The 71,845-nt window shown below is 44.4% G+C and overlaps 2 protein-coding genes, 2 long non-coding RNA genes and 1 pseudogene across 10 annotated transcripts; 1 reads left to right on the forward strand and 4 right to left on the reverse strand.

Annotated features, from left to right (window-relative positions):
- The first annotated feature begins 3,166 nt into the window (after positions 1-3,166).
- LOC121563107 (vasoactive intestinal polypeptide receptor-like) lies at positions 3,167-13,641 on the forward strand. Of its 5 annotated transcripts, none has more exons than XM_045219631.1 (13): positions 3,167-3,227; positions 5,363-5,462; positions 6,143-6,238; positions 7,109-7,206; positions 7,377-7,486; positions 7,695-7,827; positions 9,769-9,923; positions 10,068-10,127; positions 10,231-10,300; positions 12,636-12,727; positions 12,975-13,015; positions 13,188-13,229; positions 13,380-13,641. In XM_045219631.1, exons 1-13 carry the CDS (start codon positions 3,183-3,185, stop codon positions 13,628-13,630), a joined length of 1,293 nt encoding a protein of 430 aa, XP_045075566.1. In that variant the 5' UTR covers positions 3,167-3,182; the 3' UTR covers positions 13,631-13,641. The 5 variants fall into 5 exon arrangements, with proteins under 5 accessions (XP_045075566.1, XP_045075565.1, XP_045075567.1 ...); XM_045219630.1 differs by having other exon boundaries at positions 12,975-13,113; positions 13,380-13,569; XM_045219633.1 differs by lacking the exon at positions 3,167-3,227 and adding an exon at positions 5,676-5,773 and having other exon boundaries at positions 5,255-5,462; positions 12,975-13,113; positions 13,380-13,569.
- On the reverse strand, positions 13,617-28,822 carry LOC121566053 (acyl-CoA-binding protein-like). 2 transcript variants are annotated; one of them, XM_045219636.1, is made up of 5 exons: positions 28,742-28,822; positions 28,095-28,154; positions 21,267-21,324; positions 14,696-14,758; positions 13,617-13,805 (listed from the first exon to the last, which is right to left on the reverse strand). In XM_045219636.1, exons 1-5 carry the CDS (start codon positions 28,748-28,750, stop codon positions 13,738-13,740), a joined length of 258 nt encoding a protein of 85 aa, XP_045075571.1. In that variant the 5' UTR covers positions 28,751-28,822; the 3' UTR covers positions 13,617-13,737. The 2 variants fall into 2 exon arrangements, with proteins under 2 accessions (XP_045075571.1, XP_045075570.1); XM_045219635.1 differs by lacking the exon at positions 13,617-13,805 and adding an exon at positions 13,935-14,594.
- Positions 28,823-29,018: 196 nt separating this feature from the next.
- On the reverse strand, positions 29,019-34,334 carry LOC121564853 (annotated as a pseudogene).
- A 6,636-nt stretch (positions 34,335-40,970) lies between these two features.
- Positions 40,971-41,976, reverse strand: LOC123488891. The gene is made up of 3 exons (XR_006660326.1): positions 41,933-41,976; positions 41,294-41,705; positions 40,971-41,137 (listed from the first exon to the last, which is right to left on the reverse strand). It is a non-coding gene; the product is annotated as an uncharacterized LOC123488891 (long non-coding RNA).
- A 6,310-nt stretch (positions 41,977-48,286) lies between these two features.
- LOC123488890 lies at positions 48,287-49,036 on the reverse strand. 2 transcript variants are annotated; one of them, XR_006660325.1, is made up of 3 exons: positions 48,828-49,036; positions 48,557-48,676; positions 48,287-48,361 (listed from the first exon to the last, which is right to left on the reverse strand). It is a non-coding gene; the product is annotated as an uncharacterized LOC123488890 (long non-coding RNA). The 2 variants fall into 2 exon arrangements; XR_006660324.1 differs by having other exon boundaries at positions 48,832-48,862.
- Positions 49,037-71,845: the final 22,809 nt, after the last annotated feature.

Below are 71,845 nucleotides of genomic sequence, written 5' to 3' on the forward strand. Positions count from 1 at the left end.
TTAGCAAAGAGTTTCTAAACCCAGAGGCGCAACATCTGGGAACGCTTGCGAAACAGGCCAAGCAGACAAGACCGGGGTTTGGGGTTTATGAAGTCAATGAGAGAAGTAAAAATATATTCATTTGTTGTACATTTTCTCGAAATCTAAAGGCACAACTTGGAGTTGAGACATCGTCTTAAGTAGTTGAACATGGTATTACTACAACCTCGTGAAAGTGACACACTGACACGTTTTCATTTTTGTCAAAAACAACTTTATATCAAAAGAGTGCCTTTGACATGACGGTCTGCACATGTGCAGTACAGCGTGAGAAGACCATTAGACCCAATGACGTAATTCTGCGCATGAGTTAAGCGAGCCAACGTTGCCATGACTTCGCCTACATGCGTTATCGGGGATTTATATTGGAGAAGCAGTTTCTGCCTATCTTCATACTGTACTGTCTTTGGTACTAGTCTATTATAAAATTGGTCAGGTGTAATAACTGCTCAAACAAAACACATGCAGTTGGTTTGGACCAGGGGTGTCAAACGTACGGCCCACGGGCCGGATCAGGCCCGCAAACGGGTTTAATCCGGCCCGCGAGATGATTTAGAAAAAAAAAAAAGATTTTTTTTTTGGAAAGTATAAAAATGCGCTGCAATTTTTCTATAAAATAAACTGCTGTTCCAATTGCGTCCACTGGATGGCGCAATAGCAATTGTGTTAAGCAAGCAAACTGTTTCTACCGGGGCAGAGCAAGTAGGTCAAGCACGTGCAGCCAATGAGCTACTTTGTTTTGCCCGCGATATTTATTACGGCTTCTACTTTTAACATTATGTGCTTTGGCACCCTCATTGCCCCAATATGTCTCTGTCAAAAAAGAGAAAAGTGGACGCAGAGTGCAGAGTGTTCCAAGAAAAATGGTCATCCTATTTAATCACGGAATTGAATGGGAAAGCTGTATGTTTGGTGTGTTCAGAGCATGTTGCAGTGCTGAAAGAATATAACCTTCGTCGCCACTATGTGAGTCTTCATGCCAACAAATATGACAACTTTCAAGGACAGCGGAGATGAGAGAAGGTGAATGAACTGTTGGCGGGTCTGAAGAAACAGCAGTCTGTGTTTACTCACAGCCGAGACATCAGTGACGCTGCAGTGAAAGCTAGCTACCTCATTGCTAATGAAATTGCAGTGGCTTCAAAACCATTTAGTGAGGGTGAATTTGTAAAAACATGCATGATGAAGGCAGCGGAGATTGTGTGCCCTGAAAAGCGGCAGGCTTTTGCAAATATCAGCCTGACAAGAAACACAGTTGCAGACAGGATTTCCGATCTTTCAGTGGATTTGGACAGCCAGTTGAAGCAAAAAGTAAAGTCATTTATTGCGTTTTCGGTTGCAATTGATGAAAGCACGGACATTACAGATGTTGCACAACTGGCCATTTTTTCATCCGCGGAGTTGATGACACATTGACCGTCACCGAGGAGTTTGTGGAGTTGGTGCCGATGACAGATACAACGACAGCAGCTGATATTTTTACCGCACTCGTCGGGCGCGCTGGACAGGGTCGGAGTGGACTGGTCCCGCGCTGTCAGCCTGGCTACAGATGGTGCGCCCTCAATGATCGGGAAAAAAGCAGGCGTTGTGACAAAGTTCAGAGAGAAAGTGCAATCTGCAAATGGAGGACGTGATTTTTTGACTTTTCACTGTATTTTGCACCAGGAGGCTTTGTGTTGCAAGTCATTAAAGATGGATAACGTCATGAAGGTGGTCATCCAAACTGTTAATTTCATCCGATCCAGAAGCCTGAATCACCGTCAGTTTGACAGCCTTCTCAGAGAGAAAGACCACATCTATGGCCTGCCATACCACACTGAGGTAAGATGGTTAAGCCGAGGTGCTGTGCTGAGGCGTTTCTTTGATTTACGAGAAGAAATTGAACAGTTCATGGAAGAAAAGGGCAAACCAGTGTTAGAATTTCATTCCGCAGAATGGATGCCGGACCTTGCATTTATGGTGGATGTTACAGAGCACCTGAATAACTTGAACAAACAGCTGCAAGGGCGCAACAAAGTTGTCACGCAGTATTATGACAGCATACGTTCTTTCAAGTTGAAGCTGTCATTGTGGGAGACGCAACTTGCCGGTGGTGATGCAGCTCACTTCCCCTGTCTGAAAAATGTGTGCGCGACCCAACATGTGGCAGACATGAAGCGGTTCAAAGATAAAATAACGGGACTGTTACGGGAGTTTGAGCAACGCTTTCAGATTTATGTTTATATGTTTTTATGTTGATGTGCTATTGTTTTTAATTGATTTTATTTTATTTGTATATTTAACCTATTCTTGACTCTGTGGTTCTTGCACTTGTTTGGGGAACAGGATTTCATTATTTTTATCTACATTTCTGCCTGAGAAATGACACCCTGATATAGTTCTGTGATCTGTGATATACTTCTGTGAATCACTGAGGCATTGTGTGTTTGTGTGTTCTTTGTCCTCAGAACTTTCAAATAACTTGAGGTGTTTTATGATTAATAGTGATGTTGTGCTTTTGGACACTGTCCTCAGGCTCCAGCTTTATGTTTATATGTTTTTATGTTGATGTGCTATTGTTTTTAATTGATTTTATTTTATTTGTATATTTAACCTATTCTTGACTCTGTGGTTCTTGCACTTGTTTGGGGAACAGGATTTCATTATTTTTATCTACATTTCTGCCTGAGAAATGACACCCTGATATAGTTCTGTGATCTGTGAAACAGTTCTGTTAATCACTGAGGCATTGTGTGTTTGGGTGTTCTTTTTCTTTAGAATTTTCAAATAAACTTGACGTGTTTTATGATTAATAGTGATGTTGTGCTTGTACTATTTTGGACACACTGTCCTCAGGCTCCAGCTTTATGTTGTATGTTGATCGTATTAAAACAAAGAAAACAATCTGAAGTTGTTGTTTTTAAGTTATACCATGATTTTTCCGGTCCGGCCCACTTGGGAATAGATTTTCCTCCATGTGGCCCCTGAGCTAAAATGAGTTTGACACCCCTGGTTTGGACAAAGCCAGTGGATGCTGTTTGATGACTTGCTGGTTTGAATTGGACGATTATTTCAGACTTTTAGTACCGAAAGTCCGTTTGCAGTTTATTCAAGTCTATAATTAGGTTACAGTTTTCTGCTATATGATGCTTGTGACTGACAAAATGCACATTGGAATTATTGGAATCCTACTGGGCATGTACTTGAAGGTAAGAATGAACGCGCGTGTTTGAAACAGCTGGGCATGTTTGGCAAAGGTACATACATATACACTGAGTGTACGAAACATTAGGAACACCTTCATAATACTGAGTTTGTACCCCCTTTTGCCCTTAGAACAGCCTCAATTCGTCGGGGCATGGACTACAAGGTGTCGAAAGCGTTCCACAGGGATGCTGGCCCATGTTGACTCCAATGCTTCCCACAGTTGTGTCAAGTTAGCAGGATGTTTGGTGGACCATTCTTGATACACACTGGAAACTGTTGAGCGTGGAAAAACCCAGCAGTGTTGCAGTTCTTGACACACTCAAACTTGTGCACCTGGCACCTACTACTACCATACCCCGTTCAAAGGCACTTACATTTTTTGTCTTGCCCATTCACATTTAAATTGACGCATACACAATCCATGTCTCAAGGCTTCAAAATCCATATTTAACCTGTCTCCTCCTCTTCATCTATACTGATTTTAAGTGGATTAAACAGGTGACATCAATAACGGATCATAGCTTTCACCTGGATTCACCTGGTCAGTCTACTATGTCATGGAAAAATAATCTAGGTTGAAGGTTATGCCTTTAGATTTTGAGAAACTTTGCAACTAAGGAATACTTTTTTAATGTTTTGTACACTCAGTGCCTTCAGAAATTATTCACACCCCTTGACCTTTTCCAAATGTTGTTGTTACAAAGAGGGTTAAAAATTGGTCAACGATCTACACAAAATACTTTCATGTCAAAGTGGGGGGGAAATGCTAACACATATTAGGAAGGTGTTCCTAATGTTTGGTATACTCAGTGTATATTAGAATCACCTTTGGCAGAGACTTTTCTACAGAGACTACAGCTGTGAGTCTTTTCTGGGTAAGTCTCTCTAAGAGCTTTCCACAGCAGGATTGTGCAACATTTGCCCATTATTCATTTCAAAATTCTTCAAGCTCTGTCAAATTGGTTGTTGATCATTGCAAGACAACCATTTTCAGATCTTGCCATAGATTTTAAAGCAGATTTAAATCAAAACTGTAACTCGGCAACTCAGGAACACTCCAGTGTAGATGTGGTCTTATGTTTTGTCCTGCTGAAAGGTGAATTAATCTCCCAGTGTCTGGTGGAAAGCAGACTGAAGCAGGTTTTTTTCTAGGATTTTGCCTCTGCCCATTCCAATGATTACAAGCATACCCATAACATGATGCAGCCACCACTATGCTTGAAAATATGGAGAGTGCTACTCAGTAATGTGTTGTATTGAATTTCCCCCAAACATAACACTGTGTATTCAGGACAAAAAGTACATTGTTTTGTGAATGTTTTTGCAGTATTACTTTAGTGCCTTGTTGCAAACAGGATGCATGTTTTGGAATATTTTTGTTCTGTACAGGCTTCCTTATTTTCCCTGTCAATTAAGTTAGTATTGTGGAGTAACTACAATGTTGATCCATCCTTAGTTTTCTCTTATCACAGCCATTAAACTCTTAACTGTTTTAAAGTCATCGTTGGCCTCATGGCGAAATCCCTGAGTGGTTTCCTTCCTCTCCAGCAACTGAGTTAGGAAGGACACCGCTATCTTTTTAGTCACTAGGTGTATTGATACACCATCCAAAGTGTAGTTAATAACTTCACCATGCTCAAAGGGATATTCAATGTCTGCTTTAATTTTTTTTTACCCATCTACCAATAGGTGCCCTTCTTTGTGAGGCATTGGAAAACCTCTGTGGTCTTTGTGGTTGAATATGTGTGTAAAGTTGACTGCTCGACTGAGGGACCTTACAGATAATTGTATGTGTGGGGTACAGAGATGAGGTAGTCATAAAAAAAAAAAAAAACTATTATGTGACTTGTTAACATATGTTTACTCCTGAACTTATTTAGGCTTGCAATAACAAAGGGGTTGAATACTTATTGACTAAAGACATTTAAGCTTTTCATTTTTTATTTATTTGTAAACATTTCAAAAAACATAATTCCACTTAATTCCAGTGACAAAAAACTCAATTGAATCCATTTTAAATTCAGTCTGTTACAACAAAATGTGGAAAAAGTCAAGGGGTGTGAATACCTTCTGAAGGCACTGTAGGCTATGGGGAGATGACACATGCACACATTATTTTTCTTTTTAACTATGAAAGGTTCAAGCAGACTGTGAGCCGTACATCATTCTTATTCGAGAGGAGGAGAGGTGCCTTCATGAGTTGCGGCTGCATAATGTGTCCAAAACTCCCCAACCAGGTGAGATGAGACTGTTTCTATATTTTCACCTTAGAAATTCATACCCAGCATGGTTTGTCATGTATTCCTAAGCTAAACAAATATAGGTTAACATGTTCCTTCTCTATTCCATAATAGTCAATGTTCTTAGACATTTTCTGTTCGTTTTTTTAAAGTTTTCTCTGAATGGCATTATATGATATACATACAACATAAGAGGAAAATCATTTCCAGTCCCACAGGTATCAAAATCTGAAACTGCACATCAGCACATCACTGGGAACCAGGCCAGTTTGACAGTGGACTAGGTTTCCCTCTAGTGGCAGTATAGAGTAGGTTACAGCTCAACATACTGTATTATTGTTGTAGTTAGTTACCCCTTTTGAGTTCAACATTACTGTCATGTTGGTGAGAGCAGTTCATCAGGTTATCAGAGCTGTTTGTCTTGCTCCTCTTGTTATTACTGTACTTGTTATTACTGTACTATGGGCGGCAGGTAGCCGAAGAGCATTTGGCCAGTAACCGAAAGGTCGCTGGTTCGAATCCCCGAGCCGACTAGGTGAAAAATCTGTCAATGTGCCCTTGAGCAAGGCATTTAACCTCAATTGCTCCTGTAAGTCACTCTGGATAAGAGCATCTGCTAAATGATTAGAATTTGAGAGAAAAAAGATAATGGTAACTGATTTTTTTTTCTTATACAGACTGCAAGGGTATGTGGGACCACTTGAATTGCTGGTCTCCTGCTTTTGTAGGGGAAACTGCATCACATAACTGTCCCAATTTCTTCAAATCAGAAGGTGAGAGACCCCCACCCCACCCCTGGCTGTTATGTGTTAGACCCCCACCCCACCCCTGGCTGTTACAATGCGTTAGACCCCCACCCCAGCCCCTGGCTGTTATGTGTTAGACCCCCCACCCCACCCCTGGCTGTTATGTGTTAGACCCCCCACCCCACCCCTGGCTGTTATGATGTGTTAGACCCCCCACCCCACCTACACCCCCACCCCCTGGCTGTTATGATGTGTGTTAGACCCCCACCCCACCCCTGGCTGTTATGATGTGTGTTAGACCCCCACCCCACCCCTGGCTGTTATGATGTGTGTTAGACCCCCCCACCCCACCCCCTGGCTGTTATGATGTGTGTTAGACCCCCCACCCCACCCCTGGCTGTTATGATGTGTGTTAGACCCCCACCCCACCCCTGGCTGTTATGATGTCTTAGACCCCCACCCACCTCTGGCTGTTATGATGTGTTAGTTAATGATCCACCACTAAGATAATTTGTTTCCATTCAATACAAAAATGTTTGTTTTTCTACCATAAACTGTTGATTGATGCTCATATATGCGATAGACTAAAAGGACAGAGGAGTGGTAAAGAGTTCATAAAAGGTCTGCTTGTGGAAACAGCGGCATCATTAAGTGATTTATGACAACCTTACATAACACAAATGAAGCCTGCAAAAACTACTGCCTGCACTAAAATACCAGAGAGATTGAACCTGCGTACTATGTAGGTCTGTGTGTCTTAGAAAATATTTGGTCTGTTCCACCGTTGCTCTGCATGGTCAAGTTTTTTTACTCTGATGCCGACTATTTTGATGGCCATAATTCATTTATTTGAACAGAACAGTAAGTAAGTATTGATGAGACTGTATGATTTTCCAGGTAAAGTGTACCGGAACTGCACAGACACGGGCTGGACGGACCCATTCCCTCCTTACGAGCATGCATGTTTCAACGAAACCTTACACTTACTTGGAGAGGTGGGTACATGTGTAATCTTAGTATATGCTACATCAATGGTTTTGTCTTTGATTCAGGACAAATACATAAAAATAAGGGAAAGCCATAGAAGTGTTGAGCAGTGATTTAAAAATACATGGACAATTTTCATAAAAATATATTCTTACACCAGGCCACTTTTTCCTCCCAGTCACATGACTCCCACATGTACTTCCCCTACGTGAAGACCATGTACACTGCAGGCTACGCTCTCTCTCTAATCTCTCTCACCATCGCCATCACCATCCTCTGTCTCTTTAGGTGAGAAACAGAGAATCAAGTCTAAGAATTATTATGATAAAAATATATGATAATCCATTTGGATACCCAATAAACCAGACTGTAACCAACATGCTTATCTTAATATTGTGTCTCAGTGGGGGATTAAACATATTACAACATGGGTGTCAAAAGCATGTTGGTCAAGGAGGACATTTACAGCTGCTTTTACACTTTTCCTGTTGTCTAGGAAACTGCACTGCACCAGAAACTACATCCACATCCAACTCTTTGTCTCCTTCATCCTGCGTGCTTCCTTCATCTTCATCAAAGACTCTGTGCTCTTCACCGATGAAGACTTCTACCATTGTGACGACTACCCAGTACGTATCTACTGTACTTTGTAGTGACTGTCAATGCATGTGTAAATGGATGAACAGATTGATAGAGAGACATTTGTAATTTAGTGTGTGAAAGCAGAATAACTCACTTTTCTAACTCTTGAAAAAATTCCTGGTTTTGATAGTTATTAATCTTTCAACATGATATGAACATACTAAAATACCCCTCCTACACTATACAGTGCATTCGGAAAGTATTCGGACCCCTTGACTTTTCCACATTTTGTTACGTTACAGCCTTATTCTAAAATGGATTACATTGTTTTTTTCCCTCATCAATCTACACACAATACCCCATAATGACAAAGCAAAAACAGGTTTTTAGAAATGTTTGCAAATGTATGAAACATAAAAAACTGAAATATCACATTTACATAAGTATTCAGACCCTTTACTCAATAGTTTGTTGAAGCACCTTTGGCAGCGATTACAGCCTCAAGTCTTCTTGGGTATGACGCTAGAAGCGTGGCACACCTGTATTTGGGAATTTCTCCCATTCTTCTCTGCAGATCCTCTCAAGCTCTGTCAGGTTGGATGGGGAGCATTGCTGCACACCTATTTTCAAGTCTCTCCAGAGATGTTCGATCGGGTTCAAGTCCAGGCTCTGGCTGGGCCACTCAAGGACATTCAGAGACTTGTCCCGAAGCCACTCCTGCGTTGTCTTGGCTGTGTGCTTAGGGTCGTTGTCCTGTTGGAAGGTGAACCTTCGCCTAAGTCTAAGGTCCTGAGCGCACTGGAGCAGGTTTTCATCAAGGATCTCTCTGTACTTTGCTCTGTTCATATTTCCCTAAATCCTGACTAGTCTCCCAGTCCCTGCCGTTGAAAAACATCCCCACAGCATGATGCTGCCACCACCATGCTTCACCGTAGGGATGGTGCCAGGTTTCATCAGACCAGAGAATCTTGTTTCTCATGGTCTGAGAGTCCTTTAGCCAAACTCCAAGCGGGCTGTCACGTGCCTTTTACTGAGGAGTGGCTTCCGTCTGGCCACTTTACTATAAAGGCCTGATTGGTGGAGTGCTGCAGAGATGGTTGTCCTTCTGGAAGGTTCTCCCATCTCCACAGAGGAACTCTGAAGCTCTGTCAGAGTGACCATCGGGTTCTTGGTCAACTCCCTGACCAAGGCCCTTCTCCCCGATTGCTAAGTTTGGCCGGGCAGCCAGCTCTAGGAAGAGTCTTGGTGGTTCCAAACTTCTTCCGTTTAAGAATGATGGAGCCCACTGTGTTCTTGGGGACCTTCAATGCTGCAGACATTGCTGTACCCTTCCCCAGATCTGTGCCTCAACACAATCCTGTCTCGGAGCTCTACGGACAATTCCTTCGACCTCATGGCTTGGTTTTTCCTCTGACATGCACTGTCAACTGTGGTACCTTATATAGACAGGTGTGTGCCTTTCCAAATCATGTCCAATCAATTGAATTTACCACTGGTGGACTCCAATCAAGTTGTAGAAACATCTCAAGGATGAACAATGGAAACAGGATGCACCTGAGCTCAATTTCGAGTCTCATAGCAAAGGGTCTGAATACTTATGTAAATAAGGTGTTTTTAGTTTTCGCTTTGTCATTATGGGGTATTGTGTGTAGATTGATGAGTAAATATAACTTGACTGGCCTGCACAGATCCCTGACCTCAACCCCATCGAACACCTTTGGGATAAATTGGACCGCCGACTGCGAGCCAGGCCTAATCGCCCAACATCAGTGCCCGACCTCACTTATACTCGTGGCTGAATGGAAGCAAGTCCCCGCGGCAATGTTCCAACATCTAGTGGAAAGACTTCCCAGAAGTGGAGGCTGTTATAGCAGCAAAGGGGGACAAACTCCATATGAATGCCCATGATTTTGGAATGAGACGTTTGACAAGCAGGTGTCCACATACTTTTGGTCATGTAGTGTATCTTTTCTCATCATATCCTGTAGGTGGTGTGTAAGTTAGTGGTGATGTTCTCCAACTACTGCATCATGGCTAACTACAGCTGGCTGCTGGTGGAGGGACACTACCTCCACACCCTGGTCAGCGTCTCCTTCTTCTCCAAGAAGAAACCCCTGTGGTGGTACATCATCCAGGGCTGGGGGTACGGACACCTGTCCCCTCTACATTACAACAACACTACACATGCCATGTCATTGATGTCATCTAGCAATGTCATGTCATAGTGAACTGTTCACTGAAAAGAGGGATTGAATTTAACTAAACAGTTTTTGTTTTTCTACATAGGTTTGCCAATGATTGTCATTGTATCCTGGGGCTTGGCAAAATACTTCTATGAGGATGAAGGGTAAGATACAGATGAATGGGATGTCATAGACCATTTTAAACAGATGACAATTGCATCATCATCATAGTTCACATACATTAATAGGTTTCTCTTTCTCCTCAAGCTGCTGGGAGACAAGGGTACATGACTGGGTTTGGTGGATTCTCAGAGTACCAGTCCTACTCTTCATAGTTGTAAGTGCATCAATCTCTGTTGATAACTAATGATTAGGCCTATGCATTGTTCAAGATTCTTCAAGACAGAATACCAGGGCACATTCTCAGAGCATGCGCAGACCAGCTGGCAAGTGTCTTCACGGACATGTTCAATCTCTCCTTGTACCAGATTGTAATCCTAACATGTTTCAAGCTGACCACCATTGTACCTGTTCCCAAGAACTCCAAGGTAAACTGCCTAAATGACTATCGCCCTGTAGCACTCGCATCTTTAATTATTAAGTGCTTTGGAAGGCTGGTCAAGTCACACATCAACACCATTATCCCAGACACCCTGGAACCACTCCCAATTCACATACTGCCCCAACAGATCCACAGATGATGCTATCTCAATTGCATTTCACACCGCCCTCTCCCACCTGGACAAGAGGGGAAATCACTATGTGAGATTGCTGTTCATAGACTACAGCGCAGCATTCAACACCATATTCCCCTCCAAGCTCCTCACCAAGCTCGGGACCCTGGGACTGAACCTCTGTAACTGGATCCTGGACTTCCTGACGGGCCGGCCCCAGATGGTGAGGGTAGGCAACAACACCTCCGCCACGCTGACCATCAACACGGGGGCCCCTCAGGGGTGTGTGCCTAGTCCCCTCCTGTACTCCCTGTTCACCCACGACTCCAGCACCATCAAGTTTGCTGACGACAACGGTGGTAGGCCTGATCACTGATGGTGATGAGACAGCCTACAGGGAGGAGGTCAGAGACTTGGCAGTGTGGTGGCAGGACATCAGCCTCTCCTCAACATCAGTAAGACCAAGGAGCTGAGTGTGGACTACAGGAGAAAGAGGGGAGAGCATGTCCCGATCCACATCGATGGGGCTGTAGTGGAGCAGGTCGAAAGCTTCAAGTTCCTTGGCGTCCACATCACTAAGGACTTAACATGGTGTACACACACCCGCACAGTCGTGAAGAGGGCACGAAAGTGTCTCTTCCCCTCAGGGCCGAAAATATTTGGCATGGGCCCTTGGATCATCAAAAAGTTACACAGCTGCATCGAGAGCATTTTGATTGGGTGCATCACCGCTTGGTATGGAAAATGCACCGCCCTCGACCGCAAAGCGCTACAGAGGGTGGTGCGGACGGCTCAGTACATCACTGGGACCGAGCTCCCTGCCATCCAGGACCTCTATATCAGGCAATGTCAGAGGAAGGCCTGAAAATGTGTCAAAGACACCCACCCAAGTTCACTGTTCACTCTGCTACCGTCCGGCAAATGGTACCGGAGTATCAGCTCTCGGCCCAACAGGTTCCGAGACAGCTTCTACCCCCAAGCCGTAAGACTGCTAATAGCCATAAATAGTTAATTAAATGGTTACCCGGACTATCTGCATTGACCCTATCTTGCACTGACTAGCTCTCTCTATACATTTTATATATATATATATATATATATATACACATACACACACACACACACACTGAGTGTACAAAACATTACGAACACCTTCCTAATATTGAGTTGCACCCCCTTTTGCCCTCAGAATAGCCTCAATTCATCAGGGCATGGACTACAAGGTGTCGAAAGCGTTCCACAGGGATGCTGGCCCACGTTGACTTCAATGCTTCCCACAGTTGTGTCAAGTTGGCTGGATGTCCTTTGGGTGGTGGAGCATTCTTGATACACACAGGAAACTGTTGAGCGTGAAAAACCCAGCAGCGTTGCATTTCTTGAAACATTCAAACCGGTGTACCTGGCACCTACTACCATTCCCTATTCAAAAGCACTTAAATCTTTTGTCTTTCCCATTCACCCTCTGAATGGCACACACACACAATCCATGTCTCAAGGATTAAACATCCTTCTTTAACCTGTCTCCTCCCCTTCATCTACACTGATTGGAGTAGATTTAACAGGTGACATCAATAAGGGACCATAGCTTTCACCTGGTCAGTCTGTCATGGAAAGAGCAGGTGTTCTTAATGTTTTGTATACAAAAAAAGAAACACACACATGCTGCTGCTGCTACTCTGTGCTTTATTTTACTTATATTTTTATCTATCCTGATGCCTAGTCCCTTTACCCTGACTTCATGTCCTTATCTACCTCAAATAGTGTACCCCATACCCATGCACATTGATCTGGTACTCCCTGTATACAGCTTCATTCTTGTATATATGTTTTTACTGCATTGTTGTAAAGGGCTCGTAAGCAAGCGTTTCACTGTCAGTTAACACCCTTTGTATTCGGTGTATGTGACAAATACAATTTGATGTTTGTTTTTTATATAACTGAGAATGTAAATATTTGTTTTACTCCCTACGGTAATCATTTGTTGCCATTTCATTGCAGATTAATTTTATATTTTTTCTGAGTATCATACGAATTCTGGTGGGGAAACTGCGGATGCCAGACATGCATGGAACTGAATTCAGCCAATACAAGTGAGTTGTCAAAATCACCAGAATGTACTATTACCAAAGCATTTCAAGGATGTGTATTCTGTAGGGTAAAATAAATCACTTAAAACAGTGTTACAGTACCTGTGCTAACTTTCTGTAAGCGTTGCCCAGTCAAACCTGAAAGACCAGCACAACGGCAAACTAATGGAATCTCTCCAAACATGTGTACAGTATTGATTTATGTATTTTGTGTATTGTAAAATTGCATATTTTCCTTGTATCTTTTCAGGAGACTTACCAAATCTACTTTTCTTTTGGTGACCCTCTTTGGTTTGTACTACATCCTCTTTGCCTTCTTACCCATCAAAGTCAGTGGTTTAACTTACAAAATATGGACCTTTGTTGAGCTGGCTCTTGCATCAACACAGGTAATTTTGATTTTTACTTTTTTACTTTGCAGGAATACTATTTGATGTCTAAATTCCCCTTTCTTCCTTTCCAGGGCTTTGGAGTTGCTGTTCTTTACTGTTTTCTAAATGGGGAGGTAGGTTTTTTGTCCATTTCTCAAAACTATGATGTTAAATGAAGTTGAAATAAGTGGTATAAATGTGCTATTGCTAATATTAGGCAGCTAGCCCTGATTAACTAGTGCTCGATGATACACTTTCTCCATCCCCTCCCCCCACACACACAGGTACAGTACGAGGTACAGAGGAGATGGCGAAGGTGGAGGCTGAAGCAGCATCTACACGGGGCGCCAAGACACCATGGCTCCATGAGCCAAAGCGGCTCTCCCCTTACCCAGGTCTCCTTGCTTCCCTGTTCCGGACCGGCCAGCCTGGCATGACCTTTGACGACCCCCCCCCAATCACTGGAGATCTCTTAGACATGCCAGATAAAAACACTCATACAGAGGGACTCTGTCAAGACATCAAGGGTACTTAAGTTACATAACTTTATTTAACTTGAGGAATGGTCCACAGAATCACTTGGCCACTCTTGAAGACTTGGACATTGCATGGGAAACAGCACTGTTATTTTGTGTCATTCCCTCAAGCAACATTTCTACGACTATGGACCAGGCCTGAAGATCTAGGACATTTTAGGTTCAGTGGAAATCCTAAGAAACAGGAAGATATTCAAAAACAGGAAGTAGGCCTCAGCTCTTCATCATCAACATGTGAAAGAGAAATCCTGGAAAGGGGTCTGGTTATGGCCAGCCTCTTGTCCAGAAAATGTATCGACATGATTGAAAATTCTCACTTTTTATTATACTTCAAAGACAGATCTTTTAAGAAACATAATTTACTGTTCTTTTGCGTCAATGTACTGTATTTTCTCACAATTTGACATTTTCTGAAATAAATACCCAGATCAAAAGGCTGCACTTTTTCAAGAGGATAACAAATTGCTGGTGAGTTGTCTAACAAACTGTCATCTTGGTTGTCTCAACACTTCACCCATGTAAAATGTCAGATTTGGTCCCTTTTCTTCTTGCTTTATTATAAACTGGATGGTTCAAGCCCTGAATGCGGATTTGGCTGACAGCCATGGTATATCAGACCTTATACCACGGGTATGACAAAACATTTATTTTTACTGTTCTAATGACGTTGGTAACCAGTTTATAATAGCAATAAGGCACCTCTGGGATTTGTGGTAGATGGCCAATATACTAAGGGCTGTTCTTAGGCACGCACGATGCAGAGCAGAGTGCCTTGATACAGCCCTTAACCGTGGTATATTGGCCATATACCACACCCCCTCGTGCCTTATTGCTTTATTATAAAATGGTTCTTAGAAAAATATGTGCACTAATGTCCTAAAGATAACCTCTACATTGGATACTTTGCTTTCATTTCTTCCACAAAGGCAATATATTCTTTTATGGCATCTTCTTTGGACTTTCCTATTGGATTGAAAATAGAAACAGGACACATTGAAGATTTGTGTTACATTCAAAACAGAGAGAGTGGAAAGGCAGAATAATACATTGTCCAAAATACTTACCTTCCTGTGCTTTCCAAACATCCCATTTAGATTTTCCTTGGAAGTCAAATATTCCCGGACGCTCTGTGGACACAACATATACATTTTCAAAGTTACTCTTACATCAACAAAAATATTACTTTAACTGGCAGGTATTGACAAAGTCTGAAAGACACTTGCCCATCGGGTAAGTCAGGATTATTTTTTGGTTACCCGAAGATTATGATCGCTTTCCCGATAATGTAAAAATAAACTACACTGAACCAAAATATAAAACGCAACATGCAACAATTTTACAGTTCATATAAATAAATACATTAGGCCCTAATCTATGGATCTCACATGACTGGGAATACAGATTTGCCTCATGCAGCCCGACATCTTCGCATTGAGTTGATCAGGCTGTTGATTGTGGCCTGTGGAATGTTGTCTCACTCCTCTTCAATGGCTGTGCAAAGTTGCTGGATATTGGCGGGAACTGGAACACGCTGTCGGAAACATCAATCCAGAGCATCCAAAACATGCTCAATGGTTGACATGTCTAGGTATGCAGGCCATCGAAGAACTGGGACATTTTCAGCTTCCAGGAATGGTGTACAGATCCTTGCGACATCGGGCCGTGCATTATCATACTGAAACATGAGGTGATGGTGGCGGATGAATGGCACAACAATGGGCCTCAGGGTATCGTCACTGTATCTCTGTGCATTCAAATTGACATCAATAAAATGCAACTGTGTTCATTGTCCATAACTTCTGCCTGCACTACCATAACCCCACAGCCACCATGGGGCACTCTATTCACAACGTTAAGATCAGCAAATCGCTCACCCACATGACATCATACATGCTGTCTGCCATCTGCCCAGTACAGTTGAAACCAGAACTCATCCATGAAGAGCATACTTCTCCAGTGTGCCAGTGGCCATCGAAGATGAGCATTTGCCCACTGAAGTCCGTTATAACGTCGAACTGCAGTCAGGTCAAGATCCTGTTGAGGACAATGAGCACACAGATGACATTCCCTGAGATGGTTTCTGACAGTTTGTGCAGAAATTCTTCAGTTGTGCATACCCACAGTTTCATCAGCTGTCCGGGTGGCTTGTCTCAGACCATCCTGCAGGTGAAGATGCCAGATGTGGAGGTCCTGGGCTGGCATGGTTACACGTGGTCTGCGGTTGTGAGGCCAGTTGGACGTACTGCCAAATTCTCTAAAACGTTCAGTTCTGGCAACAGCTCTGGTGGACATTCCTGCAGTCAGCATGCAAATTGCACACTCCCTCAACTTGAGGGACATTTTAGAGTGGCCTTTTATTGTCCCCAGCACAAGGTGAACCTAGGTAATGATCATGCTGTTTATTCAGCTTATTGATATGCCACACCTGTCAGGTGGATATATTATCTTGGCAAAGGAGAAATGCTCACCAACAGGGATGTAAACAAATGTGTACACACAATGAGAGAAATAAGCTTTTTGTGCATATGGAACATTTCTGGGATATTTTTCAGCTTTTGAAACATGGGACCAACACTTTACATGTTGCATTTATATTTTTTTGTTCAGTATATTTTACACGCAATAGTGCCATATATTGCCTGCCTTTCACATACACAGGGGAGGAATCTGAAAAAGAAGAACTGGAATTCTTTGTATTTTGGTTGTTCTCAGAGCAGGCTCAACTTGCCCGACTGCCAAACATAGTCTGTCTTTCACAAAGATCAGTTTTAGGCTAGGCCTACTGGAAGGATTCACTTTTTAAATCACCTGCCCAACGGGGCAACATCAGAGCATGTTCAGGTCACCGGCCTTAATGTCCGTCCCTGAATGGTTTACTTACAGACAAAAAGGCAGCTAAACAATTGATAAGTCAAGACATTTAACTCTTGAGAAATGCATATAGAGACAAAATTATAAGCCTTGGTCTCACGAGTGGCGCATTGGTCTAAGGTGCATTGCCTTTAAAATTGTAACTACAGACCCGGGTTCGATCCCAGGCTGTGTCACAACCGGCCGTGATCGGGAGTCCCATTTGGCGGCGCACTATTGGCTCAACGTCGTCCGGGTTAGGTGAGGGTTTGGCCGGTGAGGCTTTACTTGGCTCATCGCGCTCTAGCGACTCCTTGTGGCACGCCGGACGCCTGCAGGCTGACCTCGGTAGTCAGTTGAACAGTGTTTCCTACGACACATTGGTGCGGCTGGCTTCCGGGTTAAGCAGGTGGGTGTAAGAAGCGCGGTTTGGCGAGTCATGCTTCGAAGGACGCATGACTGGACCTTCGCCTCCCGAGCCCGTTGGGGAGTTGCAGTGATGAGAAGATCGAAAAAGGGGGTAAAAAATAACAAATAATTATATATACAGTTGAAGTCGGAAGTTTACATACATCTTAGCCAAATACATTTAAACTCAGTTTTTCACAATTCCTGACATTTAATCCTAGTAAAAATTCCCCGTCTTATTTTAAGAATGTGAAATGTCAAAATAATAGTAGAGAGAATGATTTATTTCAGCTTTTATTTCTTTCATCACATTCCTAGTGGGTCAGAAGTTTTACATACTAATTGAGTGTATTTGGTAGCATTGCCTTTAAATTGTTTAACTTGGGTCAAACATTTCGGGTAGCCTTCCACAAGCTTCCCACAATAAGTTGGGTGAATTTTGGCCCATTCCTCCTGACAGAGCTGGTGTAACTGAGTCAGGTTTGTAGGCCTCCTTACTCGCACACGCTTTTTCAGTTCTGTCCACAAATGTTCTATAGGATTGAGGTCAGGGCTTTGTGATGGCCACTCCAATACCTTGACTTTGTTGTCCTTAAGCCATTTTGCCACAACTTTGGAAGTATGCTTGGGGTCATTGTCCATTTGGAAGACCCATTTGCGACCAAGCTTTAACTTCCTGACTGATGTCTTGAGATGTTGCTTCAATATATCCACATAATGTTCCTTCCTCATGATGCCATCTATTTTGTGAAGTGCACCAGTCCTTCCTGCAGCAAAGCACCTCCACAGCATGATGCTGCCACCCCCGTGCTTCACGGTTGGGATGGTGTTCTTCGGCTTGCAAGCGTTCCCCTTTTTCCTCAAAACATAACGATGGTCATTATGGCCAAACAGTTCTATTTTTGTTTCATCAGACCAGAGGACATTTCTACAAAAAGTACGATCTTTATCCCCATGTGCAGTTGCAAACCGTAGTCTGGCTTTTTTATGGCGGTTTTGGAGCAGTGGCTTCTTCCTTGCTGAGCAGCCTTTCAGGTTATGTCGATATAGGACTAGTTTCACTGTGGATATAGATACTTTTGTACCCGTTTCCTCCAGCATCTTCACAAGGTCTGTTGCTGTTGTTCTGGGATTGATTTGCACTTTTCGCACCAAAGTACCTTAATCTCTTGGAGACAGAACGCGTCTCCTTCCTGAGCGGTATGACGGCTGCGTGGTCCCATGGTGTTTATACTGCGTACTATTGTTTGTACAGATGAACGTGGTACCTTCAGGCATTTGGAAATTGCTCCCAAGGATGAACCAGACTTGTGGAGGTCTACTATTTTTTTTCCTGAGGTCTTGGCTGATTTCTTTTGATTTTCCCATGATGTCAAGCAAAGAGGCACTGAGTTTGAAGGTAGGCCTTGAAATACATCCACAGGTACACCTCCAATTGACTCAAATGATGTAAATTATCCTATCAGAAGCTTCTAAAGCCAAGACATCATTTTCTGGAATTTTCCAAGCTGTTTAAAAGGCACAGTGAACTTAGTGTATGTAAACTTCTGACCCACTGGAATTGTGATACAGTGAATTATAAGTGAAATAATCTGTCTGTAAACTATTGTTGGAAAAATGACTTGTGTCATGCACAAAGTAGATGTCCTAACCGACTTGCCAAAACTATATTCTGTTAACAAGAAATGTGTGGAGTGGTGGAAAAACAGGTTAACGACTCCAACCTAAGTGTATGTAAACTTCCGACTTCAACTGTTATATATATATATATATATATATATGCCTTGTAATAAGACACTATAGGCTGATACCTGTTTATAAGTAGGACCAGGGGTTTTGGGGCACTGAGACACTACTTTTATTGGTATTACCTGCATCATCCACTAGCGCTGCAGCAGGTAGGAAATGTTCTGGAATTGACACAAGCTGTCTCCAATCAATCCATATCCAGTTGTGCGTGTGTGTTTGGCAGGGGGATTGCCTAAGCCAGGGGATGAGTAGCTCTGCTAATCTTAAATCGTACAAAATCTATTATTTGGCAAGGAATACCATTTGTAGATCAGTGATTCTAAACATCACTTTACTCAAACTGATCCTCCCCAACAGAGTCCAAAGTTGTAGCTAAAAAAGGGTAAATTAGGGGCAGTTTAAGGGGAGAGTCAATGAAACCAACCATGGATGTACTGTATGTTGTAGAAAACTTGGGGGGTAGCCCCAACCGGGACTTGAACCTGTGTCCAGTGACTGTCAAGCCAACACATGAACCGTTACGCCAAGAGGTCCGAACCTCTTGGTGTACAGTCGTGGTCAAAAGTTTAGAATGACACAAATATTAATTTTCACAAAGTCTGCTGCCTCAGTTTTTATAATGGCAATTTGCATATACTCCAGAATGTTATGAAGAGTGATCAGATGAATTGCAATTAATTGCAAAGAATTAATTAATTGCCATGAAAATGAACTTAATCCCCCCAAAAAAACATTTCCACTGCATTTCATCCCTGCCACAAGAGGACCAGCTGACATCATGTCAGTTATTCTCTTGTTAACACAGGTGAGAGTGTTGACGAGGACAAGGCTGGAGATCACTCTGTCATGCTGATTGAGTTAGAATAACAGACTGGAAGCTTTAAAAGGAGGTTGGTGCTTGAAATCATTGTTCTTCCTCTGTTAACCATGGTTACCTGCAAGGAAACACGTGCCATCATCATTGCTTTGCACAAAAAGGGCTTCACAGGCAAGGACATTGCTGCTAGTAAGATTGCACCTAAATCAACCATTTATCAGATCATCAATGAAGGCTTCAGGGCACCCAAGAAAGTCCAGCAAGCGCCAGGACCGTCTCCTAAAGTTGATTTAGCTGCGGGATCGGGGCACCACCAGTGCAGAACTTGCTCAGGAATGGCAGCAGGCAGGTGTGAGTGCATCTGCACGCACAGTGAGGCGAAGACTTTTGGAGGATGGCCTGGTGTCAAGAAGGGCAGAGAGGAGGCCACTTCTCTCCAGGAAAAACATCAGGGACAGACTGATATTCTGCAAAAGGTACAGGGATTGGACTGCTGAGGACTGGGGTAAAGTCATTTTCTCTGATGAATCCCCTTTCCGATTGTTTGGGGCATCCGGAAAAAAGCTTGTCCGGAGAAGACAAGGTGAGCGCTACCATCAGTCCTGTGTCATGCCAACAGTAAAGCATCCTGAGACCATTCATGTGTGGGGTTGCTTCTCAGCCAAGGGAGTGGGTTCACTCACAATTTTGCCTAAAAACACAGCCATGAATAAAGAATGGTACCAACACATCCTCCGAGAGCAACTTCTCCCAACCATCCAAGAACAGTTTGGTGACGACCAATGCCTTTTCAAGCATGATGGAGCACCTTGCCATAAGGCAAAAGTGATAACTAAGTGGCTCGGGGAACAAAACATCAACATTTTGGGTCCATGGCCAGGAAACTCCCCAGACCTTAATCCCGTTGAGAACTTGTGGTCGATCCTCAAGAGGCGGGTGGACAAACAATAACCCACAAATTCTGACAAACTCCAAGCATTGATTATGCAAGAATGGGCTGCCATCAGTCAGGATGTGGCCCATAAGTTAATTGACAGCATGCCAGGGCGGATTGCAGAGGTCTTGAAAAAGAAGGGTCAACACTGCAAATATTGACTCTCTGCATAAACGTAATGTAATTGTCAATAAAAGCCTTTGACACTTATGGAATGCTTGTAATTATACTTCAGTATACCATAGTAACATCTGACAAATATCTAAAAACACTGAAGCAGCAAACTTTGTGAAGACCAATACTTTGTCATTCTCAAAACTTGACCACGACTGTACGGTTAAGGTGTTGGTTTAACAGTCGCAGGACCCGTGTTCGAGTCCTATTCGGGGCTACTCACCGAATTCACTAAAATATACTTTCATGGTTGGTTTCATTGACTCTCCACATTAACTGCCCTTAATTGACAATTTTTTTGCTACAACTTCCGAGTCCGTTAGAGGATCAGTTTGAGAAAAGTGAGGTGTACAAATAGTATTCCCTGCCAAATAATAGGCTTTGTGCGATTAAGATTCACAGAGCTATGCCTCCCTTGCTTTAAGCGATACCCCCGCCAACCAGACATGGATTGATTGAGTGGAGACAGCTTGCGTCAATTACAGAACATTTCCTACCTGCAGCAGCACTAGCTGACAATGCTGGAAATACCGGTAAAAGCACAGTGCCTCAAAGTGCCCCAAAACTCCTGGCCATACTTATAAGAAGTTGTATGTCATTATCTTGATGCTTGAAGTGGTACCAGAAAGATTAGACAATAATCAGGGATTTGGCTTTAAGAATGAGGTGCAGCCTGTAGGACAGGTTGAACAGAATGACTCACCCGTGTTGACGTTGCCAATTGTCGCCTGCTTGTACAAACCATATACCACTGCTAGTTCTATATCGTGGAGCTCCGCCCCATAGGGGAGCTCTGCTCCTAGTGGTTTACCCTCTGCCCTAAGGCAGCAACAGCCTGAGACAAAATTATGCACACACCTACAGCCAATAGGAGTACAGGTGTCCCTATAAGAGGGGATGCCTCCCCTCAATCAGCCTCCCCTTTTTCTTCAGCGACTGGATGACTAGACTGAAGAGCCAAGAAGAGACGAAGCACAAGACTCAGGGACCAAAACGCCGTTGATATTCCAGTCATCAACGTCGTCTAAATGAGCACACCGGGAGATTTTCCACCCCCAAAAGCTATTTTCAGAGCTCAGTGCAGATGCACTTCCATGGCGGCCGGTGACCACCACGACCTGTGCTTCGTGTGTTTGGGATCCCAGCATGCCAAGGAAGGCGTCTGCAGTCCCCCGAATTGCGCCTCCTGCGCCCTCCTTTCTTTAAAGGAGAGGAAGCAGCGTTGGGCGTTTTTCAGGGAGGACATCCCCCTTGAGGACGTGCTGTCGATACTAGCCTCTGCTTCAGAGGCGTCGTCCGACGGCGCAGACTCGGGGGAAGATAGGGACTTTGAGGGGGGGTCTGGCATTCCAATGGAACAGTCGGACCCCATCCCTCATACTTTCAAGCCCCCCTTTCCTTTGGAGAGCGAGAGGGCTTGTAGTCCCTATAGTGAAGGGGATACGAGCTCTGAGAGATCAGAAGCTCTCTCTTTCGCTGCAGCCTCTCTGAGATCGGATTTTCCGGGTCTCATTGAGAGAGCTGCTCAACGGCTGGTGATAAGGCTGCCCCCTCTTCCCTCCGCACCGGAGGTTGATATGATGGAGGGCGGTCCTTATTCCAGGCCAAGGAAGGCAGCAGAGCCAGTGGCTCCTGCCATGCCTTCTTTGGCTAGGTACGTTGAGGGCTCGTGGGAGGCACCTTTAGCGGCGCGTTCGCCGGTAAAAGCGTATCTCCCATTCACGAGAGTGGAAGGAAGGTTTCAGGGTCAGGGAATCCCCAGGTTAGAGAGCGCCATGGCGGCGTATCTTGTACCGGGTTCGAGCCCTTGGCCCTCTTCCAAGAAGGCCACGTTGCCATCCCAGAAGGACCGACTCACAGCGTCGCTGTTAGAGAAGTCCTTTGGGTTGGGAGCCCAAGCTGTAGCAGCAGCTAACAATATTGCCCTCTTGGCGGCCTCTCTGTCCCGTTTAACCACGGGCAAGACAGAGCTGGCACCGGAGGAGGTGGAGGAGGCGTCCAGAATTTCTGGCGCCATACTCCACCTGACACAGGCGTCCGCAGTCTGCGCGGGGAGGTCCATGGCCACTTCGGTGGTCGGGGAACGACACCTCTGGTTGTCCTTGACATCCATGAAAGAGGCAGACAGGACGTCTCTCTTGAACGCCCCCCTCTCTGACGACGGCCTCTTTGGGGTCGCAGTCAAAGAGGCGACGGAGCGCTTTTCCAAGCTGGAGGAGGAGAAGAAGCAGCTGGCCAAGCACCTGCCGTTGGCAGGACGACTCGGCCCCCCTCCATCCCAAAGGCCATCTACCTCCGCCCCTCTAAGTAGACCGGGGTCTACGGCGAGGCGGCGTAATCGGCGTCATCCGGCGGCCACGAGCAGCAAGGGAACGGGCCCCGCCCTTCCAGCAGCTACGGTAGCCCCACTACAGCTGGCGAGGGAGGTGACGAGGACGCCGACCTGGCCCTCCAAGGGAGGCAAGAGGAGGCGTACGTGACGGGACGCGGGGGAGAGGATGGAGGACGCATCGATGGTGTCGAACGTGCCCACTGTTCCCCCCCACCCTTCGGTTGAAGGGATGGGTGTTGATGTAAATGCCTTTGTTGATGTATTTAATAAAGAGTTGGCTCCACCTGACTTTGTCAAAAAATAGCCTCTTTTCCATAATACGTCCGAGAGCGTTCAAATCTCACCCTCTCTTCCTTACCATTCTAAGAGCCGTTCAGCCCACCGAGGGTGCGTTGCTGAACAGGCACTTAGAGTAGGTATCCGTAAGACCTCAATCAGGTCGTCACATCACACTTCACGTATAAGAAGTGCTTTACATAGAAGGCAGCAGTCCCGGTCAGATTCTGACATGAGGACGCAGCCGCTATTTGGGGATGGCGCACTAGCACAGACTAAGGTCTCCGCTAGTACGAGCCAGACCCATGCTGCGTTCACGGAGGGCCCGATTACCGCGGTCACTAAGGTGTCCAGAGTATCGGCGCCCCCAGGCATTGTAACACAGCAGCTATCTGGGGACGGCGCATTATTGCAGACTAAGGTCTCGGTTAATGCGATTCAGACCCATGCTACGTTCACGGAGGGCTGGATTACTAGGGTTATGGGTATAACCAAAGTATCAGCTCCCCTGACAGAACGAGCCAGTACTCACCACACTGAGCGTGAATCAACCCACCAGGGGTGCAGAGTTGAACACACACAGAAGGTGAAAGTTAAGAAGGTATCAAGGCGCCGCCTTGTTTTACCTCATAGAGACCTCATACTACAGACTTCTAGGAGTACTGTAGTGAAGGGCTCTGATAGCGAATTGCAGTCACCTAAGATGACGCAATCGCTTGCTGGGGATGGTGCCCTGCCGCAGGCTGTGACCTCGGTCAGTGCAATTCAGACCCGCGATGCGTTCAAGGAGGGCAGGAATACGACGGTTACGGGTTTAACCGACGTCCCTGCTCCTCTTTCTTTCTCAGAACACATTGATGATTCCTCTCCCTTTCACGGGAGGCCCACCTTGGGCTGTTCCACCACTTCAATGTTGGGGAACAGTGGCGGTAAGGGCCATAGAGGAATACAGGTCCTTCCTACTGAATGCACCACAGCTTCGTGCTCAGCCACTTTCTCTGCATTGCTGGCAGTGGCGAAGAAGCTGCACCCTCTCACGCTGGCTAGAACAGACGTTGCAGAAGGGTTATGCTCTCCAATTCCACCGGACCCCACCCCCGTTCAGGGGAGTGGTGGAGACGGTGATGAAAACGCCAGACAAAGTGGCCGCTCTGATGACAGAGATTACGGAACTTTTGGCGAAGGAGGCGGTGACAGTAGTTCCCCGGGAGCAAAGGGCTATATTCGCCTTATTTCCTAGTGCCCAAAAAGACGGGGGGAGTGAGGCCGATTTTGGACTTACGCATTCTCAACGAGAGCATAACCAAACGGCCCTTCCGAATGCTAACGACAAAACGTCTGCTGGAATGTGTCCAGAGAGGGGACTTTTGTACGAGCATAGACCTAAAGGACGCGTACTTTCATGTGCCGGTTCAGCCACGTCACAGGAAGTTTCTGCGGTTCGCCTTTCAAGGGGGTGGCGTACGAATACACGAGGATGCCATTTGGGTACGCCCTGGCACCTCGCACATTTTCCAAGTGTGTGGAGGCGGCATTGGAACCGTTGCGTCGTCAGGGAATACGGCTACTAGCCTACCTGGACGACCTACTGGTTCTCGCCCCGTCAGCAGAGCTGGCGATCACTCACACAACACAGACAGTGATGCATCTCACAAGTCTGGGGTTTGCTGTGAATTGGAAAAAGAGCGCGCCCTGGCCCACTCATCAGATTGTCTACCTGGGGATACAGCTAGACACTGTGAGGATGAGGGCTCGAATTTCGGACCCCCGAAGGGTAGCCTTGTTGCTAGCCCTGAGGAAGTGTCGTCCGAATCACACGGTGACGGCGCTGTCGATCATGTCACTTTTGGGTCTCATGTCGTCAGCCCACTCTGTGGTTCCGCTGGGACTCCTGCATATGCGCAGGATGCAGCGATGGTTCGCCCAACTAAGACTAGACCCATTGCGTCAACGTCATCGGTTGGTGGTGGTTCCACTCTCGCTCAGTGCAGATCTGAACTATTGGAGAAACCCGCGCGTTCTCACGCACGGAGTCCCGATAGGAAAGGTGTCCTCTCACATCCCAGTATTCACGGATGCGTCCCTGACGGGATGGGGAGGGACATGTCAGACCCAAGCGATAGGAGGTGTGTGGCCTCAATCAGGTCGTCATATCAACCTCTTGGAGTTGGAAACGGTTCGACTGGTTCTGACCCACTTCGCGCCTGGCGATGTGCTGGTCTGGTCAGACAACCGGACCACAGTAGCTCACATAAATCGCCAGGGAGGAGTCAGGTCTCCTGCTCTCCATCGGGCGGCAGAGGAATTGTGGCTGTGGGCTCACGAGCACCTTCGCTCATTGAGAGCAGCACACATTCCGGGCTACTTGAACGTAGGAGCAGACCTCATGTCAAGAGGGGGTCCTCGAGGCGACGAGTGGTGTCTGCATCCGGACATTGTTCTTCAGATTTGGGAACAATTCGGGAGAGCCGAGGTGGACCTATTCGCGTCACGTGTGAACGCGCAATGTCCTCTGTGGTTCTCTCCGAGGGAACAGGACGAACCGCCACTGGGAAGGGACGCCTTTGCGCACCAACCGTGGCCGAGAGTTCTCCTGTATGCATTCCCTCCGCTGTCCTGCATTCTCCCACTGCTAGCCAGGGTGAGGTCAGGGGGGCTGTCAGTGATACTGATAGCGCCCGATCGCCCGGGGGCTCCTTGGTTTGCAGAGATGAGTCAGATGTTGATTGCGCCACCTTGGCCAATTCCACATCGACGGGACGCGTTGTCTCAGGCGGGAGGCACGATAGGGAAATTGCCCATAATCGGCCAACCACTGAAGGCCTGGCTGCTGAGAGGGACAGGCTAGAGCGCCGTGGGTTATCTGATGCAGTGATCAGGACCATACAGGGTTCACGTGCCAGTTCCACTTCTAAGATGTATGCCAGTAGATGGAACGTGTTTTCACGATGGTGTGTCACACAAGGTGTAGACCCCATGAGCTGTCAGGTGGAGAGTATTCTCTCTTTTCTACAGCTCATGTTTGATAAGCAAAAATCGCCTGCCACTATTAGGGTGTTTGCAGCAGCGATTTCAGCTTGTCATGAGGGGTTTGGCAGAGACAATGTCTTTAGCCACCCTCTAGTGAAACGCTTCCTATTAGGAACGCGGCGACTTAGGCCAACACCTAGAGTCACGCTTCCTCAGTGGGATTTGGCTTTGGTACTCGAAGCGCTATGTAAGTCGCCGTTCGAGCCATTGAATCAAATACCCCTCAAGATGCTGTCTATTAAGACAGCACTGTTGCTCGCTTTGACTACAGCTAAGCGGGTTAGTGATTTGTGTGCTCTTTCGACGAGACCTGACTGCCTGGCCATCAATGGTGACCTGAGCAGAGCAGTGTTACGTCCTAACCCGGCATTTGTGCCGAAGGTTATTAAGAGTTCATATAGGTCACAGACCGTGGAGCTGTGGGCTTTTTCTCCTCCTCCTCATAGAGAGAGGAGTGAGGAAAAGCTCCATCGCCTGTGCCCGGTACGCGCTTTGGCGTGTTACGTCGAGCGCACAGCAGCGATTAGGTCATCGCCTCAGTTGTTTGTGTGTCACGGTGCGGCTGCACTAGGTAGACCACTTTCAAAACAGCGGTTGTCTCACTGGCTTTGTGAAGGCATTGAGACAGCTTATGAGGCAGCAGGGCAGCAATTGCCTCAGGGTATCAGAGCTCACTCCACTCGTGGAGTAGCGGCTTCTACTGCCCTTTTCAGAGGAACAGGGGTAGAGGATATCTGTAGAGCAGCATCCTGGTCGACGCCGTCTCCATTTATCCGTTTCTATCTCTTAGATATGTCTTCTAACTCTCTGGCTCGATCTGTACTCAGCGTGGCTGAAGGGAGATCTGAGCAAGATAGAGAGGAGAAGCAGGACTGTGGACACAGGTTTCCATCAGGTCCGCTTTGGTTAAGAAGACGTGTTTTTTGATAGATGTGTTTTCTAACTCTTTGGCTCGGTCTGTACTCAGCATAGCTGAAGGGAGATCTTGAGCTAGGAAGAGAGGGAAAAGCAGGACTATGGACAAGGTTTCCATCAGGTCCGCTTTGGATAAGAAAACATATTTTGTGGCATGAATCCTGACTGACAGGTTCAGTACAGTAGAGGCATGCGTTGATTGACAGAAGGTGAGGTCATCTATCTGCTTGTTCAGTTTAGTATGACTCATGTTTTGTTCCTGCCCACTAATCTCTGGGATTCCATTGAGTGAGTGAGGCGGTCTACCGCGTTTACAATGTAGAGTGACACTTGGTGTCATTCCATTAGTGGTTGGTAGTGTTTTCACAGGATATTGAGGCACATCTATCTGCTAGTACAGATTAGTATGGCTTCTATTCTGGTGATCTGCCCACTAGTCATTGGCATTGCCATTGGACTAGGTGGTGCGGGTCTTTAACCGATGACGCGGTATATTGTGACGCCCGTAGGGGTTTTTAGTTGCAGTACTGCGGGACTCGGTTGCAGCCATTGCTAGGCCTGACCTTCTCGTTTCGATGGGAAGTGTTAGGCTCGGCAGGGAGTACATTTTGGGAGCGCTACGCTCCGCCTTAAACCACTAGGAGCAGAGCTCCCCTATGGGGCGGAGCTCCACGATATAGAACGATTAGTTACCGGAGTGTAACTCCAGTTCTATGAGTGGAGCGGAGCCCCATAGGACTTAAGGCCCTGCCGACCCTCTCTAGTCTCGCTGAAGAAAAATATCTTGGGAGGCTGATTGAGGGGAGGCATCCCCTCTTATAGGGACACCTGTACTCCTATTGGCTGTAGGTGTGTGCATAATTTTGTCTCAGGCTGTCGCTGCCTTAGGGCAGAGGGTAAACCACTAGGAGCAGAGCTCCCCTATGGGGCTCCGCTCCACTCATAGAACTGGAGTTACACTCCGGTAACTAATCGTTCAGCGTAGCTAGGTTGTACGGTCAGCCTCCTCACCTCATCCGCAGCCTTTTCAAATTCAGCCTCGAGAAGAGAAAAAAAAGTTTTGTATTGCGCTCCTTGTGGGGACCAAAGAATCGATTCCCATCCAAAATCCTATTTTCCTTAACCCTAAATCTAACCCTTAACCTAACATTAAACCAAACCCTAACCCTAATTGTAACCCTAAACCTAAAATAGTATTTAGTCCCCACTTGTCAAAATGTTCTTGTTTTACTATCCTTGTGAGGACTTCTGGTACCACAAGGTCAGTTAAACAAAACCACACACATAATTTCCCCTATATACTGAGAATAATATGTAAATCAGCGGATGCTGAAAATACTTCCACACCACATTGTGTCAAAATATTTGTATCCGACTTAAAAATAAGTTGAATACCTTAACACCCCAAAAATTCTCCCTATGACAAAATCAGTCCTATATGCCACACACATCAGTTAAAATGCATGTGTCTACACGAAGCTATTTGCAGTAGCGTCATAATAGATTCGCTGCAAAAAAACTGTTTTAAAAAGAAATGCATGACACCTAGAAGGTATCTAACATTTTAAACAGATGATTGTTAGTTACTGCACATAAAAACAAAAAATAACGAGGTTTCTGTTTACCATAGACATGTTGTTCCCCAGAAAAAGACCCAGCTACTCCTTACATGTGGGAATGCTCACTTCCGTGATTTCATATGGGAGTTGTCTTACCTTTAACCCTTGAGTAGGTGGTGGTGACATCTCAAATTCCATTGGAAAGCAATGAAATGAGAGGTGACAAATGCATTAGCCTATAGCTACCACAAGAGGACAGCATGTGTCCACAGTCTCTCTCCAGGTCAGTAAGGAGTGAGACAATAAAAATACATTCATGAACTTCTACATAACAATGAATTGGTAAGTTGTGGAAAATACTGTGTTTATTCTGAAAATAAGCACTATCAAAATATACATGTCTTTGATTTCATTTTGTGGATAAACCAATGGAAATTCGTACATTTAACAGAACCACAAGTGACGCAAGAAAAAATTTAACAGTCAGAGAATATAAAATAGCTCTTACAATTTCAGATGTACCATTGAGTCACCATGACAGCAGGTTTGTTTGATCATTCAATAAAATTAGTACATTTTATACAATGTCATATTTAAATTATACCTATATCACAGTGTAACTTCAACACAGAAACAAAACATGAGCCATCCTCGACTGGGTTTGGTGCCAGCAACAATTTGGGACTTGATAGTACATTTCTCCAATCTTTGACACACATTTGATCTTTGAAAGACTCTGACCAGGTAAAGTCTAAACATTATAGTGCATTCATTGACGCGTAAAAACAGTGCAACAATAATCTAAGGCAGAAAATATAAAGGTCTATTTTCTAAACACATCTCCGAGCAGTAAGAAGCGATTACACAGCAGAAGCAGGCATGACACCCCCAAACAACCGATGACATTGTTGTGAGTTGCAACATTTTGGCTCTGACTGACCTTAGCGTCAGGGCAGGCAAATCAGACAGCTGAGCCAGATTCAGCCGCGAGCAGGACAGAGCTGAGGCATCTAACAGTACTACAAGTACAGCCTCGGATGCCCAGGCTTCGCTCACATTGAAGTGAAAGCCTGAGACAGAGGCTACTACAAGTACAATGTATTTTATTTTGATTTGTGTGATAGCATTGGATGCCCAGTATTTGACTGGCTAAGAGACTAGTAGGAAGACAATGACAATGTCTGGTTTCCAGTTTAGTTAAAGGGAGTAGCGGCAGCAAATTTAAAAGCAGCACTATAATAGCCATTTCCGAAATGCATAACTGTACATGTGCCGGAGGCTTAGTGAGCAATACAACCATAGTTCATTTCTCTTGATAAATATACCAAGGTAAACAGTAGTGCTATAGATGAAATGGCATCCAAACAAGTAGCATGTTCACTAGTAAAACAAAGGCCATTGAAATCCCTAAATTGTTTTTGATGCATAAGGCTACTGTTGGTGATATTCCATCCCTTATAATGACACGGTCAGTACTTCTCTCCCATCGCCACTTGCCTGTGTGTGTGTGTGTCTTCCATGCTTCCTTCATTCAACCCTGCATGTAAGACTAAACCAAGCATCTCTCTCAAACATTACTGATGTCATCCTGTGATGGCCCGTTACACTCGTCCTCAGGCAGTGTGAAGCGGATGGCTCGGCTCGGCTCTTCTCCCAACCCCTCCTGATACGACTCAGCCGGAGAGCCACACACGGCAGGGACAGAGCCAGCCTCCCCAGCAGCACAGCCAGCGGCAGGGCCAGCACCAGCAGGAAGGTGGTAGAAGCGATACTGCTCCGGGTCCAAGCCCCGGTCCCAGCCGTAGGTCAGCGTGTGGAGGGTGGCCATCACCAGGGCGGTGTAGCCAAGTCTGGACTGGAGGGGAGAAAACGTATTTGAATTGAACTGAATCTGGGTGATAGCCGGCTTCAGATGTACTCACTATAAGTTAATTTGGTTTGAAATCCAGTTTTTTTTATTCAATACAATGTCAGGTCGTGAGATCCGATGGTGATGGCCCATTTTATATTGAACGTTTTAAAAAATACACTTCTGAACTTATAAATCCCCCAATACTCCATCCATACCCAATCAAACCCCTTTATGAAAGACTGTAAATGCAAACGAGGTTGGCCTACCCAGATGTACAGAACACCGGGGATCTGGCTGTTGACCTTTGAACCTTCTACATAACCTAATAACTCAACATCTTAGTGAGGTGAAAGGAAGTGGTGACTTGAGTGGTATATTATATGTGCAGTATATTAGCTCACGAGTGTAGTAAAGAGGCCCAAGGGGACAGTATGACCTACAAGCTCAACATTTGTCCTTAATGAGCCCCTGTAGTCAGCGCGTGTGTGTGTCTGTGTGTGTGTTCCCTCTAATTATTAGCACAGTACAGGGCACTACAGAGAGCAGCTGAATTATAATTACCCTTGACAGGCGGGAAGGTTCACTGTCGTGACTCACCCATTTCATCCCCATCCCTAAGTATACTGAACAAAAATATAAACGCAACATGTAAAGTGTTGGTCCCATGTTTCATGAGCTGAAATAAAAAATCCCAGAAATGTTCCACAAGCACAAAAAGCTTATTTTTCTTACATTTTGTGCACAAATTTGTTTACATCCCTGTTAGTGAGCATTTCTCCTTTGCCAAGATAATCCATCCACTTGACAGGTGTGGCATATCAAGAAGCTGATTAAACAGCATGATCATCACACAGGTTCACGTTGTGCTGAGAACAATAAAAGGTCACTTTAAAATGTGCAGTTTTGTCACAACACAATGCCAGAGATGTCTCAAGTTTTGAGGGAGTGTACAATTGGCATGCTGACTGCAGGAATGTCCACCAGAGCTGTTGCCAGAGAATTGAATGTTCATTTCTCTACCATAAGCTGCCTCCAATAAAATTTTACAGAATTTGGCAGTACATCCAACTGGCCTCACAACCGCAGACCACATGTAACCACACCAGCCCAGGACCTCCACATCCGGCTTCTTCACCTGCGGGATCGTCAGAGGGAGGGTGGGGGGGTATGCTGAGGAGTATTTCTGTCCGTAATAAAGCCCTTTTGTGGGGAAAAACTCATTCTGATTGGCTGGGCCTGGCTTCCCATTGGGTGAGCCTATTCCCTCCAGGGCCCACCCATGGCTGCACTGCTGCCCAGTCATGTGAAATCCATAGATTAGGGCCTAATTTATTTATTTAAATTGACTATTTTCCTTATAAGAACTGTAACTCAGTAAAATCGTTGAGATTGTTGCATTTATACTTTTGTTCAGTATACATGTTTATTACTTTTATACTTAATGCATCTCATTTTACCAATAATTATACAAGGCTCTGTTAAGAAAGTCTGGGCAAGTTAACAGTTCCTAATACCAGCCTAACTCACTTAAAGCCATGTCCGTCTGTCGTCCGCACTATGAATCAGCAGGACTGAACTCACTACATTATGTCTGGCTGGCTGCAAGCTTAAGGGACTGCAAGACTGTAATCTTGATGGAGAATAATGCTCAAATGTTTTACTGCGGCTCCGGGCTGTTGGCAGACAGGCCATTCTGACAGGCCAAGCAGAACCCAGGCCTTTTATCACAGGGACTAGCAGCATGTGACTAATCTGGCGCCGACTGGATCAGCTTAACATACATATGAAGGGGAAGTTCTAAAAGCTCCAAAGAAGGACAAATCCCTGGAAAATGGAACCATTATAGTAAAGTTCCCCCTTTATGAATTCCGAGGCATGCGAGAAGAAGAGTTGACACGCATAGCTCAGAGGTTGTCTTTCTACAGTAGGCTACAATGTTAATGGGTTTTGCCAGTCTTCGACTGCTCCATTGACTTACTGCTCATGTACACAGAAAAGGTGTGTGTGTGCAAATGTGCTGACCTGTACGAAGCTGAACTCCCTCCAGTTGAGAGATTTGCCCACGGTGGGCAGTGAGGAGATAGCCAGCAGAGAGAGCAGGCCCAGGGCCAGGATGCCTATAGACAGATACAGCTCCATCCTTCACACCTTCTCCTCTACCCACGAGTCCTCCTGGCCTGCCTTCACCTGCACAGCAAACACACATTGTTGCTTACTGTGAGGTCAGGTGGTTACACTATAATATGCATAATCCATTACAAATGTTTTACCATATTGAAAACGTTATAAATGCTGATGAGTAGAAATGTTTTTAATGCTTATGTTTAGACCCATACATTTATACTTCAATACTAATTCATTTATAGTATGTAGGCTACACTATTCATAAATAGTTTGATGACGCTTTCTCACCTGTTTGAAGGCAGCATTGAGCAGACTGTAGCGTGCAGACCTGCGCATGGGCAAACACAGGCTATAGACGGCATGCAGGGCTGCGCAGAGGAAGGCACAGAGGCCCAACTGCTTCCGAAGCTGCAGCCAGCGATCCAACCAGTTGGGGAAGCGCCTGTACTTGGTGCCCCACGACAGCTGCAGGAAGGCAGCCACGAGGCCCGGCAGGTAGACCAGAGCCAGGGTCACCAAGGCCACCGAGGGGAGAGTCACGTTTACCACCTCCACCGGCATTTTGTAGAATGCGCTCTTCCCCGCCGTGGCGTAAGGGTGGATGACGTCACGTAGGAAGTTGTAGGCGTAGAAGAAGAGGAAAAGGCAGAGGGTGGAGAGACAAGGGAGACGCCACGAAGGGAAGAGGTACAGGGGGGTGTTCTCTATCTCCTGGGCAGAGGAGAGGCGGCCCATGTCAACAGGGATGAAGCCTAGACTGCGGCAGATCTGGAGTACAGCGCTCTTGGCCCTACTGCTGTCACTGCAAATCAGCACCTGGATAGTAAAGAGAAGAGTGTCAGCTAAGGGAAGGGAATCTTCACCAAGGAGAACCCAACTGAAGAGACACTATACTTCACCAATAGCCTACCCTACATCACATCGTTTAGCTACAGTGACATCGTATGACCAACACCTGTGAGAATATGGTTGCAAGATGAGAATGTGTGAAACATCTAACATTACATAAACTGCAGACATTGTCCGGTTTAGAGCAAAAAAATATATAAAAACTGTACGTCCAAATGTCATTCAGAGTAGTAATGTCTGTCTGTATGTCTCTTCTCTGGCACTGTTGTGTGTTCAGAGGACTTAGGCCTTACCTGTCTGCTGCCGTCCCGTGGCCCCGTCTGCAGGCTCCAGGCCGAGATCACATTGAAGCCCTTCACCACACTGCTCTCTGGGAAGATATCGGCCAGCTGCTCCGCGTAGGACTGCTTATCCCTGTTGATCTTAGTACCGTTACTAACATCCACCAGAATCTTCCCCACTAGCGGCTCCCTCAGCCCAGCCAGGGTGGAGTAGTGCTCGGGGAAGAGGGCCACGAACACCAGGTCGGCCTGGGTGGCAGCCTGGTGCTGGGTGGTCACCTCAGCCTCCTCGGGAAAGAGGGAGGCACAGCGCTTGGGGTTGCGGCTGCCCACCACCACCCGGTACCCGGAAGCTACCAGCCCGGTGGCTAAGGAGCGGGAGAAGTCACCTGTGCCCAGGATGCCAACCAAGGGGGTACCTGGATCGGAAATTGAGGTTTTGAGGTGTCTGGGGCTGGGGCTGGCACCACCCCATATTAGAGGCTTCTTCATCTCCTCCTGGGGCATCCTGTCCTGCGCTGAAAAAAACAAAAGGTCACTAACAGTGTCACATGTCTATCAATAGACAATTGTGTCTGTGCAGCATTCAATGTGAATGCATTTGCTGGCCTCCTGAGTGGCGCAGTGGTCTAAGGCACTGCATCGCAGTGCTAGAGGTGTCACTACAGACCTGGGTTCGATCCCAGGCTGTGTCGCAGTTGGCTGCGACCGGGAGACCCATGAGGTGGCGCACAATTGGCTCAGCGTCATCCTGGTTAGGGGAGGGTTTGGTCGGCCGGGATGTCCTTGTCCCGTTGTGCTCTAGCAACTCCTTGCGGCGGGCTGGGCGCATGCACGCTGACATCGGTCGCCAGTTGTACGGTGTTTCCCGCCGACACATTGGTGCGGCTGGCTTCCGGGTTAAGTGAGCAGTGTGTCAAGAAGCAGAGCGGCTTGGCGGGGTCGTGTTTCGGAGGATGTGTGGCAATGGACCTTCGCCTCTCTCTCGAGTCCGTACGGGAGTTGCAGCGATGGGACAAGACTGTAACTACCAATTGGGGAGAATAATGCATTTGCCTACCAGCAGCAGATAACCATTGTCACATTCAGTTTGCTTGTAGTGAGGTGTTAAGTTATTTATCTTCTACAACATGTTTTAAGTTTTTAATGTAAAGATTTGATTTGTAACAGAACAAGGGACTACCGGTCACTCTGTGACCTCTAGGGTCAAAGGTCAACAGAAATCCAGCCAAGTCTAAAAACCTTCCTCCACGTCATCCACTGGCACCATGTCAACCACTGCCCAAATCTTTTCATTATGAGCTGGGCAGTGGGCACTAATGCAGCCCAGGGGACCATGACTCTGTGAGTCCAGTCTTACTGCATCAGATAACGCAGACTGGGCTGGAGAACTGGGTCAGGCTAGAGTTGGAGCCTGGGAGCAGACATTTATAGCCAGCAGTAGCAACGCATGTTCAATGTGTAGACAATGGAACACTTTGGTGCTTCAAAATCGGACACATACACAGAGAGTGGCGCAGATCAATGTCAAATGCTGTGTTTAGCTGGGATTCGATCTTTAATTTTGCTGAAATTTTGCTGATGATATTTCAATGGGCATTGCTCATTTGAATCACATAATTTCAAGAAATGTATTGCATTGTACCAGTTATTATTATTCACCAACTACTTCTCAGATATAGTTCAATGTGTCAAATCGGAGGGCCTGTTGTCTGGACCTATGGCAGTCTCTATGGGGGTGCCACAGGGTTCAATTCTTGGGCCGACTCTTTTCTCCGTGTATATCAATGATGTCGCTCTTGCTGCTGGTGACTCTCAGTTCCACCTCTACGCAGACGACACCATTTTGTATACATCTGGCCCTTCATTGGACACTGTGTTAACAAACCTCTAAATGAGCTTCAATGCCATACAACACTCCTTAGGTAGCCTCCAACTGCTCTTAAACACTAGTAAAACTAAATGCATACTCTTCAATCGAACGCTGCTGGCACCCGCCCACCCGACTAGAATCACTACTCTCGACGGGTCTGACCTAGAGTCTGGTTAGACTGTAAACTCTCCTTCCAGACTCACATTAAGAATCTCCAATCCAAAGTTAAATCTAGAATCGCTTCCTATTTCGCAACAAAGCCTCCTTCACTCATGCTGCCAAACATGCCCTCGTAAAACTGACTATCCTACCGATCCTTGACTTCGGCGATGTAATTTACAAAATAGCCTCCAACACTCTACTCAGCAAATTGGATGTAGTCTATCACAGTGCCATCCATTTTGGCACCAAAGCCCCATATACTACCCCCCACTGTGACCTGTACGCTCTTGTTGGCTGGTCCTCACTACATATTCGTCGCCAAACCCACTGGGTCCAGATCATCTATAAATCACTGCTAGGCAAATCCCCGCCTTATCTTAGCTCATTGGTCACCATAGCAACACCCACCCGTAGTATGCGCTCCAGCAGGTATATCTCACTGGTCATCCCCAAAGCCAACACCTCCTTTGGCCGCCATTCCTTCCAGTTCTCTGCTGCCAATGACTGGAACGAATTGCAAAAATCTCTGAAGCTGGAGACTCTCACTAACTTTAAGCATCAGTTGTCAGAGCACCTTACCGATCACTGCACCTGTACACAGCCCATCTGAAATTAGCCCACCCAACTACCTCATCCCCATATTGTTATTTATTTTGCTAATTTGCACCCCAGTATCTCTATTTGCACATCATCTCTTGCACATATATCATTCCAGTGTTAATACTAATTGTAATTATTTTGCACTATAGCCTATTTATTGCCTTACCTCCATAACTTGCTACATTTGCACACACTGTATATATATTTTCTGTTGTATTTTTGACTTTATGTTTTGTTTTACCCCATATGTAACTCTGTGTTGTTGTTTTTATCGCACTGCTTTGCTTTATCTTGGCCAGTTCGCAGTTGTAAATGAGAACTTGTTCTCAACTGGCTTACCAGGTCAAATAAAGGTGAAATATTTTTTTTTTTAAATATTCTGCATGTTCCTAACTAAGGTTGGATATGCTGGGCTATGTGACGTTTGATTGAGTCCTCTACCTCCATTGGCATCTGAAAACATAGCATCCTCCTGACGAGTTGTGTGATTAGGGACATTGTACCTAATGACTGTATCACAGGGCAGCAGTTCATTGCAATGACCTCCATAGCATGGATAGTGGTGCACCATCCCGTCCTCTTTCCCTTGTTTTGTTATCGCCCAAAGGTGTATTGTACAAATCCCTGGGAAAGGTCACATCAGCAGCCATGTGAGTAATGAGGCAGTAAGCATTTATCCTTTGTTGATGGAAACAAATGTGTTTCTACTGAACTGGATGGAGCACAGATAAGAGTTTGGTTTCACTTGTGCTAAATGAAACAGGTCCAACTTAATATACAATTGATCCTCAGATAAAAGCTCATACATTTTACTTGTATTCTTATGTGAGTGGTTTGGTGTATTTCTTTGATTGATTGAAATGTAATGGATGCTATATATAGAAAACAGAGGGGAGTTTTGAGATCTATTATACACATTGTGGATCATACGAGAACCAGTGTACCGGAGATTCCTTTCCTTTTCAAACACAACAGCTTGCCATGTCTTTGGCCACTCAGAAACTCTACATCGCCTTGAGTTATGCAGTTACTCTGATGTGGGTCAACCATGTCATGTTGTCCTTCTCTTTGAGGAACTGTTTGATCTGGACTTGAAATTACTCTAATGCAAACCTACATACTTTGATGACCACTAATCTCTTTATGTGTACGTTTTCAGTGACCTGTTACTATATCATTTTGGATTTCGAGATTAGCGAGATAATCCAGATAGCTAAAGTGATAACATGTGATTGAATCTGTCTTGGAGATAGCCAGGCCTGTTGCTGATGAAATGATAGCTCAAGTCCACCCACCTCCTAAGGGATATGTCTGGATCTGACATTGTGCCAGCAGCCAGCATCAGCTCACGTCCTCCACGTGTTAGTCTATCAACAATGGGACTCTGATAGTGTTAGGTTGAATCACTCTTTTCGTGTCTGAGATAGAGAAATTATGTTTTCACATGCAATGGTGGGAAAAGCAGGACATCAATTATGTTGTGACACTCTGGCTCCATGGACTTTGATATTTGAGCCAGGGTGTATTTTGTTTTGTTGGGTATTTGGGTGTATTTCGATGTTGGTAGTTCTGTTGTGTGTATTTCTAGGTTTGCCTTTCTGTTGGGTTCATTTCTAGGTTTGGTCTAAGACTCCCAATCGGAGGTAACGAGTGTCAGCTGTCGGCTCGTTATCTCTGATTGGGAGCCATATTTAATCTGTATGTTTTCTTGTTGGGTTTGTGGGTTTTTGTTCCGTTTCAGTCATAGTCACTGTTGGACTTCACTATCGTCTTTTGTTTTGTATTTACGTGCTTTATCATTAAAGTCATCATGTTCACTCAACGCGCTGCGTATTGGTCTGCTCCTTCGTCAGACGATCGTGACAGAAAAACCCACCATAAAAGGACCAAGCGGCGTGTCAAGCGGCAACAGGATCCACCTACACAGGATTTATATCCACCCATAAAGGATTCATGGACATGGGAGGAGATTCTGGATGGTAAGGGGCCTTGGGCACAACCGGGAGAATATCGCCGTCCTCGTGAAGAGCTGGAGGCAGCTAAAGCCGAGAGGCGGCGATATGAGGAGGCAGCACGGAGGCAAGACTGGAAGCCTGTGGGTACTACCCAAGAATTTCTTGGGGGGGGGCTAAGAGGGAGTGTGGCGAAGTCAGGTAGGAGACCTGCGCCTACTCCCTGGACTGACCGTGGAGAGCGAGAGTACGGGCAGACACCGTGTTACGCAGTTGAGCGCATGGTGTCTCCTGTACGCAGGCATAGCCCGGTTCGGTACAGTCCAGCTCCACGTATCGGCCGGGCCAGATTGAGTGTTGAGCCGGATGTCATGAAGCCGGTCCCACGCAGCTGGTCACCAGTGCGTCTCCTCGGGCCGGCGTACATGGCACCAGCCTTGCGCATGGTGTTCCCGGTTCGCCCACATAGGCCGGTGCGGGTTATTACACCTCCCGTACTGGTCGGGCGACGGGGAGCATCAACCCAGGGAAGGTTGGGCAGGCTCAGTGCTCAAGGGAGCCAGTACGCCTGCACGGTCCGGTATTTCCGGTACCACCTCCTCGCTCCAGCCCAGTACCACCAGTACCTACACCACGCACCAGGTTTCCAGTGCGTCTTCAGAGCCCTGTGTCTCCTCCACGCACTGGCTCTATGGTGCGTGTCTCCAGCCCTTTACCACCAGTGCATACACCACGCACCAAGCCTCCTGTGTGTTCCCCGAGTCCTGTGCGTCCTGTTGCTGCTTTCCGCACTAGGCGTTATGTGAGTCCCCAGGGTCCAGCATGCCCTGTTCCGGCTCCCCGCACTAGGCGTTATGTGAGTCCCCAGGGTCCAGCATGCCCTGTTCCGGCTCTCCGCACTAGGGCGTTATGTGAGTCCCCAGGGTCCAGCATGCCCTGTTCCGGCTCCCCGCACTAGGCGTTATGTGAGTCCCCAGGGTCCAGCATGCCCTGTTCCGGCTCTCCGCACTAGGCGTTATGTGAGTCCCCAGGGTCCAGCATGCCCTGTTCCGGCTCTCCGCACTAGGCGTTATGTGCGTTCCCAGGGTCCAGCAAGCCCTGTTGCTTCTCTCCGCACTAGCCCTGAGATGCGTGTCCTCAGCCCGGTACCTCCTGTTCCGGCACCACGCACCAGGCCTACGATGCGCCTCAGACGGCCAGAGTCTGCCGTCTGCCCAACGGGGCCTGAACTGTCCGTCTGCCCAACGCCGTCTGAACTGCCCGTCTGCCCAACGCCGTCTGAACTGTCCGTCTGCCAAGCGCCGCAGGAACTGCCCGTCTGTACTGAGCCTGCAAAGCCGCCCGTCTGCCATGAGCCTTCAGAGCCGTCCGCCAGACCGGAGCCGCTAGAGCTCTCCGCCAGACAGGAGCAGCCAGAGCCTTCCGCCAGACAGGATCAGCCAGAGCCTTCCGCCAGACAGGATCAGCCAGAGCCTTCCGCCAGACAGGATCAGCCAGAGCCTTCCGCCAGACAGGATCAGCCAGAGCCTTCCGCCAGACAGGATCAGCCAGAGCCTTCCGCCAGACAGGATCAGCCAGAGCCTTCCGCCAGACAGGATCAGCCAGAGCCTTCCGCCAGACAGGATCAGCCAGAGCCTTCTGCCAGACAGGATCAGCCAGAGCCTTCCGCCAGCCAGGATCCGCCAGAGCCGTCCAGCCAGGATCCGCCAGAGCCGTCCAGCCAGGATCCGCCAGAGCCAGCCAGCCAGGATCCGCCATTCAGTCCGGTGCTGCCCCTCAGGCCGGTGCTGCCCCTTAGTCAGGTACTGTCCCTTAGTCCGGTGCTGCCCCTTAGTCCGGTGCTGCCCCTTAGTCCGGTGCCGCCCCTTAATCCAGTGGGGGGTTAGTTGGGGGTGGTCATGTGGAGGGGGCTACGGAGGCGGATAGTGACTAAGGTGGGGTGGGGACCACGACCTGGGCCAGAGCCGCCACCATGGACAGACGCCCACCCAGACCCTCCCCTAGACTGTATGCTGGTGCGCCCGGAGTGCGCACCTTTAGGGGGTACTGTGACACTCTGGCTCCATGGACTTTGATATTTGAGCCAGGGTGTATTTTGTTTTGTTGGGTATTTGGGTGTATTTCGATGTTGGTAGTTCTGTTGTGTGTATTTCTAGGTTTGCCTTTCTGTTGGGTTCATTTCTAGGTTTGGTCTAAGACTCCCAATCGGAGGTAACGAGTGTCAGCTGTCGGCTCGTTATCTCTGATTGGGAGCCATATTTAATCTGTATGTTTTCTTGTTGGGTTTGTGGGTTTTTGTTCCGTTTCAGTCATAGTCACTGTTGGACTTCACTATCGTCTTTTGTTTTGTATTTACGTGCTTTATCATTAAAGTCATCATGTTCACTCAACGCGCTGCGTATTGGTCTGCTCCTTCGTCAGACGATCGTGACATATGTGGGCAATGTAATCTTGATATGGGATGTCCATCACGTTATTTGTGTGGGTTTATTCCTCTTAGAAAAACCTACCAATATCACAGAAATACAAACATTTAAACTGGCTACGGATTCACACATAATTTTGGTATCTTTGGTATCCAATGGACTGATAGTGTGTGGGAGTGCTGGTTTAACATCTACTGTAGTTACAATGAATAAATAACAGGCATAAGCAAACTTTGTCTCATTGGATTTTATAAGAAGTATTATAAGCACAAGATGCTTGAGTTTATTTATTTTTTCTAAATATGCTATGCTCCACTGCATCCTTTTTTTCTGGCAAAATAGCCTATGTGAGAAAGAGAAAATTAGTGACATCCCTTACCACAAACATAGTTTACTGTTGAAAAGGTGCACTTATATCAACCTCAGAATTACATTGACTAAAATAGATTAATTTGGATTGTTGTGGCAAAAAGGTGAGCTGGATAAAATCATGTAGTACCTAAAAAAAGCCTTAAAATGTCCAGGGGAAGAGTCAACAAACGTAGAAGTCCCAGGGGTGGACATGTGATCCCAACAGAGTCCGATTCACCATCATCTGAACACAATTCAGGAGAGTCTTAATCAATTGTTAACTAAATGTAAACCCTGTGCTAGAGAAAAAAAAACATTAATTGAAGTCTGAACCCTGTTAGGATATAGAGTAGTCAATGGTGGACATTATTTTGCTCACCAGCCCAATCAGGCTTGTTACAAGAGTAGAGAGGATATTTACTATCCAAAAGGTCACTTACCTTCCGGCACACACATCGGTGAGAGAGGTCTGAGAATGTGAGCCAGGGCAGTGTCTGATATTCCAGGCCCAGCTTTGGTAGTTGTACCTGGATAACCTGAATATTTGCTAATTGGAGCACCTGTTACGAATGGAAATCAGTGTTATATAAGGTATATGACTAGCTGAAAATTCTCTCTCTCTCTTTCTCTCTCTCTCTCTCTCTCTCTCTCTCTCTCTCTCTCTCTCTCTCTCTCTCTCTCTCTCTCTCTCTCTCTCTCTCTCTCTCTCTCTCTCTCTCTCTCTCTCTCTCTCTCTCTCTCTCTCTCTCTCCGTTGTGTGAAATGTGAGCTAGCTAAGCATAATCACCTGCTTTCACTGAATATGGGTTAACTCCATTTTGGGCTCTTTGGGAAACCCTGTGGTGGAGATGAATCTAAGAAATCCTTGGCCCTTTGGAAACCCTGTGGTGGAGGTGAATGGAAGACATTCTGGGCCCTTTGGCAACCCTGTGGTGGAGGTGAATCGAACCAATTCTGGGCCCTTTGGCAACCCTGTGGTGGAGGGAAATAATCCGATAGGCAGGGAGGAGGTGGAGTAGTTTTGGTCTGTGGAACTGAAGTTTCCATGTCTTTTTGTCTTTTTTTATGTTGCTTCAGCAGACCCTTCAGCTCAAACATGACATGCTTCATAATTGGAGAGATGGGCAGCTCAGCCACGATGGGCTTCACTGGTGGAGAGATGGGAAGCTCAAACATGACGGGCTTCACTAGTGGAGAGATGGGCAGCTCAGCTACGATGGGCTTCACTGGTGGAGAGATGGGAAGCTCAACCATGATGGGCTTCACTGGTGGAGAGATGGGAAGCTCAACCATGATTGGCTTCACTGGTGGAGAGATGGGAAGCTCAACCACGATGGGCTTCACTGGTGGAGAGATGGGAAGCTCAACCATGATTGGCTTCACTGGTGGAGAGATGGGCAGCTCAACCACAATGGGCTTCACTGGTGGAGAGATGGAAAGCTCAACCATGATGGGCTTCACTGGTGGAGAGATGGGAAGCTCAGCCACGATGGGCTTCACTGGTGGAGAGATGGGCAGCTCAACCACAATGGGCTTCACTGGTGGAGAGATGGGAAGCTCAACCATGATGGGCTTCACTGGTGGAGAGATGGGCAGCTCAGCCACGATGGGCTTCACTGGTGGAGAGATGGGCAGCTCAACCACAATGGGCTTCACTGGTGGAGAGATGGGAAGCTCAACCATGATGGGCTTCACTGGTGGAGAGATGGGCAGCTCAGCCACGATGGGCTTCACTGGTGGAGAGATGGGAAGCTCAACCAAGATGGGCTTCACTGGTGGAGAGATGGGAAGCTCAACCATGATGGGCTTCACTGGTGGAGAGATGGGCAGCTCAGCCACGATGGGCTTCACTGGTGGAGAGATGGGAAGCTCAACCATGATGGGCTTCACTGGTGGAGAGATGGGCAGCTCAGCCACGATGGGCTTCACTGGTGGAGAGATGGGAAGCTCAACCATGATGGGCTTCACTGGTGGAGAGATGGGCAGCTCAGCCACGATGGGCTTCACTGGTGGAGAGATGGGCAGCTCAACCACAATGGGCTTCACTGGTGGAGAGATGGGAAGCTCAACCATGATGGGCTTCACTGGTGGAGAGATGGGCAGCTCAGCCACGATGTTCTTCACTGGTGGAGAGATGGGCAGCTCAGCCACGATGGGCTTCACTGGTGGAGAGATGGGCTATAGATAGTGGTATAGAAAGAGAAGTTTAGTCCAGAAACAACATATAATCAATTACAATGTAATAGACGCATGGCCTAAAACATATCTGTTTGCTTACTTATGAATATGCAAACCATAATAAGACCCAACAGAGGTGTGAAATGCTTACCCCAATGGCCATGTTCTTCATTCCAGTGGAAATATCCATAATCATCGCCCACGTAAAACCCGTCTGCATCAGCCTTAACAACATAATCAACATGGAGACAGTCAGGTGAGAACAACTTTAAAGAGCAAAACCTGTTATCAAAGCAAAAAAGCTGGAAGGTACAGTATAAATTGAATCCCTTTTAATGTTCTCAGAATGTATTGGAGAAAACATTATACCGAGACCTTTTAAAGCTAGAATCCTTAATTGAAACAATAACAAAGCGGACACCCCACCTCTCTTTTGGTAAAAAACTAAGGGATGGGCCTGGAGAAATATAACCACTCTCAAATTCAGACAGAGCTGGCCATCCATGATATCAAAATTACAGTTTTAACCATGTTTTAAGGTTATACAGTGTTGTTTTCATTACATTTACATTGTTTACACACATTGGAGTAAAACAAGCTTCTATTTTGGGTTCTGATGGGGTACATATGACAGTTGAATTAAGATCATGAGGCATTTATAATTATATTCTTCAAGAATAAAATGGGTATATATCATTAACCTCTTAAGGATCGTACACTTTCTTTTGCCTAAAATGACATACCCAAATCTAAATGCCTGTAGCTCAGGACCTAAAGCAAGGATATGCATATTCTTGATACCATTTTAAAGGAAACACTTTGAAGTTTGTGAAAATGTGAAATGAATGTAGGAGAATATAACACATTAGATCTGGTAAAAGATAATACAAACAAAAAAACATGTGTTTTCTATATATTTTTTTGTTCCATCATCTTTGAAAGAGAAAGAGAAAGGCCACAATATAATAATGCTGTTTAGGAACAATTTAGATTAATCAGAGCAAGATTACTGAATGTAACGCACATTATTTACCTTCAGAGAGGTGAATGTATCAAACCAGTTGCCGTAGAGGTTAATTAATAAGTCCAACAATGGATGTAGCAACTAAGGGTTCTAGTTTTAAGGAACCAAACAGCTAATGTTGGGAATATCTTGAAAAACAGATCCCCGAACGGCTTCCAGTCCTAGACCTATGTCCCTGGAATATTCTGACTGTAACATCATACTACTGACATTCCATGGACCAAAAGAAAACGTATTGAATGTTGCCAGAACTTCCTGTAGAAATACGTTACATAAAGAACATTATAAACTGGGTGGTTTGAGCCCTGAATGCTGATTGGCTGACAGCCGTGGTATATCAGACCGTATACCATGGGTATGACAAAACACTTATTTTTTCTACTCTAATTACGTTGGTAACCAGTTTATAATAGCAATAAGGCACCTCTGGGGTTTGTGATATATGGCCAATATACCATGGCTGAGGGCTGTGTCCAGGCACTCCACGTTGCGTTTTGCCTTTGCGTCGTGCATAAGAACAGCCCTTAGCCTTGGTATATTGGCCATATACCAGACCCCCTCTGGCCTTATTGCTTAAGTAACCCACTGGGCACAGACATAATTTCAACATCTAGTTTGGAATTCAGTTTGGTTGAGTTGTCAACTAAGGTGAATTCAACTTGAAATCAACAACAACAAAAATCACTGGGTACTTGCTAACTCTGGTCAATGGTGATAGTGTGGAGAAACTCACACTACCGCCCTGAACCAGAGCTAAATATGCTACTCGCTACCGCCCTGCTCCAGAGTGAGGTGTTTGATTACTCACATTATATGGATCCATAGTTGCTGGATCCATGGTTAGCCAATCTTCAACACAGACGCACCATCCAACATCTCCGGTAAAATTTACGGTAAGGTCTCCAACATCCGGAACAACAGACCGTAATAGTTTCAAAGAGTGATCCAAGTAGTAGTCTCCAGAAACAATTCGTTGCTACTAATAAACGAAAATCGATTGCTCGGGGTTATTTATAGGCTAGATAACGTCACAATACTAATCGTCAGATTGGAACTCACAGAGATTCTGTAGCTCATTCTGTAAATGTTTTAACTCTACTTTGAGTCATAATGTAAGTAATTACACTGCACGCGACCACTATTGACATGGGACGGGTTGTTCATTTGAGTCAAATATTTGGCCACTTCCTTGTGTTTGTTTATAATTGAAAATCAATAAACAATTTATCGTAAAGTTTTGGTCACTCACATTTGTCTCGATTGATTGTTTCTAAATATTTCCCGCAAATGTTCCACTAGTAGCCTAGGCCTAGCCAACAAGACAAAATAGGTTTCAAGGGAACACACAGCAACACATTAAATTACTATTCTGTTCTATTTAGGGGAACACCTATAGGGAACACGCAAATAAGGAACGTGCATAGGAAATGTTTAGTCTGTCTGCATTACCAGTGTCTATTGGTAGCTTATAATGACAGACTCAATCACAAGGGATGACCGCGAATAAATGTTAGCTTTGCTGTTAGCTGATTGCTTATCTGCTGAGACAGGGTGGTAGATGTTAAACCCCAGCTCTAGAACATAAGGATTAACAGATTTGTTTCAGACATGAAGCCGTCACTTTCTTAGAGATTGAAGACAGAATACAAGAATGTGTGAATGTAAATGTAGGTTGACTTGGATGGTGTGGGGTATGCCATTTGTAACAAAGGGGAGGTGACGAACTAATGAACTAATGACGAACTAATTAATGAAACAAATATTAGATAGGCCTACAGCAAAATTACTAAATTGTTATGTTGCTTTTAAAGCGCATTGATACATAGGCTAAATGTTTTGATGCATGTGGATTTCCAGTTGGGCGCCAGCGTCCTAATGATTGGGAGTGGTGCTGAAAGGACAGCTACTGCACCATACACGGAGCCTTTCGTTTCAGCAAAATAATGGCTATTCTGTTCTATTTAATTATATGGGGACACGTTCTGTACAACCACATGGTGTGCATGTTTCAAAATATAAATGGATCAAAAGTGTTTAATGCTTTCTAATTCGATATGCTCCTTGTTGTAACACCCACCCGTAGTATGCGCTCCAGCAGGTATATCTCACTGGTCATCCCCAAAGCCAACACCTCCTTTGGCCGCAATTCCTTCCAGTTCTCTGCTGCCAATGACTGGAACGAATTGCAAACATCTCTGAAACTGGAGACTCTTATCTCCCTCACTAACTTTAAGCATCAGTTGTCAGAGCACCTTACCGATCACTGCACCTGTACACAGCCCATCTGAAATTAGCCCACCCAACTACCTCATCCCCATATTGTTATTTATTTTGCTCATTTGCACCCCAGTATCTCTATTTGCACATCATCTCTTGCACATCTATCATTCCGTGTGTTAATACTAATTGTAATTATTTTGCACTATAGCCTATTTATTGCCTTACCTCCATAACTTGCTACATTTGCACACACTGTATATATATTTTCTGTTGTATTTTTTGACTTTATGTTTTGTTTTACCCCATATGTAACTCTTTCCCTTGTTTTGTTATCGCCCAAAGGTGTATTGTACAAATCCCTGGGAAAGGTCACATCAGCAGCCATGTGAGTAATGAGGCAGTAAGCATTTATCCTTTGTTGATGGAAACAAATGTGTTTCTACTGAACTGGATGGAGCACAGATAAGAGTTTGGTTTCACTTGTGCTAAATGAAACAGGTCCAACTTAATATACAATTGATCCTCAGATAAAAGCTCATACATTTTACTTGTATTCTTATGTGAGTGGTGTGGTGTATTTCTTTGATTGATTGAAATGTAATGGATGCTATATATAGAAAACAGAGGGGAGTTTTGAGATCCATTATACACATTGTGGATCGTACGAGAACCAGTGTACCGGAGATTCCTTTCCTTTTCAAACACAACAGCTTGCCATGTCTTTGGCCACTCAGAAACTCTACATCGCCTTGAGTTATGCAGTTACTCTGATGTGGGTCAACCATGTCATGTTGTCCTTCTCTTTGAGGAACTGTTTGATCTGGACTTGAAATTACTCTAATGCAAACCTACATACTTTGATGACCACTAATCTCTTTATGTGTACGTTTTCAGTGACCTGTTAATATATCATTTTGGATTTCGAGATTAGCGAGATAATCCAGATAGCTAAAGTGATAACATGAGATTGAATCTGTCTTGGAGATAGCCAGGCCTGTTGCTGATTAAATGATAGCTCAAGTCCACCCACCTCCTAAGGGATATGTCTGGATCTGACATTGTGCCAGCAGCCAGCATCAGCTCACGTCCTCCACGTGTTAGTCTATCAACAATGGGACTCTGATAGTGTTAGGTTGAATCATTCTTTTCGTGTCTGAGATAGAGAGATTATGTTTTCACATGCAATGGTGGGAAAAGCAGGACATCAATTATGTGGGCAATGTAATCTTGATATGGGATGTCCATCACCTTATTTGTGTGGGTTTATTCCTCTTAGAAAAACCTACCAATATCACAGAAATACAAACATTTAAACTGGCTACGGATTCACACATACTTTTGGTATCTTTGGTATCCAATGGACTGATAGTGTGGGAGTGCTGGTTTAACATCTACTGTAGTTACAATGAATAAATAACAGGCATAAGCAAACTTTGTCTCATTGGATTTTATAAGAAGTATTATAAGCACAAGATGCTTGAGTTTATTTATTTTTTCTAAGTATGCTATGCTCCACTGCATCCTTTTTTTCTGGCAAAATAGCCTATGTGAGAAAGAGAAAATTAGTGACATCCCTTACCACAAACATAGTTTACTGTTGAAAAGGTGCACTTATATCAACCTCAGAATTACATTGACTAAAATAGATTAATTTGGATTGTTTTGGCAAAAAGGTGAGCTGGATTAAATCATGTAGTACCTAAAAAAGCCTTAAAATGTCCAGGGAAGAGTCAACACATGTAGAAGTCCCAGGGGTGGACATGTGATCCCAACCAGAGTCCCATTCACCATCATCTGAACACAATTCAGGAGAGTCTTAATCAATTGTTAACTAAATGTAAACCATGTGCTAGAGAAAAAAAACATTAATTGAAGTCTGAACCCCGTTAGGATATAGAGTAGTCAATGGTGGACATTATTTTGCTCACCAGCCCAATCAGGCTTGTTACAAGAGTAGAGAGGATATTTACTATCCAAAAGGTCACTTACCTTCCGGCACACACATCGGTGAGAGAGGTCTGAGCATGTGAGCCAGGGCAGTGTCTGATATTCCAGGCCCAGCTTTGGTAGTTGTACCTGGATAACCTGAATATTTGCTAATTGGAGCACCTGTTACGAATGGAAATCAGTGTTATATAAGGTATATGACTAGCTGACAATTCTCTCTCTCTCTCTCTCTCTCTCTCTCTCTCTCTCTCTCTCTCTCTCTCTCTCTCTCTCTGTGTGTGTGTGAAATGTGAGCTAGCTAAAGCATAATCACCTACTTTCATTGAATATGGGTTAACTCCATTTTGGCCTCTTTGGAAACCCTGTGGTGGAGGTGAATGGAAGACATTCTGGGCCCTTTGGCAACCCTGTGGTGGAGGTGAATCGAATAAATTCTGGGCCCTTTGGCAACCCTGTGGTGGAGGTGAATTGAAGAAATCCTGGGCCCTTTGGCATCCCTGTGGTGGAGGTGAATTGAAGAAATCCTGGGCCCTTTGGCATCCCTGTGGTGGAGGTGAATTGAAGAAATCCTGTGCCCTTTGGCATCCCTGTGGTGGAGGTGAATTGAAGAAATCCTTTGGCCATTGGCATCCCTGTGGTGGAGGTGAATTGAAGAAATCCTGGGCCCTTTGGCATCTCTGTGGTGTAGGTGAAGGGAAATAATCCGATAGGCAGGGAGGAGGTGGAGTAGGTCTGGCCTGTGGAACTGAAGTTTCTATGTCTTTCTGTCTTTTTTTATGTCGCTGTGTTAGATCCCTCAGTGGCTTATTTTTCCGCGGTGGTGGGGCAAACTTGGAAAGGACATAAACAAATAAAATAAAATCTATTAATTGTATTTGTCAAATGCACCGAATACAACAGGTGTTGACCTTACCGTGAAATGATTGCTCACAAGCCCTGAACCAACAATTACGTTTTAAGAAAATAAGTGTTAAGAAAATATTTACTAAATAAGCTAAAGTAAAAAAACAACAACATATAAACGTGAGAATTGCTGATTGCAGTTAAAATACGACCGTGATGTACAAATTAAAAGGGACAGTTTGGCGTGAGTTGCCTACGTCAAATCTCTGAAGAGACTCAGCTACCACTGGAGAGATGGGCCGTTCAACCACTATGGGCTTCACTGGTGGAGAGATGGGCCGTTCAACCATGATGGGCTCCACTGGATGTGGAGGGAAGAAATCCTGTGCCCCTTGGCATCCCTGTGGTGGAGGTGATTTGAAGAAATCCTTTGCCCTTTGGCATCCCTGTGGTGGAGGTGAATTGAAGAAATCCTGTGCCCCTTGGCTTCCCTGTGGTGGAGGTGAATTGAAGAAATCCTGTACCCTTTGGCATCCCTGTGGTGGAGGTGAATTAAAGAAATCCTGTGCACCTTGGCATCCCTGTGGTGGAGGTGAATTAAAGCAATCCTGTGCCCTTTGGCATCCCTGTGGTGGAGGTGAATTGAAGAAATCCTGTGCCCCTTGGCCTCCCTGTGGTGGAGGGAAATAATCCGATAGGCAGGGAGGAGGTGGAGTAGTTTTGGTCTGTGGAACTGAAGTTTCCATGTCTTTTTGTCTTTTTTTATGTTGCTGTTTCAGACCCTTCAGCTGGTTTTCACTGGTGAAGAGATGGGCAGCTCAAACATGACAGGCTTCACTGGTGGAGAGATGGGCAGCTCAGCCACGATGGGCTTCACTGGAGGTGGAGGGAAGAAATCCTGGGTCCTTTGGCATCTCTGTGGTGTAGGTGAAGGGAAATAATCCGATAGGCTGGGAGGAGGCAGAGTAGGTCTGGCCTGTGGAACTGAAGTTTCCATGTCTTTCTGTCTTTTTTTATGTCGCTGTGTTAGATCCTTCAGTGGCTTATTTTTCCGCGGTGGTGGGGCAAACTGGGAAAAGACATAAACAAATAAAATAAAATCTAATTGTATTTGTCAAATGCACCGAATACAACAGGTGTTGACCTTACCGTGAAATGCTTCCTCACAAGCCCTGAACCAACGATTACTTTTTAAGAAAATAAGTGTTAAGAAAATATTTACTAAATAAGCTAAAGTAAAAAAACAACAACATATAAACGTGAGAATTGCTGATTGCAGTTAAAATACGACCGTGATGTACAAATTAAAAGGGACAGTTTGGAGTGAGTAGCCTACGTCAAATCTCTGAAGAGACTCAGCTACCACTGGAGAGATGGGCCGTTCAACCACGATGGGCTCCACTGGATGTGGAGGGAAGAAATCCTGTGCGCCTTGGCATCCCTGTGGTGGAGGTGATTTGAAGAAATCCTTTGCCCTTTGGCATCCCTGTGGTGGAGGTGAATTGAAGAAATCCTGTGCCCCTTGGCTTCCCTGTGGTGGAGGTGAATTAAAGAAATCCTGTACCCTTTGGCATCCCTGTGGTGGAGGTGAATTAAAGAAATCCTGTGCCCCATGATTGGCTTCACTGGTGGAGAGATGGGCAGCTCAGCCACGATGGGCTTCACTGGTGGAGAGATGGGAAGCTCAAACATGACAGGCTTCACTAGTGGAGAGATGGGCAGCTCAGCCACGATGGGCTTCACTGGTGGAGAGATGGGAAGCTCAACCATGATGGGCTTCACTGGTGGAGAGATGGGAAGCTCAACCATGATGGGCTTCACTGGTGGAGAGATGGGCAGCTCAGCCACGATGGGCTTCACTGGTGGAGAGATGGGAAGCTCAATCATGATGGGCTTCACTGGTGGAGAGATGGGCAGCTCAGCCACAATGGGCTTCACTGGTGGAGAGATGGGCAGCTCAACCACAATGGGCTTCACTGGTGGAGAGATGGGAAGCTCAACCATGACAGGCTTCACTGGTGGAGAGATGGGCAGCTCAGCCACGATGGGCTTCACTGGTGGAGAGATGGGAAGCTCAAATATGACAGGCTTCACTAGTGGAGAGATGGGCAGCTCAGCCACGATGGGCTTCACTGGTGGAGAGATGGGAAGCTCAACCATGATGGGCTTCACTGGTGGAGAGATGGGAAGCTCAACCATGATGGGCTTCACTGGTGGAGAGATGGGCAGCTCAGCCACGATGGGCTTCACTGGTGGAGAGATGGGAAGCTCAACCATGATGGGCTTCACTGGTGGAGAGATGGGCAGCTCAGCCACGATGGGCTTCACTGGTGGAGAGATGGGAAGCTCAACCACAATGGGCTTCACTGGTGGAGAGATGGGAAGCTCAACCATGATGGGCTTCACTGGTGGAGAGATGGGCAGCTCAGCCACGATGTTCTTCACTGGTGGAGAGATGGGCAGCTCAGCCACGATGGGCTTCACTGGTGGAGAGAAGGGCTATAGATAGTGGTATAGAAAGAGAAGTTTAGTCCAGAAACAACATATAATCAATTACAATGTAATAGACGCATGGCCTAAAACATATCTGTTTGCTTACTTATGAATATGCAAACCATAATAATCATCCCCTCCCTCATCATCCATTCTAACTCTGCTGTCTCATCCAACGAATAAACGTACCTGTGCCCTACTCTGTGTGCACAACAGGGTAACACAATACCACATGAAGAACTTAGATTGGTACTCCTGACACTTCTGCCATGCAATCTCAATCATCTCCTCAAGAGTCCCAACGCTACAGGAGAGGAAACACACCAGGTTGTTTAGAATGTGTGGAAAGAGGCTTCATACCGTGGATACGAAACAGTCTTTATATTTCAGATCTGAACTCAATCTAGGTACTCTGGGTAATCCAGGTAATCTGAAACTCCATTACATTGGTCCAACATCTCAATCAACTTCACTGTAAAGGCAGTGTAATCATAGCACTCCAAATCCCAAAATGAATGTATCTGGTGGATTGTGTAGCTGTGCAGATGTCAATGCTGTGTTAACGAACAAAGTGCTTACTTTGCAAGAGGCCAAGGGGATGCTGCGAGGAATCCAGGCTGCTCCTGTGGGCTCTGCTGAGGGAGATCAGAGGAAGTAGGGAGGGGGAGATGGGCAGGAGCATCGACAATCTGAGAAGAACCAGCCTCTATTTCCCATTTGGCCCCTTGACCAGGTTGATCCTGGTCATACTTGTACGCATACTCATAGTTGTACTCGTTGTTGTTTAGGGTCCACCTCTCTGTAAAAAGAATGAGAGCAGAAGCTTGATCCTCTCATTTCCATAAAGGAATGGTAATACAATGATTAAACCAAGACCCAACAGAGGTGTGAAATGCTTACCCCAATGGCCATGTTCTTCATTCCAGTGGAAATATCCATAATCATCGCCCACGTAAAACCCGTCTGCATCAGCCTTAACAACATAATCAACATGGAGACAGTCAGGTGAGAACAACTTTAAAGAGCAAAACCTGTTATCAAAGCAAAAAAGCTGGAAGGTACAGTATAAATTGAATCCCTTTTAATGTTCTCAGAATGTATTGGAGAAAACATTATACCGAGACCTTTTAAAGCTAGAATCCTTAATTGAAACAATAACAAAGCGGACACCCCACCTCTCTTTTGGTAAAAAACTAAGGGATGGGCCTGGAGAAATATAACCACTCTCAAATTCAGACAGAGCTGGCCATCCATGATATCAAAATTACAGTTTTAACCATGTTTTAAGGTTATACAGTGTTGTTTTCATTACATTTACATTGTTTACACACATTGGAGTAAAACAAGCTTCTATTTTGGGTTCTGATGGGGTACATATGACAGTTGAATTAAGATCATGAGGCATTTATAATTATATTCTTCAAGAATCAAATGGGTATATATCATGAACCTCTTAAGGATCGTACACTTTCTTTTGCCTAAAATGACATACCCAAATCTAAATGCCTGTAGCTCAGGACCTAAAGCAAGGATATGCATATTCTTGATACCATTTTAAAGGAAACACTTTGAAGTTTGTGAAAATGTGAAATGAATGTAGGAGAATATAACACATTAGATCTGGTAAAAGATAATACAAACAAAAAAACGTGTTTTCTATATATTTTTTTGTTCCATCATCTTTGAAATGCAAGAGAAAGGCCACAATATAATAATGCTGTTTAGGCGCAATTTAGATTTTGGCCACTAGATGGCAGCAGTGTGTATGCAAAGTTTCAGATTGATCCAGTGAAGCGTTGCAATACTGGACTATTTTGCATGAAGTCTGCCCAAATGTGCCGAATTGGTCAATTGATACATTTTCAAGTACATAACTATAGAGAACATACAAAAATTATATGGTAATACAAAATGTAAGTTTACACACTCCCAGGAATGTCATACATGATGGATCATTAGCTTATACACTAACTTTCACACATCTAGATGGCTGGGTGGGGTGGGTGTGGAGCCAGAGACAGCAAGGGTTCAAACTGTAGAACCCAGTTCCTACATTTCAAAATAAAATGGATTTTATCAAACAAAACTATGCTACATTTTATCTCTGGGACCCTCAGGATGACAAATCAGAGCAAGATTACTGAATGTAACCTACATTATTTACCTTCAGAGAGGTGAATGTATCAAATCAGTTGCCGTGATATGTTTTTTGTTGTTGTGCACTCTCCTCAAACAATAGCATGGTATGTTTTCAATGTAATAGCTACTGTAAATTGAACAGTGCAGAATTTAAGCTTTCTGCCCATGTCTATGTCCTGGAAAGTTTGCTGTTACTTACAACAGTCATGCTAATCACATTAGCGCACGTTAGCTCAACCGTCCTGTATATGGGACACCGATCCCGTAGAGGTTAATTAATAAGTCCAACAATGGATGTAGCAACTAAGGGTTCTAGTTTTAAGGAACCAAACAGCTAACGTTGGGAATATCTTGAAAAACTCCTGATCCCAAACGGGGACAAAACTGGAACGTTTCCAGTCCTAGACCTATGTCCCTGGAATCTTCTGACTGTAACATCATACTACTGACATTCCATGGACCTAAAGAAAACGTATTGAATGTTGTCAGAACTTCCTGGAGAAATATGTTACATAAAGAACATTATAAACTGGGTTGTTCGAGCCCTGAATGCTTAAACTGGGTGGTTCGAGCCCTGAATGCTGATTGGCTGACAGCCGTGGTATATCAGACCGTATACCATGGGTATGACAAAACACTAATTTTTACTACTCTAATTATGTTGGTAACCAGTTTATAATAGCAATAAGGCACCTCGGGGGTTTGTGATATATGGCCAATATACCATGGCTGAGGGCTGTGTCCAGGCACTCCAGGTTGCGTTGTGCCTTTGCGTCATGCATAAGAACAGCCCTTAGCCTTGGTATATTGGCTATATAACAGACCCCCTCTGGCCTTATTGCTTAAGTAACTCACTGGGCACAGACATAATTTCAACATCTAGTTTGGAATTCATTTTGGTTGAGTTGTCAACTAAGGTGAATTCAACGTGAAATCAACAACAACAAAAATCACTGGGTACTTGCTAACTCTGGTCCATGGTGATAGTGTGGAGAAACTCACACTACCGCCCTGAACCAGAGCTAAATATGCTACTCGCTACCGCCCTGCTCCAGAGTGAGGTGTTTGATTACTCACATTATATGGATCCATAGTTGCTGGATCCATGGTTAGCCAATCTTCAACACAGACGCACCATCCAACATCTCCGGTAAAATTTACGGAAAGGTCTCCAACATCCGGAACAACAGACTGTCTTGTTTTGTATGCTTTGTACAAAATAATAAAATGCAGGACGACAGGATATTTATAAACGTAGCTCTTTATTAACTAGCTATAACTGGCATGTCCATGTGTCTCTGGCCATGATCATCTTTTAGAATGACCTCACCACCTGGGTGGTCTTAACCAATCATAGCACAGTATGATATGACAGTATAATGCATACAATTACAATTCAGTATGCTGACACATATGAATATTACATCCCCCTTCTTTAAAAAAAATGAAAAAATATGTAGAACAATAAAGCGTTTCTTTTGAATATATGCTCTGTAGTTTGAACTCGAGGTAAGTAACCATTTAAACTGCACCAACTGCATCAACATAACAGACAAACAATGATTCAGCATACTGTTACTTTTAGAACAAATATTTCTCAGCAACTCAGCTTTTCACTGTAGCAATGACATCTCAACATATCAAACAAATACCATACCAAAGCATTTCAAGTTAACTTTCAATAACAAGTTTACAGTCTGGAACTCTTTTAGGGCAGCGATCCGCCTACACCCTTTGACATTTCACAGGTCTAGGACAGCTCTAGGCTTGACCTCTCTTCCTGACCTTGTGTGATATGAAGCTGAGCATGCTTCTGTGTCAGTCAACAGTTCTTGTGGTGTTGCAGGTAAGTATGGTGTATGTTGTGTTGTGTCTGTGTTTAGTCCACCCCGTTCTCTTTCAGGGGAACAGTTCATCTCGTCAGTGTGTTGTTCTTTTGTGTTCAGTAGGTGACGACGATTGCGGCGGTACACCGCTCCTTCTGCGGTGCGAACGAGATATGAACGTTCAGTGTCAGCTGGTTGGATGACGACTGCTGGCTTCCAGTAGCCATGCTCCTGGATTCTAACTGACTCTCCGTCGTTCAGTGGTGGCAGTGGTCTGGCTGACCTGTCGTAGTATCGCTTTTGCTGTTGTTGTCTCTGTGCACGTTTTGCATGCACTTCCTTGTAGCTGACGACCTCAGGTTGCAGCTGCTGGTTGGTGCTGGGAAGGATTGAGCGAAGTCTGCGGCTCATCAACAGCTGGGCTGGTGATTTGAAGTTGTCAACTGGAGTGTTGCGGTATTCAAGGAGACTGAGGTAGGGGTCTCTCTTGTCTGCTTTTGCTTTGTCCATGAGTGATTTAGCGATCTGCACAGATTTTTCAGCAAGGCCATTACTTTGAGGGTAATGTGGGCTTGTGGTGACGTGTGTGAACTCCCATGCTTTTGTGAAGGATTCAAACTCATTTGATTTGTAACAGGGCCCATTGTCAGATATTAAAGTCTCTACAATGCCATGCCTGGCAAAGGCTGCTTTCAGCTTGTGTATCACAGCTGCAGATGTGGTGCTGTGAAGCTTGTCGAGTTCGAAGTATCTGCTGTAGTAGTCCACTGTTATAATGTAGTCCTCGTTGTTCCACGTGAACAGATCGGTTGCCACGACCTGCCAGGGTCGGTCTGGGATACGGTGAGGTAACATTGGCTCTTTGGTGTTTGAGGGGCGTCGTTCAAGACAGGTGGGGCATTTACCAACCATGTCCTCTATTTGTTTGCACATTCCGGGCCAAAACAAAATGTCCCGTGCCCTCTGTTTGCACTTTTCCATGCCCATGTGTCCAGCATGGATCTTTGTCAAAATCTCTTCTCTGAGACTGGTAGGAATGATGATTTTCTCTCCTTTGAAAATTATTCCGTTGATCTGTGATAGTTCGTCACGATGGTTCCAGAACTCTGAGACGCTCTGAGGGCATGTTCTCCTCTCCTCAGGCCATCCTGACTGTATGACTTTCCTCAGCTGTGTGAGTTGTGTGTCTTTTTCTGTTTCTGCTCGGATCTCCTTCAGTTTTGTGTCACTAACTGGTAAGTTGCTGTACACAGTGTGCACCTGCATGTCCATGCCTTCACTGAGGCTGCTGTCCTTGTAGGTAAGAAAGTTCCTGGAGAGTGTGTCTGCGACAGGGATGTCTTTGCCTGGACGGTGAGTGATTGTGAAGTCGTATTTTTGTAGTTGAAGGATCATTCTCTGTAGCCTTGGCGGGGCTGCGGCTAACGGTTTCCTCATGATTGACTCGAGGGGCTTGTGGTCTGATTCCACAATGACTTGTCGTCCATAGACATACTGATGGAAACGCTTACATCCGAACAGAATGGCGTACAGCTCCTTTTCGATTTGAGCGTAGTTGATTTCACAGTCTGTGAGAGATTTGGAAGCGTAGCCGATGGGTTTTCCTTCTTGCAGTAGCACTGCCCCTAGTCCATACTTTGACGCGTCCACCTGGAGTCTGAGCTCTTTGTTGGGGTCGTAGTAGGCAAGGATTGGTCCTGGTTCTCTCGTGATCAAGTCTTTCACTTTCTGGAAAGCGATGTCGTGTTGGTTGTCCCAGAGGAACTCACTGGACTGCTTTAGCAGCTGACGCAGGGGTGCATTAGCATTGGAGAGGCTGGGTGCGAACTTGGCTAAGTAGTTGACCATGCCAAGCACTGTTTCCAGCTCTGCGCGGTTCTTTGGTGGCTCCATTTCCTTTATGGCTGAGATCTTCTGCGGATCTGGCTTGATTCCATTCGCTGTGAGAAGATGTCCGAAGTAGCTGACCTCTGTAGCGCCGACTGTGCTCTTCTCGGGGTTGAGCCGGACTCCTCTCTCGCGGGACCTTTGCAGCATCGCGTTGAGGTTTCTGTCGTGTTCCTCTTTGGTTCGACCATAGACAAGGATGTCGTCCACAATTGCCACGACTCCGTCGAGGCCTTCGTACACCTCGTCGATCTTTCGCTGAAACTCGTCTTGGGCTGAGATAATCCCAAAAGGCAGGCGACGGAACCTGTAGCGTCCAAACGGTGTGTTGAACGTTGTGAGCTTAGATGACTCTTCTGTGAGCTTGATAGCCCAGTAGCCTGATCTGGCGTCCATGACACTGAAGTAGCGTGCGCCCGCTAGCTTGTGTGTGATGCCATCTAGCGTCGGTAAGGGGTAATGGGGGCGTTTGATAGCCTTGTTCAATCTGAGCTTGCCTGTGCGTGGTTTCTCCACCACCACTAACGCGTTGACCCAATCCGTCGGTTCTGTAACCTTGGTGACGATGTCAGATTGCGCCATGCTCTCCAACTCTTTCTTCAGACGGGCGCGGAGAGCAAGTGGAATCTTTCTCGGTGGGTAGACCACAGGGGTTGCGTCTGGGTCAAGGTGAATGGTACATTCTCCTGGGAATAGTCCTATTCCTGTAAAAACATCAGCAAACTCCTCCATGACATTCTCTATCTCTACTGGTGCTGTCAGTGATAAAACTAGCTTGATAAGGTCAATGTCTAAACATGCTTTAAGACCTAGCACTGCAGGTGCTCGAGTGTCAACAACATAAAAGTCCAACATCATGTCCCTTTCCTTGTATTTGCATTTGAGAGTGCATGTGCCTTTTACTGGGAGCTGTTCACCACCATAACCAGTCAGTCTGCGCGTGGTGGGCTGTAGCTCACACTCAGATGTCAAGCTTCTGTACTTACTCAGAGGAATAATGTTTACTTGTGCACCAGTGTCTAGTTTGAATTTTAGCTCTGTGCCTTGTCTTCCTATCTCAATGTCAGCAAAGGCTTGCTCTGTCTCTGATATCTGACTTTTCTGTGTCACTGAATCAATAAACAGTTCATCAGCATTTGACTCTTTGATTGACATTTCATCTTCACTCACTGTATGTACTGTTTTTCCACGGTAAACTCTGCACACTTTTGCAAAGTGATTCCATTTTCCACATTTAGTACACTGTTTGCCTTTAGCTGGGCAATTCCCCTGTTCGCCATGCACTTTGTATCCACAATATCCACATGTTTTGGGGCGTTTGGAGTCTGTGTCGCTCTGTTTTGGAGTTCTGTCTGTCTCCGTTCTGAAACATGCTCTCTGGGCACTGGAGGTGTGCTTTGATGTCTGCCTGACTGCGTGCACTGCTTGTTCACGTGATGCGCTCGTGCTGCCGCCTGAAATGGTTTTCATCTGAACCTGTGCTAGCTCGTGAGATCTGGCTATGTCGATAGCTTTGTCCAGCGTTAACTCTGATCCAACATTCAAAAGTTTCTCTCTCACTCGCGGTGAGTGTATTCCAAATACAATACGGTCCCTGACCATCTCATCCTTGTTTGCATAATCACAGTCTTTCACAAGCAGACGCAGCTCAGTGACAAACTGTTCAAACGATTCGCTAGCGCCTTGTACTTTCTCATGGAATTTGTACCTAGCGAAAATTGTATTGGTCTTTGGCACAACATATGCTTCAAAACGATCATAGTATGTTTTCAGTACCTTTGATTCAGCCTCGGTAAGTGTCCATGTGTTGTAAATGTCTCTCCCCTTTTCACCGATCCAGAGGAGCAGGTAGCTGCACTTTTCCTCTTCTCCTCTTTCCTTCAGAGGACCCGTGAACATCAGCTCCACATGCTGTTTGAACTTACGCCATGCATCGGGTAGATTTGTAGACCCCCAATCCATTCGAGGTGAAGGAACTCCAGCAAAATCCATCTTTTAGTCCTTTTACTCTGACACCATGTCTTGTTTTGCATGCTTTGTACAAAATAATAAAATGCAGGATGACAGGATATTTATAAACGTAGCTCTTTATTAACTAGCTATAACTGGCATGTCCATGTGTCTCTGGCAATGATCATCTTTAGAATGACCTCATCACCTGGGTGGTCTTAACCAATCATAGCACAGTATGATATGACAGTATAATGCATCCAATTACAATTCAGTATGCTGACACATATGAATATTACAGTCAGCTAGTCATATACCTTATATAACACTGATTTCCATTCGTAACAGGTGCTCCAATTAGCAAATATTCAGGTTATCCAGGTACAACTACCAAAGCTGGGCCTGGAATATCAGACACTGCCCTGGCTCACATGCTCAGACCTCTCTCACCAATGTGTGTGCCGGAAGGTAAGTGACCTTTTGGATAGTAAATATAGTCTCTACTCTTGTAACAAGCCTGATTGGGCTGGTGAGCAAAATAATGCCCACCATTGACTACTCTATATCCTAACAGGGTTCAGACTTCAATTAATGTTTTTTTTCTCTAGCACATGGTTTACATTTAGTTAACAATTGATTAAGACTCTCCTGATTTGTGTTCAGATGATGGTGAATGGGACTCTGGTTGCGATCACATGTCCACCCCTGGGACTTCTACATGTGTTGACTCTTCCCCTGGACATTTTAAGGCTTTTTTAGGTACTACATGATTTAATCCAGCTCACCTTTTTGCCACAACAATCCAAATTAATCTATTTTAGTCAATTTAATTCTGAGGTTGATATAAGTGCACCTTTTCAACAGTAAAGTATGTTTGTGGTAAGGGATGTCACTAATTTTCTCTTTCTCACATAGGCTGTTTTGCCAGAAAAAAAGGATGCAGTGGAGCATAGCATACTTAGAAAAAATAAATAAACTCAAGCATCTTGTGCTTATAATACTTCTTATAAAATCCAATGAGACAAAGTTTGCTTATGCCTGTTATTTATTCATTGTAACTACAGTAGATGATAAACCAGCACTCCCACACTATCAGTCCATTGGATACCAAAGATACCAAAATTATGTGTGAATCCGTAGCCAGTTTAAATGTTTGTATTTCTGTGATATTGGTAGGTTTTTCTAAGAGGAATAAACCCACACAAATAAGGTGATGGACATCCCATATCAAGATTACATTGCCCACATAATTGATGTCCTGCTTTTCCCACCATTGCATGTGAAAACATAATCTCTCTATCACAGACACGAAAAGAGTGATTCAACCTAACACTATCAGAGTCCCATTGTTGATAGACTAACACGTGGAGGACGTGAGCTGATGCTGGCTGCTGGCACAATGTCAGATCCAGACATATCCCTTAGGAGGTGGGTGGACTTGAACTATCATTTCATCAGCAACAGGCCTGGCTATCTCCAAGACAGATTCAATCTCATGTTATTACTTTAGCTATCTGGATTATCTCGCTATTCTCGAAATCCAAAATGATATAGTAACAGGTCACTGAAAACGTACACATAAAGAGATTAGTGGTCATCAAAGTATGTAGGTTTGCATTAGAGTCATTTCAAGTCCAGATCAAACAGTTCCTCAAAGAGAAGGACAACATGACATGGTTGACCCACATCAGAGTAACTGCATAACTCAAGGCGATGTAGAGTTTCTGAGTGGCCAAAGACATGGCAAGCTGTTGTGTTTGAAAAGGAAAGGAATCTCCGGTACACTGGTTCTCGTACGATCCACAATGTGTATAATGGATCTCAAAACTCCCCTCTGTTTTCTATATATAGCATCCATTACATTTCAATCAATCAAAGAAATGCACCACACCACTCACATAAGAATACAAGTAAAATGTATGAGCTTTTATCTGAGGATCAATTGTATATTAAGTTGGACCTGTTTCATTTAGCACAAGTGAAACCAAACTCTTATCTGTGCTCCATCCAGTTCAGTAGAAACACATTTGTTTCCATCAACAAAGGATAAATGCTTACTGCCTCATTAATCACATGGCTGCTGATGTGACCTTTCCCAAGGATTTGTACAATACACCTTTGGGCGATAACAAAACAAGGGAAAGAGGACGGGATGGTGCACCACTATCCATGCTATGGAGGTCATTGCAATGAACTGCTGCCCTGTGATACAGTCATTAGGTAAAATTTCCCTAATCACACAACTCGTCAGGAGGATGCTATGTTTTCAGAGGCCAATGGAGGTAGAGGACTCAATCAAACGTCACATAGCCCAGCTAACCAACCTTAGTTAGGAACATGCAGAATATTTTTGTACATTTTTATTTCACCCTTATTTAACCAGGTAAGCCAGTTGAGAACAAGTTCTCATTTACAACTGCAAACTGGCCAAGATAAAGCAAAGCAGTGCGATAAAAACAACAACAGAGTTACATATGGGGTAAAACAAAACATAAAGTCAAAAATACAACAGAAAATATATATACAGTGTGTGCAAATGTAGCAAGTTATGGAGGTAAGGCAATAAATAGGCTATAGTGCAAAATAATTACAATTAGTATTAACACTGGAATGATAGATGTGCAAGAGATGATGTGCAAATAGAGATACTGGGGTGCAAATGAGCAAAATAAATAACAATATGGGGATGAGGTAGTTGGGTGGGCTAATTTCAGATGGGCTGTGTACAGGTGCAGTGATCGGTAAGGTGCTCTGACAACTGATGCTTAAAGTTAGTGAGGGAGATAAGAGTCTCCAGCTTCAGAGATTTTTGCAATTCGTTCCAGTCATTGGCAGCAGAGAACTGGAAGGAATGGCGGCCAAAGGAGGTGTTGGCTTTGGGGATGACCAGTGAGATATACCTGCTGGAGCGCATACTACGGGTGGGTGTTACAACAAGGAGCATATGGAATTAGAAAGCATTAAACACTTTTGATCCATTTATATTTTGAAACATGCACACCATGTGGTTGTACAGAACAAGTCCCCATATAATTAAATAGAACAGAATAGCCATTATTTTGCTGAAACGAAAGGCTCTGTGTATGGTGCAGTAGCTGTCCTTTCAGCACCACTCCCAATCATTAGGACGCTGGCGCCCAACTGGAAATCCACATGCATCAAAACATTTAGCCTATGTATCAATGCGCTTTAAAAGCAACATAACAATTTAGTAATTTTGCTGTAGGCCTATCTAATATTTGTTTCATTAAATATTAGTTCGTCACCTCCCCTTTGTAACAAATGGCATACCCCACACCATCCAAGTCAACCTACATTTACATTCACACATTCTTGTATTCTGTCTTCAATCTCTAAGAAAGTGACGGCTTCATGTCTGAAACAAATCTGTTAATCCTTATGTTCTAGAGCTGGGGTTTAACATCTACCACCCTGTCTCAGCAGATAAGCAATCAGCTAACAGCAAAGCTAACATTTATTCGTGGTCATCCCTTGTGATTGAGTCTGTCATTATAAGCTACCAATAGACACTGGTAATGCAGACAGACTAAACATTTCCTATGCACGTTCCCTATGCGTGTTTGTAGTGTCGAGTTAATGTGGCTAACTATGCTGCAACAAAGGAGTCCACTTATACTGAGCTTTGATCATTCGTTTTATTTATATCACAAGATTTCAGCATAAGTTTACAGATGTCAAGATCATCCGGAGAGCAGTGTCCGAAAAGAATATGTCTGCGCTAATGTTCTTTGTTCAAACCCAGTACTTATAATCTTTCCCAAAATATGGGGGGTTCCCCATACTGACCAATCCCCTGTCTACAACACACAGACTCCCTCTGTTCTATGAGGTGTCACTCTAAAACGGCTCCCTCTGAAACTGAATAAACATCCTCTCAGGTTCCACTTAAAAACATTAGCAAAGTCATAATTCTCCATACACTACATATTTCCCCCCTTCGAGACTAACTAAAAGTCTCGAAGACAAAAATAATAGGATTATGACAAGTAACAATTTATCTTATTGAGTATCTTTAACAATAAACCAAAAACATTTTTCTATTGAGTGTAAATATATTTCTATGAAATATAACAAATCTTTATGGAGTGTGAATACATTACTATGAAATATGAACAAATCTTTATGGAGTGTGAGAGCGAAAAACCTGTCTGGCAGCCTTCTTTCCAAATATCCATCAATCAAGACAGTAAAATTCTCTCACGGCCCCTCTGCACCAGGCAACCATTTTTTACATTACATTTTACATTTTAGTCATTTAGCAGACGCTCTTATCCAGAGCGACTTACAGTTAGTGAGTGCATACATTATTTAGTTTGAGTATTATTTTTTATTTTTTTTCATACCCCCCCTTGGGAATTGAACCCACAACCCTGGCGTTGCAAACACCATGCTCTACCAACTGAGCTACATCCCCTGCCGGCCATTCCCTCCCCTACCCTGGACGACGCTGGGCCAATTGTGCGCCGCCCCATAGGTCAACCACTTAAGTACTCCAGATCAATTCATAAATCTTTATCAATGCATTTGAAACTATGATGCCATTAAATACACATGAAAGCCCCAGCAAACAAAATACTATCCAAAATGTCCACTCTCAGGCTGGTCGACCCATCGGACCCTACTGTGGATTATCTCTATCCCTGCCTAGACTCCATGTCCCTAAGCTTCCACGAAATAAACAAAAACATCTAAGATCCCCACATGTATCCAATAACATCAAATATCATTCTACAAAAATTAATACAGAAAGAATATGACACAAATTATGTATTACACATGCAAATATGTCTATATTTTATTGCAGACACTGGAATGTAGTCCACTACACTTCATCTCCTCAACAGTGTCGACTTCCAATGCATCTTCGATGATGGAATCTGAACATTTCCACACCTTCCTTGTTCCATCTCCTCCAGTCCCTTCATATTCTCCTTTCATATTGTCCCTTCATATTGTCCTTGTTTGAGTATTTCAATCTCTACATATTCCCCCAAATGCTTCTGGAAGAAAAGAAAAGACCAAACAGTATCTTTTGCAAAACAACACATTCAAATTAAAACATCAATATCAACTAAGAATATAAAAAATGATATATAAATGATATATGAATGAATCACATTATTCAATTTCCCCCCTTTGATTCATAACAAAATACTAAAATCACACTAATATTGAAACACATTAGAAAAATGATCAAATAATCAAAAAGGATATTTATCCATCAATACTCCATCCAGTCCCACTTGTCCATCTTCATCCAGATCAGGAACAGTCAACAACGGCATCTGAGTGTTGTCTCCAGGCATCACAACTCCAACCCATCTCAATATCATAGCTGTCGTTATAATAGACGGAAGTGTTGATGTCATTGTTGTTAATTCATCCATTCTCCCTAAGCTTTGAACTCTTTACTTGTATTTCCATCTATCACCACTAGTTCTCTCTCTCTCTTACTACTAACTAACATTGAAACTTAGCTAACTGTCCTAGAGTTCCTTCAACCCTAGTTCTCATAACTTTTTCAAAAACCCATTTCACTGATTTATTCACAAAATCCCCTACCACTAATATTAGAATATGTGATCGGGAAGTCCCCACCTGCTTCTGACTTCTTTACACACAGACTTGGCAAACGATTGAACATCTCTTAGCCTAGTTTGAAATCTCATTCCCCTCTTGGTGTAGGAATGTAACCAAGAATAACAGTCACCCCTTTTAACATTATTTTTCAAACAGATTGTCTTTTCAAGCAAATATGATTCCCAAAAACCATACTCTTTTATAATCTTTCTCCTAACCTTAGCCTCCTTTAAAAAATATTCTATCAGACAGCCGTCTGGTGTACATCTTATTGTACAGTTCAACTTACACAATGCTTCTCTTCCCAACAATGCAATAGGTATATGTTCTGATACCAGTATGGGTATTTTAATTTTTGATTTTTATAGCAAAGCTCAATTGGTTCCTTAAGAGTAATCAACTGTTTTACTCTCTCAAATCCCTATCCTAATTAGTTAATTTTACATAGTGAGATGTTTAACCTCTTTAGGCTGAACACAGATAAAAGCTTTTCCACTATCACTTCTCCTAGTCCTTTTTTTCACTTCAATTGTTTGATATTTTTCCTAATTGGTGCTACCAGCTGACACCCCCCTTCGGATCTTCTAGGCACTCTAGAATCCTTGCTCCTTCAAGGTTCACCTGTCCTCCAGATGATCTTCACTTGCTCCTTTATCTTCCTCTGAAATGTCCTCTTTCCAGAAACTATCTATGGATATGATAACAACTTTTACCTCTAGTTGTGGCTGGTACAATTGCATTTGACCTTGTTCAGTTGAAGCTGTAGCAGTGATTGTTGATTTGGTTCACCCTGGTTCTTCATAACCAAAGCTTCTCTTCTCCTTCTTCTTCTCCCCCAGTTGTATTTGATTGAGTTTTCTGAGAGTTTCTTGGTCCTGTTCTTTCTGGTTGTGTTCCTTTTTTCTGTACAAATCCACTTGATGGGCTATATGATCTGTATAGACGCCTTTTGTCATGCTTCCAAGTCCAACCACCTCTGCCAGTTTACTCCTTACTGGTGAGGGCAGTCCCATCTGCAATTTAGCTCTCAAAATTGACTGCTCAATTTGACTCATATCTGGATCATTTCCAGTAATATTTCTCCACACTTGATGGACTCTTGACACATAGGCTCTCTGATTTTCTTGTTGTCCTAGTGGGTCAATCAGAATATTATCAGGATGTACATTTGTTGGAAATGTATCGTTCAATGCTCTCCACAGACGATTCCTAGTTGCAGCCAACAATTCAGGGTCGTTCACTGCAGTCCCCACATATCTATTGAGTCCCGCTCTCTGAAAAATTTCTTCCATACCTGGAATCCCAAGGAGATTAGCCAAAAGTATCTTAATGTCTCCTAAAGCAGACTGTGTTCCCACTGTAATTTCTTCCAATTTTGAAATCCAAGGATAGGCTCCATCTTGAAGAGTAGGCAGCTTCTCAAGTATATCTGACATATCGGTACTTTGCAAAGGCTTATATTCTAAGTTTTGACCTCGAATGATCACTGGCATCATTTTCTTACTAGTGCCCTCTTTCCTTGGCCTCAATGTATATTTTTTCTCAAATTCTTGGGATTCTTTTCTCAGCAGTTTCTTCTTCTGTATCTTCAGCTTCTTGAGTTGTTCATCCAGTTCTTTTACTTCTTCTAAACTATTCGCTTTATCCAGGCATGATACGCATCGGTCTATATCTCTTTCTATTTCTTCTGTGCTAGTCATTGTTGGATAAAATCCTCTTGAATATGAAGCACCTTTACTCTCCCACTCTTTATCGCTGTCTTCATCTTTGCTTTTATCAGAACTCGAATCTCCTGTATTCTTCTTCTTCAAACATCCATCACCCCTTTTTTCCGCTCTGGCCAACCTCCATCTGATCACAGGGTCATATCCACCCATGATCTCTTCTGAATCACTCTGAATCATCATCATCATCATCATCTTCATCAAGTTCCATTCTCCTGAACCTCATTCTACCCTTAGTTTCCAGACATCTCGGTTTTTTCTTACTTCTGGAGTTTTGGATTAATTTTTATGGTCGTTTCTGCTTGTCCTCTCTCTATTATTCGTTCATCTTCATCTCTGATGCAATAATCACCCTCCTGAACGATCACCGGAAGCTGAGGATAGACGTCCTTAAGCTCTACTTCTTTCTCATAAGGTGGGGGTCTTTTTGCTGAATCCGTATGTGAGAAAGGTGTACTGACTTCTGCCATTAGTTTTTCTGTCGCCTTTCCTTGTTTCACCATTTTCTCTATACCTTTGTTTATTTTATCGTTGGCATCTTTTATCAGTTTTTGTCCTTCATTTTCAAACAACTTAAGAACACCCAACTCTCTTTGTCTCTTTTCTTTACGTTGTTCCCATTTTTTCCCTTTCTTTTGAACTGCTTTATGAATTGACAGAAGCACTTTCATTATGTTGATTATGTAAGGGTTAAGAGTCCCTTCCACTGGCCATGGTTGTTCAATGTCAGGCCAACTTTTATTCCCTTTTCCAGATAACCTTTAGTTAATGGTATTGCAATGTTTACTATTTTCAACTATATCAACAGGTGTAATTACCTTCATAGTCTTGATGTCCTTTTTCCCCATTGTAACAACTCTTTTATATTCCTTTATTGTGAATTATTTTATTTTAGACTATGTAGCCTATAGCTTCCTCCCTATTTTCCTCTTTTTTTTTTCTTCCCCAAATTAATTAATTAATCAATTAATTTATTCATTTATTGATCAATTTATTTATTTATTCATTTTATTTTATTTTACCAAATTATTGATTAGTGGCAATCTTACCACATCCAATCAGGAAAGTAAATGCAAGTAGTCAACTTCAGAGCAATCCAAAAAGAAAATACCTATAATCCAGCAACACTACAGTACTCATAAACCCCATTGCTTAATAAGCATCCAATTATCTTAATTTTACAGAATAATGTCAGTACTCGATTCCCAACACAACTGTAATCAAACCCACTCATGCACAAAAACTCCAATACGCAATTACATCAATTGATCAGTCTGTTGCCAAGTCCCTGTCAAATTGTCATAACATCAAATATCCTTTATAGGAAGGTTTTTGTAAACAAAACAGTACTAGCCTTGATTTTTTTTTTTTACTTGATCCTGTTGCAGCAGACTCTGACGCGTCACACCCTGTCACATGATGTATACGTCAGCACTTCCGCTCTTTTTCTCTCTCCTCTCGTTCCTCTTATCGTCTCTCATATCACAAAAGAACAAACAAACAGACAAGAATTTAGTAGTTTATGCAGTCACTGAGTTATTTCAACCATTCAATATTCCTCTAGTCACATTCGCGCTAAGAAATAAGCAAAAACTTAACTCAGGAATATTATAAGTAACTCAATAACATTTTATTTTATTTATTTTAATCCGTCAACATATCTCTAATTTATCAATTCAATAGGTCTCAAGAAAACAGTTTCATCTTCAAACAACAGCCGATGTAACAACCAAAATACACCATTAGACTCTAAATGTCTAACTCTTTGTTCCTTCGTTCGTCTGCGCCTCCCCACAGCAGAGTATAGCAGAGGAGTGACCTATTTACCCCTACGTCACTCTAGAGACACAAAATCACACGCATGCGCAGTACATTCATCACTACGATTTCACAGTGGAAGGGGCTCTCTCTCAGCTCTCTTCACTCCAGACAACAGAATGTTAGCAGTCCCGCTATACCTCCTCTCCTTTACCCTTATAGACAAACAATAACACTTAACAGAGCTCACAAAACATCAGGCACCAAACCCAAACTATCTAAACACGATATTGGTGTCTCGACCCATTCCAATGGACCACCAAGGAAAAAATATCGAACGTAACCCGCATCAAATTTGGCATGTAGCATGAATAAATTAGCATTAGCATTAGCATGTAGCATTATTAGCAGGCCACGTTTAGCATTTCTCCCTCCGCCGTGTCGTAAAAAATAATTGTTTGCTAAATTTATGCTACCACGAGGTCCCTCCGGAATTGTAATGAGCGGTTACATCAAACAAATGATTCGTCAACCACCAGCTGAGCGGTAACATACAATCACAATATACCACAGCCTCAAGCCCCTTGGGCTTACCTAACCTCACCTAACGCGTTATTAGGATTTTTGGCCCATCCTAGAGATCGCCTCCATGAGGGCTTCCGTAGATTCACAGCGGTTCTAAGTTACATACATATGCCTAGGCCTTATTTCTCTCAATCGATTGTTCTTGAACTCTTATTCAAGCAAAATATCTCTATAGACACTCCCCCCTTTTTGCGCTGTTTACGAGTGCAAACAAATTTAGAATGGTTAGGCCAGACCCCTCGTTCGCAGCAATAAAAGCAACAGCAGCACACAACGGTCCCTTACGGTACATCTCCCCAGCGCACACACCCAAAAGCAGACGAACGAAATCGCACACAAGACCGTGAGAAATCTCACCTTATAAGCCGGCGTCTTGAGCGAGAGTCATTTCGTTGCTCATGAATATAACACTGTAGAGACGCAATCCGACTCATCACTCGTCGCCATTTGTAGTGTCGAGTTAATGTGGCTAATTATGCTGCAACAAAGGAGTCCGCTTATACTGAGCTTTGATCATAAGTTTTATTTATATCACAAGATTTCAGCATAAGTTTACAGATGTCAAGATCACCCGGAGAGCAGTGTCCGAAAAGAATATGTCTGCTCTAATGTTCTTTGTTCAAACCCAGTACTTATAATCTTTCCCAAAATATGGGGGGTTCCCCATACTGACCAATCCCCTGTCTACAACACACAGACTCCCTCTGTTCTATGAGGTGTCACTTTAAAACGGCTCCCTCTGAAACTGAATAAACATCCTCTCAGGTTCCACTTAAAAACATTAGCAAAGTCATAATTCTCCATACACTACATGTTCCCTATAGGTGTTCCCATAAATAGAACAGAATAGTAATTTAATGTGTTGCTGTGTGTTCCCTTGAAACCTATTTTGTCTTGTTGGCTAGGCCTAGGCTACTAGTGGAACATTTGCGGGAAATATTTAGAAACAATCAATCGAGACAAATGTGAGTGACCAAAACTTTACGATAAATTGTTTATTGATTTTCAATTATAAACAAACACAAGGAAGTGGCCAAATATTTGACTCAAATGAACAACCCGTCCCATGTCAATAGTGGTCGCGTGCAGTGTAATTACTTACATTATGACTCAAAGTAGAGTTAAAACATTTACAGAATGAGCTACAGAATCTCTGTGAGTTCCAATCTGACGATTAGTATTGTGACGTTATCTAGCCTATAAATAACCCCGAACAATCAATTTTCATTTATTAGTAGCAACGAATTGTTTCTGGAGACTACTACTTAGATCACTCTTTGAAACCATTAACGGTCTGTTGTTCCGGATGTTGGAGACCTTACCGTAAATTTTACCGGAGATGTTGGATGGTGCGTCTGTGTTAAAGATTGGCTAACCATGGATCCAGCAACTATGGATCCATATAATGTGAGTAATCAAACACCTCACTCTGGAGCAGGGCGGTAGCGAGTAGCATATTTAGCTCTGGTTCAGGGCGGTAGTGTGAGCTTCCTCCACATCTATCCACCATGAAGACCATGAGGCTTAGCGTGCCCAGTGATTTTTGTTGTTGTTGATTTCAAGTTGAATTCACCTTAGTTGACAACTCAACCAAAATGAATTCCAAACTAGATGTTGAAATTATGTCTGTGCCCAGTGGGTTACTTAAGCAATAAGGCCAGAGGGGGTCTGGTATATGGCCAATATACCAAGGCTAAGGGCTGTTCTTATGCACGACGCAAAGGCACAACGCAACGTGGAGTGCCTGGACACAGCCCTCAGCCATGGTATATTGGCTAAAAATCACAAACCCCCGAGGTGCCTTATTGCTATTATAAACTGGTTACCAATGTAATTAGAGTAGTAAAAATAAGTGTTTTGTCATACCCATGGTATACGGTCTGATATACCACGGCTGTCAGCCAATCAGCATTCAGGGCTCGAACCAATAGGTCAAACCCAGTTTATAATGTTCTTTATGTAACGTATTTCTACAGGAAGTTCTGGCAACATTCAATACGTTTTCTTTAGGTCCATGGAATGTCAGTAGTATGATGTTACAGTCAGAAGATTCCAGGGAAATAGGTCTAGGACTGGAAACGTTCAAGTTTGGTCCCCGTTTGGGATCAGGAGTTTTTCAAGATATTCCCAACGTTAGCTGTTTGGTTCCTTAAAACTAGAACCCTTAGTTGCTACATCCATTGTTGGACTTATTAATTAACCTCTACGGGATCGGTGTCCCATATACGGGACGGTTGAGCTAACGTGCGCTAATGTGATTAGCATGACTGTTGTAAGTAACAGCAAACTTTCCAGGACATAGACATGGGCAGAAAGCTTAAATTCTGCACTGTTCAATTTACAGTAGCTATTACAGTGAAAACATACCATGCTATTGTTTGAGGAGAGTGCACAACAACAAAAAACTTATCACGGCAACTGGTTTGATACATTCACCTCTCTGAAGGTAAATAATGTACGTTACATTCAGTAATCTTGCTCTGATTTGTCATCCTGAGGGTCCCAGAGATAAAATGTAGCATAGT

This window comes from Coregonus clupeaformis, unplaced genomic scaffold (genome assembly GCF_020615455.1).
Source record: "Coregonus clupeaformis isolate EN_2021a unplaced genomic scaffold, ASM2061545v1 scaf2548, whole genome shotgun sequence".
Classification (NCBI taxonomy): domain Eukaryota; kingdom Metazoa; phylum Chordata; class Actinopteri; order Salmoniformes; family Salmonidae; genus Coregonus; species Coregonus clupeaformis.

Bases quoted from the DNA above. Each gene is read 5' to 3' on its own strand.
- LOC121563107 (XM_045219631.1), top strand. From the start codon at position 3,183: ATGCACATTGGAATTATTGGAATCCTACTGGGCATGTACTTGAAG. The intron at 7,207-7,376 runs GTGGGTACATGT...TTTTCCTCCCAG, and splicing joins CCTTACACTTACTTGGAGAG to TCACATGACTCCCACATGTA. The intron at 7,487-7,694 runs GTGAGAAACAGA...CCTGTTGTCTAG, and splicing joins ACCATCCTCTGTCTCTTTAG to GAAACTGCACTGCACCAGAA.
- LOC121566053 (XM_045219635.1), bottom strand. The intron at 14,759-21,266 runs GTGAGTCATTCT...TTGTGTCCACAG, and splicing joins AATTGGCAACGTCAACACGG to AGCGTCCGGGAATATTTGAC. The intron at 14,595-14,695 runs GTAAGTATTTTG...TCAATCCAATAG, and splicing joins TGTTTGGAAAGCACAGGAAG to GAAAGTCCAAAGAAGATGCC.